The following is a 71,590-nucleotide window of genomic DNA, read 5'->3' as shown; positions in this document are numbered from 1 at the left end:
ACCGAATGTAGCCAAAGTTAATTGTCACAATAAAATAATGATACATTCATGGATTCAAGGACCCATATCAGGGGCAATATCAAGATTGTACGCAGGTTTTTTTTTTTGGGGAGGGGCTAGGTTTTGGATTTTCTTTGAAAAAAATATCTATAAAAAAAATCTATAAATTTAAATTTTTTAGAAAAATAATCTGTAAATTTAAATTTTTTGTAAAAAAATTACATAAACATTATTTATAATATTAAATTTTTGAAAAATAAATTTAAATATTAAATTTATTGTAATTAATAAAAATTTAAATATTTTCGAAAATAACTTTTTGTAAAAAAATTCTAAAGTCTAAAGCTGTATAAAAAAATTATTATATTTAAAATTTTATAAAAAAATTTCAAAATTTCATAACGATTCTTAAAAAATTAAGAAATCTACAGTTGTATACAAAAAAATTAAATTTTTGAATACTCTATTCCAAATAAAACAAATTTTGAAGAAAAATGTCAAAAATCCATATCTATTCACAGAAAATGAATTTTAAATAAAAAAATTTCGAAAATTAAAAATCCATATCTATTTATAGAAAATTACTTTTTTTCAATAAAATAGTTTATTTGAAGCGTAAATAATCATTTGTGTTTCATTTACAAAAGAGTATTTGGTTCTCAAAAGTTTAGTTCAGTAGCAATATTAGAAATAAACTAATATTCATGTGGGTTCATTGTTGATTTTTTTCTACATCAAAAGTTGTCTAAAACCTACGAAAAAGGGTAAAGTCACTCCAAAAATTCAAATTGTTAATTCTCGAAAGCCATATTTGATGCTAAAAACTAACTACATATTCTTCATCAACACGTCTTATAAGGATAACTTTGGTATTATAAGACGCTTTTTTCAAAATCCCCTATATTTATTCACCTATTATTATTACTTTTACAGAAGATGTATCTCCATGTTGTGCATTAAAAATGCTTAGTACTTATCTGAAAAACACAAAGTATTCTCTTGATCTCAATGTGCGTAAGTTCGCGCCCCGTCATTTCTAGAGAAAGAAATATACTTCATGTATATGGACTTCAAAGAAGATTCCTAGGTCAGATAGAGTAAATTTATAACTTAATTTACTTATACTTTATCAGTCCAACTCCATCTTTACCGATTAAAGAAACATTTAAAAAATATATATATATAATACAAGGTCGTTCAGGTAAATCTGAACCATCTTTAAGTACATCCTGAACAATAAGAAAAACATTTAACTCAGTTATTTCAATTTTAAATTGATAGCTTAAGCGTTAGCTCTCAGTTAGTTAGGTAACTTTTAGCTTCAAACAAGTATTCAAGATGTAGGAGACCCAGAGTAACACCATCATCTAATTTGCTTGCACAAGACACAGCCCAGCTTACATCAAGAATATCGTCTGGTATCCATAGAGCATAGTCTACGACATCTACAACCACTGGAAGGAGGAAGGGACATATAAAAGACGTGGTAAAGGCCTGTAAATCATTTAGGCCTCGTAACAAGCGAATGATTTGCAAAGATGGTGGACAAATTGAATGATTTTTTCCTTTTGTATTATTGAAACTAGAAAATAAAATGTCAAAATTCTACTGGCTTCCTTTATTGATCAGGATGCAGCTAAAGGCGGTATGGATTTACCTGAACGACCCTAGATGTATATACATTAAAAGTATGAGTCCTTTTTGAAAACTGACAACTGACCCATTTCACACCATGCTCAGGGTAATTTGGGCGACCGAAGGCATTTTTATATATTAAACTAAATTGTTTTACTGTTTGCATTTAGCAACTAATTAGGTTATAATTTATACACAGTATTATATGATTGAAAATATGACTTATACAGCACATATATTGTGGGCAAAAAGTGTTTGTAAGGCTTCTACTTTACAACGTTTGACAAATCTGTCTCACAAATTCAAAGTTGTGTTATATCTGGATGTACCCACTACAAATTGAGGATTTTGAAGCCTCATAACAATATCAGAAACATCGACAAGGCGTGTCTCATATTACTCCACAGACTCATTTCATATATTTTATTATGTTAGTAAAAAATATATCACCTTTGAAACTAATGCTTATTGTTATATAGTACCATTTTATTATAATATATACTAGTTTATCTTTGGTTGCACAAAAAATTTAATCACTAATAAAATGCAATTAATTAAATATTTGGAAATAAGGTAAAAATAATAAATACAGATTTTCTTCACAGAAGTGGCACAATTGGCTTGAGTGCAATACATATGTCTTAAATATGATGTCGTTTACTGTCTCATGTCAAAACTTAGTAACTCAAGAATGAATAGTAAGGTGTATACATGGGTGTCACATATTATCTAGAACTTGAAAGGTTTTTTTTTGTTTTTACTTGTATAATTAATTTTGTAATTATTACAGTCACATAACACTAAGCAACAAAATGAAAGTCATGGAGCGCCCCCAGTCTCAAACCCACATTTATTATTGTTATTTAAGCTGTAGAACACGAATATGACCATCTAAACTTTCTACCTCAAAAGATTTGGCATTTAAAGTTGTTGTTTTTTAATTCACATTTTCAGGGTATATCTACGATTCAGTGGGATATTATATTTAAATTTCTTATTAAATAGGAATAACTAAATTGACCAAAAAACGACTTTTTTTAAGGCAATTTTTTTTTTTTAATTGAAATTTAAAGTATATTCTATAACTTCAGCTAAGATATAAAGGACTTGAAGTAAAAATAAAAAAGATATTATCTTCTAAGTAAGGTCCTCATTTTACTCTATTTTTAGTGGTTGTATACATTTTTTATTAATTGTAATCAAAATGAAGGAATACATAAATCATTTTTCAATTGCTGAAATATTTGTATCTGAAGCTGCCACAGACTTGTTGGATGTAATCGGCGTCCATGGAGGCCCAGGCCTTGTTGACAGCAGCCTTTAAGGCATTTATGTTCTTGTGTCCTTGGCCTTGGTCTCCACGTGCGCCTAGATAGAGAAGTCTAGTGGGTTCAGATCTGGGCTCTGAGGGGGCCAGTAGTCATTGGATCAAAAGTTCATGCTGTCCTTGAGCCACTCCTGAGCTTCCTTGGAAGCGTGGTCGGGTGCTCCATCTTGTTGAAAAACCCAAGGAGAGTTGCCGACTATGGATTTGATCCACGGAAAGACCTTGGACGCCAGAATCTTCACATAATCCTCCGCTGTTAATCTGTAGCCAGTAGGGAACCATACCGGATTCATGGCCTTCCCGTTGGAGGCCACGAGACCCAACATCATTGCCGAAGCAGGGTGCTTATCTTGCACATCTCCAAAGCTCACAACATGGTCATTTTGCCTGATGAAAACAGGATCGACCGTAAAAGTTTTATCATCTGAAAAAATGATGATGCGTCCAGATGAGCTCTTGATATCATTCCAGATTTTCTTGGCACGCTCAAGTCTGACTTCTCGCTGACGTTCAGTTAGCAGAGGGCGTTCAGTACGCCTCAGGGACTTTCCTCCAGCTCTTTTCAATGCCCTTGAAACAGTTGATGTCGACGTTCCCATCTTTCTGGCCATGTCGGCAATGGACCTGTTGGGAGTCCTCTTGAACACTGCCTTTACTTGCCTTGTTGAGACGGTGGGCTTCCTGCCAGCCCAGGAGAATGCTTGAGATCACTCCCAGCCTCCAAGCGCTTGGAAACGTTGTGAATTGTCTTCAACGAGGCCCCAACCTGTTCCTTAATGTTGTTATGAGGCACTCCCACTCGGAGGAGAGCTGCAATTTCGATCCTCTTTGTTTCCTGATTGGACATGGTCTCACGTCTGGAAGTTGTTACGCTCTCACAGGAAGGATTTTTGTTTATTTTAACGGTAAAAATACGAAACAATCAGATTGGTTGCCACAAAACCTCTTAAAAAGTATATTTACATCATTGGTAAATAATTTTGCACGGCCCGGTACCCTAAAAACGTGAATTAAAAAAAAGGATTTAAAGACCCAATCTTTTGAGATTGAAAGTTTTAATGGTAATATTCGTGTTCTACGGCTTAAATGACAATAATAGATGTGAGTTTCAGCCTGTGGCCCAAAATACTGTTGCATGATGTAATTAATTAAATGACTCCTCAGGGTTTGTTGATTAATAACCAAAAAACATTATACATTCAAAGAAAAAATGATTTAAATTCTCAATCAACCAAAACCCCAAGCCACAAGTATATCAAAACATACATGTACATTGTGCACTATTTCACCATCTACATAATGTTCCTAAATGAATGGGAGAAAAATGTATAGATACACTCCAAACGATGATTCCCTTGCCTTTTTTCCTCCGTCTTTTACTTGACCAAGAAATAATTTTACAAAGCACAAAAAGCAAGTCTCTTTTGTCAGGTATTGAGTTAGTTTTGTAGGAAGAGCAATGAACTAAGATTAAAACTGGATTATCAGAGATGCAAAATGTTTGATTTTTTTATATTTAATAATAAAAAAAATACTACATATTTATGTATTGTATATACGAGGCTTGTCTGAAAAGTTTTCGATCTCAACGTGAAAATGACAGCACTCCCAAAAAAAAATCCTCCATGGTACATACAAGGTGGTATTAATAAAAAATGATTAAATACTTATAAACATAACTAGAGTCCATTTATTAAATAAAAAGTAGTAATTAACAGTGGATTTGGATTTACCACAATTACATATTATGATTAAGAGGAAGGAAAGAAATAGCCATACGGAAGAGTGATTTCATAGAATTCCTTCAGTTTGTTAGGTATTTCTCAAGAGCAATTAAAAACGCCAAGGATATTATTCAAGATCTATGTTAGATCAATAAAATATTTCATATGTATTGTTGATACATAATATTATGTAGAGCCTTACAATAATTAATTGTAGCTCCCCATCCCCTCCTTATTGGTGAGATGGAGTTGCAGCGAATAGATATAACTAAGTGTGGGATTTTTGTAGAGAAAAAAAACAGTTTAAATATTAGAAAAGAAAAAAAAACCGATTGATGCGGTTCTAGGACACTTTGCCAAAACATTATTGCCCAAAAGTGAATTTGCTAAATGATCAAGTTGTCGAATGTCAACTGCCCAATAAATAAATGAAGTAGAATGAGAAAAGTGTTTAAAGAAAAGAAGGAGTCAATAAATCAATGATTGAGACCCAATAGACAATGCTAATTAATCCATTGTTTGGATTGAGTGTGTTGGAGCTTCTATGTTGATAGTCAAGTTTTTTATTTTTTGTTTTTTTCCAAGTTTAATTTTGTTCATTATTATTCATCAAATGTCAATTTTCAATTTTTAAGAAGAAAAGGAAAAAAAAAAAAATTTAAAATATGTATTTGGACATAAAATTATAAGCCTTACCATTATGCATCAGGAGCACCTGCAAGATTATATATACCGGGTCGTGCGGATTGGGGGTACCCCTAATCAACGTGAGCAATTTTTTTGCCCCTCTTGAGTCTCAATTAAGTCAGAAGTGATAGATTACTTAAATACATTTATTAAACACACAATGGTGGGTATTATTTATGAATTTGACCTCCATTGCTCTCAATAATGGCCTTCAAGCAGCCATGGAAAGTGGAGCACACTCTGGCAATTTAGTCCGTTCTTATGAGCTTGCACTCCTTCTCCAAGGAGAGTTTCAGGTCCGTGACATTGCTGTGGCGTGATCTACAGGCCTTGAACTCGACTTGCCACCAGATATAGTAACCCAAAGGATTCAGATCGAGGCTTTGGGGAGGCCAGAACTCCATGATCGCTTCCATCCAGGCTTGCACAACATTGGCTGTATGAGTGGGTGGCCCATCCTGCTGGATGACATAGGACGCATTGCCATACTACTTGGATATCTTGAAGACCAAGGTACTCCCGTAGATTCTCAAGATCCCCAAGAACTCGGGCAAGGCGTCCTACGTCTTCCAGCAGGATGGGCCACCCACCCATACAGCCAATTTTGTGCAATGAAAGGATGGTAGTAAATTAAACATTATCATGATGATCTTGAACCAAGGTTGAGGGTTTCACACACATCATTGCAACATCCTGTTTATTTTATTCAATATTACCTTCAGAAGTGTCTTCAAGGCAATCAATCCGATTGCTCTACTTGTTGAAGACGTGGTCGACTGTGTCTATTTTTTCATCCGAAAAGAAGATCACAAGGTTGCTATGATCCTTAAGATGGTTTAGGAGGCATTTGACCTGCTCCAAATAGACATGTTGTTGCTGTCGAGTCATTAATGCTCTTTCCACGTACCTCTTGGACTTTCTACCGGCTGCCCTGATCACCTTGGACACGGTGGAGGGAGCCACTGACTTATTTTTTTATACTTCTGGAATCAGTTTGGTCGACCTTCCACTACTATGGTCGATTTTGGGGCTTTTCCCCTCTTTCATGAGCCTCCTGACCCTTTAGATGGCGTGTCTCTCGATCCCAACAATCTTGAAAATTTCAGTTGTGATGTGGCAAGTGCAAATCAAAGTAGCAATCTTATTTCTTTTTGCTTCTATTTTTGTTTGCAAAAATGATAGAGGCGATTGCAATAGCTCATTCGAAAGCTTAAAAAGTCATATGTTGCGTGAAACATCGGAGGTTAACGAATTAAAATCACTATACCTCCAAAAATTAATCTATAGTAGTGGTACATCCATTTTGCATTTTGTACGACCTGGTTTTTATATTTTCTTTTTGGGAGGGGGGAGAGGCTTGATTTTTTTAAACTTCACAATTTTTTTGGGGCTACAGCCTCTTCAGCCCCGCCACTACACTCCCCCCCCCTCTAGAACATATTATTTTCAATTTCTTAAACATTTTATTATATAATCTTTGTAATATTTGATGAAATGAACCAGTTATTGTGGGTTATTTTTTCGACGTTTTATTTTCCATAACATTGTATTGCTGTATGAATCATCAACAAATATATTTATTATTTTTATGCGAAAAAAAAGACCATTCATGCTCTTGTTCTTGACCATATTACTGTATTGAGGAAAAAATGTAATTTATTCTTACAAAAGTTCTTTCATAAATACTTACTCTTACGAATCTAATATGTCAAATTCCATTTCATAATTAGTTTGTTCCTCACACTTTTGACTGATAAATGGGATCTTATTTTTGTATGAATGGTTCTCAATATGCTCTAAATCCTCTTTAAGTCATAATTTACAATAGGTGTGTTTCTATAAATTGTCTCCTTTAAATTTACTAGGTCTCGCAAATCGTGTTACGCTGGATTTTTATCTAAAAATGTATTCAATTTTGGTTTGAAGGGCTCTAGCTTGATATCGACGCGTAAATGTTCAAGAACAGTCAAGCTAACAAGTAAAGGGATTCTTCCTTCTAACGCAGTAAAAGCCTCAGTAATTGGGTTGAGATTATTATTAATTATTGACAATTCTTCATAAATAAACTAATTAATTATAATCTCCTTAGCTTAAGCAGCCGTTGGTATCTTTTCATTAAGGTTGTTGAAATATTCCCTGATTAATTCGAAGTTATTGAAATAGTAATCAACTGCTTTCAAGAAAGTTCCCTAGCGTATAACGATAGGTGCTGGAGGAAAGGAAATTTGGTAAGAAACAGTAAAGTTCTGTTTTCTTAGCCCGGTATTCGAAAACATTTTTTATTTCTAAAATGAGTTCGTTTGTCTTCGGGAATTCTTTACGTGCAAGTTCAGCCATGTTATGGAGTCCATGAGCTACACAAATGATATATTTAAATTCGGGGTAGCAATTTATGAGGCCTTCTCCTGTTTTTTTTTTACATTAAAACATTAAACATTGATGAAAACTTTTAATTATTTTCATCAAAGGCCTAACCAAAAGTTTGTTGAATACTCTGAACGACAAAATTTTCAACATTAACGGCATTAGTAACTTTCATGTATATCATATTGATTGGATAACCACTCAAAAAACGGTCATCCAAAGGACCCATCAATATAGCTAATACAGCTGTCATTGATCGTTCCCGGTTGTCTTTAGTCTCATCAAAAGCTATGAAAATATCCTTATCTCCAATTTTCCCTTCAATTTTGTAGATTACATCGTTCCTGACAACCTCCATTAATCTCTGTAGAGTCCTTCTAATAGTGACGTTTCAATGGGCATACTTCTTCATAAACTTAGAGAAATTGTAATTTCCAAGGTGAAAGAAAGGTATATTACAGGAAACTAGCATCTTTAAGAGGTCCGTGTTAAAGTTGTCATTTTTTTTTTTTTTGCTTTGCTTTTGGCATACTGAAGAGTGAATGTTTTATTTATTTGCATGATAATCTCGAGCACTGACTAGAAAACGTGCAATCCAAGGGCTGTCTTAGAAGAAGTTCACGAATATGTTTTTTTTTTAAATAAAAATATGTTAATACGGTTTTTCAATACTGATTGTATGAGTTAAAATCTATAAATATTTATTCATAATAGGACAATTAATAAGAATTCAAGACTAAATAAGCTGCAATATTTTACCAATATAATTTACATTAATTATTTCAAAAATAGATGCACACACCAGAAACATTAATGATCATAAATGATATTTTTCTGCCTTTATGTCGGATGTTGTCATTGAGTTGAGAAAACGAATTTTTGACAAACTCGTTGAAGAGGATTCGTGAAATCTGCTTCGAATGCTTGCCAATTTGTGACCTTGATCACACACAGTATCAACCATTGCTTCGATTGTAGTTTCTGAGCTCTTTCTTGACTCCTAATGGTTGATTTCTTTGATATGAGCAAAGTTAGGCTGTAATGATGATTTAAATCCTAGACGATTCAGGGGAATGTTGAAGTATTCTTGCCTTTGGAAGCCGTTATAAATACTTTTAAAATTGTGCACAGGGTAGAAAATGAGATGAACTTTTCTATTGATATTGTGTGGGTGAGTAATTGAAGTCTGGAGCTCACCACCACAAAGAAAATGAGTGAAAAACTTCCTCTTGGCTGGGTGGTTATCAACTAATACAGCCACAACGATAAATCCGATTTCATAGAGTAATTAGAGTATATTTTCTGTAGAGAAGTTCAGCGTTTAATTTGGTAACCGGGATAATTGCTACCACATCCATATAGTTTCCTCCGACGTATTTGGTCATCAACGTAAGGACCGTTTTAGTTGTTTGGTTGCTCTCACAGCCCAAGAACTTACCTCTAACAAACTCGACTCTTTTTGCGGAGTAGACCTCATCGATTGAGATCACGCTCTTTGCTGTTAAGATGTTTGATCCTTGTTCCAAGATATTTAACTATAGATGACGGTAGCTCAGTCACTACGGTAACTGCAGTAGACATAGTTCTATGATACTTTGGACAGAGAGAAGACAAGGTGAAAATCTCCTTCTGTTGGGTTTCTTAAAAAGTAATTCCATCTGTTCTATGATGAAAGACAATTTTGAAGAATTAATTGGCTCCAAGTCTGGGGATGCAAATAGTTTGTTCAATAAGCATATGATGATTTCATAAGTCTTCTCATTATTCAAGAACTTTTTTGATTCTAAATACGCAGAAATGTTGATTACTTCAGTTACTGATCTGATGAGATTATCCTTTGTGGCGAAACAGTGGGGGACTGAACTATTGCTAAGCGTATGATGGCCATAAAAAATTTGAAACCTAAGGTATTCTTGGAATATGAAGGCTGGCCTTCATATTAAACCCCCTACCTTCAGTAGCTTTCAGCTTAACACAGGCCAACTTGAGGGATTTAATTAGTATAAATCCCGATGGTAATGTTTCAAGTAAAACTTCTCAAAAGCTCGTTAACGGTTAGCGCCTCTTTTTTCACAAATATTTTACCTCCAAGTCTTCCTGACGCTCGTTTTCGAGCTGGAGTCGTAGGCTACAAGTCGATGCTCAGGTGTGTTCAGGAAGAGGCGGAGGAGAAGAGAGGTAGAGGGAAAGGTTTGGCCCACTCAAGGTACAGCTTCCTTTTTCACTTTCCTGAAAAGTTAAGTAATTCAATTAATACATATGTCAATACTTAAATTAGTTCTATGTTTTCATTTTAAAGTAACTTAGCCTGTTACCCAATCCTACAACCTCTATTAGGGCTTGTCTCCATGAGAGCCCTACCTTAGTTCCAAATGCTGATTAAGTTGCTGCCCACTCTTGGGTCTACGGAATGGGTAATATAACCCAATTTTGTGAAATGGAGGCTGCACAGTCTTTAATTCTGAGTAATTGTCTATATTTTTGAATTCACTTTGAGATCCACTTTCTTTATTGGAACAGTCCTAGTCAATTTGGATTCAAGTTCCAGATTAAGAGGCACATTAAATCCAGGAAAACTAGAGTAAATGAGCTTAGGATTATTGGGGGTGCCGTCATAATCTTGACAGCATCCAGGGGCATAGCAATTCATTGTTATCACCTCAAACTTAACAGTCACGATCGAAATCCTGAAGCAAATATAGTATCTTTCACTACTGGAAACAATGACTAGTAAATTTTAAAAACAAGCTGTGTCTTGGAGCCGGGTGATTTTTTTATTAATCTGCGTGTAGTCCAGATAGCACAAGATGTACATGGTACTTGTAATCGAGAAGGATATTCACTCCTGAGGAATTATATAATAATGGGAACAGCTTAGAAAAATACAAAATATAATATTGAGTTTGCCAACTTAAAAAAACAACCGGGTGAGCTAAAAAATACATCCGATTTTCATCTCTACCTATGCCACTATTAAAAAAGTCTATACATGTGGCGCGAGCTAGTTTTTCTGCATGAATATTTTCAATTTCTAAGAAACAAACTAAAAACCGGAGGAATTGGGAACTTTACTCCTTACTCGCCGGAATACTCGCTACTCACGCTATCACTTTTACTCGCTAAAAACATTCATCAGACAAAAAAATCATATTTTAAAAGAATGATTGAAACTTGTCATGTATAAATTGTTTTCCTAATTTATTCTCCAAGATTAACTTAAAAATTAGTTCGACTTATTTGAATGATAGTTATAAGCGTATTCAACAGTTAATATAGTCTATACATCAATATTTTAATATACATAGTCTGGTTATAACTTATAACCAATTTGTTTTAGTGGTACTGATGCTTATTAATATGAATGCACATAATAATATGTAGAAAATACAAAGTTTTTAGAAGGATATTCATCCTTAAAGAGGGAAATTTGATTTTAAAAACAAATATATTTATCGAACACGAATACAAATTAAAATAATAAACCGTAAATTCACTTCAAGCTGTAACTACTATTTAATCAAAGAAGATAATGATAGTTACTGATATAATACTCTAGTACTGAAATATCCCAAATGAATTAGTAGCTTGTAGATTGATAACCAAACTTGACCATTCAAATTTATGTTTAAAAGTGCATTCATTTATTATTAGTCATTCATCGATACTAATGCAGACAAGTTTGTCTAATGTCCATTGGTCTGAGGAGGATTTTTGAGTGTGTGTTTAATCAAGGACTCCTGTAACCTTACAGGAAAAAAACCCAGAGAATATCATGTTTTGACCAGTTGCAAGGTTTCGATGGGTTCTGACCTTTTGCCAAATTTTGCTAAAGCAAGCTTTCCTAGATCCCTTTAAAAAAGCTTATTCCCCTAAACTAACAATATCTACACCAACCACATGTGTTATGAACACTTTGTTCACTTTTAGGTGGAATGTAATATAGCTCGTCGCCAATTTAGTAATAAATAGGGAGTTGTGAAGGAGTAAGTAGAAGACGAGTCTATTCTCCAAATAAAAAAAATTCTGTACAAAATTGATAACGTGGAACTCCTTACACTCTTCATCGAGAGTATATTGCTCGTTGCAACTCGTGTAATCCAACTTTGTGAAGAACTTTGCTCCTACAAGATCTGCAAAACACCTCCTGGGGGATGGAGTAGTGTATTTATTGCGGAGGAAATAGTGAAGTCAACACAAGTCCTTACTTTTCCATCCGGCTTCAGAATTGACACAATAGCAAACGCCCACTTATCTGATTCTATACGACAATGTTCCCCTACCGACCATCTACCGAATCTCTTCATTGACATTCTCACGCAGGCAAGTGGCAACGGGTGTGCACAGACTTGCACCATCTTTCAAGTGAACCTGGAGTCTAGTTTTCATCATATGCACAACTTCGTCATCTTTTTAAATACTACTGAATTAAGATTCCAGAGTAGATAAATATTCCTTTTAAAATAATACTATAAAATTTTTAAATAAGAATAAAATATTTCCGCATAAAAAAGACTTACTTTAAGTTATTGCTTATACCTATGGATTCTACAGACATTTTCCTTCAAGAACATTTTTAAAAAATAGTACATAAAAAGCACTCATAAATGATTTATTTTTGACATAAATACATACAAACTGAGAGAATTTGCTTTATTAATCCTATGTTAGTGAACAAATATGAACAGGAGTAAAAAGTTACACCAAATATTCAAAAAGCTTTATTTTTTTTTTTAATTAACCTTAATAAAAGATTAAATTTGTAATTATTATACATAGTTAAAACATTATATTATAATTATTGATAAGAACTTATATGAAATATTACTTATTTTTAATGAATTTCAGGTATAAAAAATGTAAACATTAATTTTGAGGAAATTGAGTGTGATATATAGAATAACAGCAGATATTACATTAATAGCAACGCACATTTATATGTATCTTAAATTGAAAAAAAACAAAAAAAAAAAACAAGAAAAGCAAAAGAAAGACTTAAATACGAACAAATTAATCAAATTTACAAAACTTTTATTGAAAATTGCAAAATTTACAAATAATTCTAAGAAATAAATTTATGCAAGAACAAATATTGCATTTATTATGAAGAATGTTTATGGGGCATACTCAAAAGTTCCAGTTATTACATAAATTTTAAACAGATATGAAGTATTTTATAAAATCCCACTTTACTAACGAAGGGTTAATATCGATCAACCTTGAATTACTATTGCATCAAAAAAAATTATCAAATATTGTTCATAACTAAACGCCTTAAAAATTGCAAATACTCTTTTGTAACCAAAAGTCTGACTATTTACACTTCAATTAAATTCATTTTAATAGAAAATAAATGAAAAACTGAAGAATAATTCTTTTCCTTAAGAAATCTGTACAAAAATAGAGTTTTGGGGCTTTCAATTATATTTTCTAAGGATTGCTTGATCCCACTTCAAATATAAACACATTCTTTAATTTGATAGAAAAAATATATTTTAATGAGGATTACTGATTCTGTTTGTATCAAACCTACGAAAAAGTTAAAAAAACTCAAATAATTCAAGCTTCAAAATTTCAAAAACCAAGTTTAATACGAAAAAACTAACTACAGATTTGTTATCAACGTATTAAGGACTTTACATATACCGGATGGCCGATTGAAATCTGAACACTTACTAATTCAATAATTAATTAAGGTTGAGTGATTTAAATTAATTTATATTTTGATATAGTATAGCATAAACAATTAGTTACAAAATATAACAAATTCCTGTTCTTTTCCTGATGTACCAGTCGAGAAAATGACACTTAAACGAGATCGACGAATTTCCATTCGAGCACTTTCAGTTGGGCGTCTCCAGTACCATCTTCTACGCTCTCAGCTAGTCCGTCAAGTTGGAGAGGAAGAAAGGCTCTGCCAAAACCACTCTGGACCCGACTGAGTTAAAGACAATAGCCCAGGACAATCCCTTCAAGCCCATGAGGGTCCATGCAAGATATTTCGGAGTTTCACAACAGACTCTCCAGAGAGCTATCAAAAAAGAGAGGCCACCTTTAACACTAGTAATAAATTAAACCCATTTCTTCCGTTGCAGGACTCTTTTGAACTCTTTTTTTGACACAGTCCTACACCAAAGGCCTACAGTGTCCGTCATTCTAACCCCCAAATCCACTGTCAGCCAGGATCCCATGACCAAGAGCTACATTTGCTGTAGGTAACAGGCCTTTCTCCACCTTCTGGAAGCCATAATTGCCACAAAGGGCGTCTACATTTATGATTAAGAGAGCTCAGACTCACATCTCTATATATTATTAATTTTGTTGAAATTCTATTGTTATTAATAAATTATATATTATTTAAGTTTAAAATTCAAAGTGTTCAGATTTTAATGGAACACTCGGCAAAAGATCGAATTATGACCGAATACTACAAAATTAATAGATTTTTTTTAAATAGATATCTTTGTAATTAAAATATTGCACTCCTGTCTCCTATTCCCTATGTAAATAATTGTAAAAAATATGACACTGGATGAGTGTGAGACTTTTTGTAGTTGGAATTTGCACAGTGTTTATTTTTATTTTCCAAAGCTGTTCTCATTATTCTTTTTTTCTAGAAGAGAGAACATATAGGTATAAAATAATCACTAGAGGGTGAAAGATACAGAGCTTATATCATTGTTAGATACGGAGTGGGACTTATGTTTATTTCGTTCATTTCATAGCTAGTCATATCCAATCTATTAAGACGTCATGACTGCTAAGCTACTCTTCAAAATTGTCAGGGTGACCACGTTTATTTTCAGTTTCTTTTTTTAACATACTGGCAGGTCATATTTTAAACAACTATACAACTATGTACCTACATATTTATTTTTCTTAATAATATGTCTATAGATTCATTGACAATTAATTATCATGAAATTTAAAATGGTTTTATTAGGAATTAATTTAAAAAATTATATTTTCCCATGTCATGAAATAAATTTTATTTCTTGTTAATTTAATATATTGATATTTAATTGAAATTTTGAATCATACTCTCATATAGATATGTCATAGATAACCGTTGAGATTATATATTACGTAATTTCAAATATGGAGGAACAACAAAAATGACATGTGTTAGTTTGAAAAAAAATATATATATATATTTGAGGCACTGAATGGGTTCGAAGTAAAATGTGGTTCAAAGATTTATATTATTTACATATTGTATACTTCTATCTGAGTAAATATATACAGTGTTTAAAGTGATTTCATACAGTGTGCGAAAGATAAATTTCCCGCACTTTTAAAAAAAGCACTAATTAAGGTTTCAGGTAACATCTCAAGTAATGTTCCTATAAAAGTGTTGTTTTTCTTTCCCATTTTTTTTATTTCAACAAAATGGAGAAAAAATGACGGAACAGGAATCAAAAAGGCAAAGAGTTTCAAATCTTCTCAACGCGGATGTCAATCCAAAAATAAATTCAGACATTGTTGGCGTTACCGGGAGGACAGTCCAGAACATCAGGGTGACCAAAGAGAATGGGAAAGGAATCAAAAGGGAGGCAGGAAGTGGAGGAAAATGTTTGAAGCTAGATCAAACCAATAGCATAAATGCGCCGCTTGGATGTCAAGTTTAACGTGGACAAGATCACAATCAGGAGGGCAGATTATGATGACCTCGACCTTAAAGCTTTGTGAGGACTCCAAGACATCTCTTCACCGACAAGATGGAGGCCTTAAGGCTTAAGAGATACAAAAAAAGTCCTTAATTACTTGAAGAGTCATCCGTCAACCTGAGTTGAAGCGCAGAAATGACAGATTTATAGCAACAGCATCCGAGGAAGTCAGATGTGCATTCAGGACAAAACACTCGGCCCTAACATTGCGCTTGGGAGTCCTGGCTTTTGATAGGAAGAAAATGGATCCTTCTTCTTCATGCCCAATGAGAAAATCGGGGATGAGGCTTACTAAAAGGTTCTGTGGTGGAAAATCTTAACCTGGCTGAAGGCTAACTATCCTGAGGACAACTATATGTGGACCAAGACCGTGTCCCCAGCCATACGGCCTTGAAGATACAGAATTTCTGCAAGGAGCACTTTGCTGACTTGTGGGACAAGACCTTCTGGCCCTCTTTCAGTCCGGATTTCAATCTCCTCGACTTCAGTGTGTGGAGCATCTTAGAGAGCAAGGTTGGGAAGACATCACACAGAAATGTGCTGGAGTTCAAGGCCAGCATTAAAAAGCAAAGGGGCAACATGTCTCCCGATTTTATTGTGGTAATCTACACCAAGTACCGACTTCGTGTAGAAGCTGTGAGAGAACCCATATTGAATAATTCTTGCCAAGATTGATTGCTAAAATACAATACTTATAACTCAATAACATCTTATACTTTTCTAATAAAAAGTTATTAAGATTTAGATGTTGCTTCTTGATCGCAGAAAATTTGCCTGCCGCACTTTGTACACTTTACAATTATGTATGGCTTTGAGTTTTTTGTATACTATTTTTTATGTTTAAACGAACAATAAGCTATAAGATAATTAAACAAACTCAAAAATGAAGAATAAATACCGACAGACAAACTTTATTTTATTAATATAGATGTATATTCCCATTTTTTATTTGTATTTTAAGAAAAAATACGTCATATTGTTGTATTTCAATTTCCGGAACATATTGTTACATAATTTGTTACAATATTTGCAAAAACGAAGCAGTTATCGAGTGTTATTTTTTCGACAAAATTATGTTCCATAACTTTTTTGTTTTTGCAAGTACGAAAAAAATCTTGGTAGGTTTGTGTTCCTCTTTACAATGCCAATAAATACTATTCACTACTTTTTTGTGAAAAACTAGTGGGAAAAGTTTTTCTCGATTTTCATCGCGAATTTCGATTTGGCAATTTCTTGACAAAAGTAAAAAATTGACTTCTGATCTAGAAAACTCTTTTGATGCAAATTAGTTATTTGAAGTTTATGACGCAATATATATATTTTTTAAATACATAATAATAGTACTAAGGTTACAAGAGTATTGGGTTGCTATCATGAATCTTTGTGGATTGCCTTACTTATCCGTATTAATATAGCGTGATTACCGATTAGGATATGTAGTATAAAGTGAAGTCTATTTCCTACTACATCGATTGCCATAGTAAGAGAATTATAATTAATTATCAGGATCTTTCTCTACAGCTACGAAACATTCATATTTAAATTATTAATATCTGTAGTAATGATGGGACGATTTCACAAAAAAATCCTGATGGGATTCCGATTCTTTAATATTTTAAATAATATTAAATATTAATATAAAAATATTATTTGCTATAAATTTCTAAGAATTACAATTGATAAAATAAATCGCCTTCCTATAATTAATGTAAATATTTTTAGTGATGTGCTGCGAGCTGAATTTTATTGAATGAGTATTAATCTAGTTTCTAAAAAAACTCAACGAATTAAGAGCTTTACTTGTTACTAGCTTGAATACTCGCTACTCACGCTATCACTTTTACCCGCTAAAAAAATTCGTCAGACAAAAAATTCATATTTTAAAAGAATTATTGAAACTTGTAATTTATAAATTGTTTTCCTAATTTATTTTCCAAGATTAACTTAAAAATTAGTTCAACTTATTTGAATGATAGTTATAAGCGTATTCAACAGTCTATACATCAATATTTTAATATAGTCTGGTTATAACTTATAACCAATTTGTTTTAGGGGTACTGATGCTTATTAATATGAATGCACATAATAATATGTTTTTAGAAGAAAATACTTTTTACATATTCATCCTTAAAGAGGGAAATTTGATATTTATCGAACACGAATACAAATTAAAATAATAAACCGTAAATTCACTTCAAGCTGTAACTACTATTTAATCAAAGAAGATAATGATAGTTACGAATAGAATACTCTAGTACTGAAATATCCCAAATGAATTAGTAGCTTGTAGATTGATAACCAAACTTGACCATTCAAATTTATGCTTAAAAGTGTATTTAGAAATATTCATTTATTATTAATCATTCATCGATACTAATGCAGACAAGTTTGTCTTATGTCCGTTGGTCTGAGGAGGATTTTTGAGTGTGTGTTTAATTAACTGCATGATTCAAAGCCATGCCGATTACTCCCGCTGGTCTAAAAAACAAAACAAAGATTTCTTATGAACTGGGATTAAAAGTACACATTGCACAAAAATCAACAAGTTTCTACTAAGTGTTGCCTGTGGGAAAAATAAATTTTAAATTTTATAGAGAAAGGAAGTCAGTCTTGGGAGATTTACATGTTATAATGGGTTCGAAAAAGAAAAACAGAGGATCCCAAGTTTTAACGAGTTCCAATCTTCTGTCAAACTTTGTAAAGGTGATCTTTCCTAGATCCCTTTACAGAACATATCCCCCTAATATAACAATATCTGCACCAACTGCATGTGATTAGAAAACATCCGTTCAATTTCAATTTGTTTCTTCTCAGTTTTCGAGCATTAATTATCATACATTGGGAATTATGATAAGGGGATTAGGAAGAGCATGAGTGAGTTAATCTTAGTAGGCATGCTCATCTTGATTATGGCTGAAGAAGGAACATGGCAAGTTAGCAATGCCAATTACAATAAATAAATCACAGGGTCAAACATTTGAATAAATTGATTTATATTTACCAAAATCAGTATTTTCACATGGTTTCATACGTTGCATTTTCCACTAATATGTAGTATATAGAAGTATTTTCTAAATAATTTTTCAATTTTATACAATTATTTGACAATTGTCCGTGTGTTTTTCCGCTTCTTCCTTTGCCCGAGCAACTCCCGGGTAATCCTTTGCTAGTAAAATATATAATTATGCGAACAGAGCGTCCACAGGGAGTCTCTTAAAACAGAACTCAGCTACCATAACTCATATGAGTCATAAGTCATAAGGTTCCATTCTCCTTTTCTAAATCAAATAACTTATATATTAGTTATGTGTTGTTCGCGAACATAACGGCTTTATAAGCCGGCTCTTTGAAGTGACGACGGGAGCCGGCTAACCCGAAATGATGGATTTTTTGCTTTTTATAAAAATATTTTTTCGTCTGGATGAAAAAAATTGAAGCGAAAGTATGTGGAAATTTTTTTATAAAGATTGATTTTCTAAGAAAAAGGGTCATTCAGAAAAATTGTTATATCCCTTATAGACTATAATTATCAGTAAACAAATTAAAAAACTTTCTGCAATGTTTGTCTTTCCACGGACCTCGGCCAACTAGATGGGATAGGTGCGGTAAAGTAGTGGAAGTTGAAAGGCGTGATCAATATCATTAAAAATTGTCTTGGACAACGAATATATTTCAAGATGATTACATGCTTAAAGAGATTTACAATTAAACATTACCCGTCATTACTAAAATAATCAATCCATTTACTACTAATACTAAAATATATAATTATGCGAAGGAAGCCTTCATAATGAGTCTCCTTTAAAAACAGAACTCAACTCCGATAGGGATCCTTCCTCCTCTTCTAAATCAAATAACCTGTAAGGCTCCCAGATAAAGTTATAGTATTTTTCAGTAATTAAAATGACAATTGTTGTAATTAAATTGCGTCTTGTAAAAATTTGCTTATATACAAATTGCAGCTTTTACACAACATACCTATATAAAAGTATACATAGCTAATGACCAATGATTGTATCCCTATGACAAAAGATGTCATATTTTGACTTCTAATAATAGAAAACCTGGTTTGTATCCGACCTTAGCTGCAATGATGGCTTCCAGGCGGTGGCGGATGCCCGGCGTCCGCTGCGGATGTATTACTTCTTTATGGCGTCCCAGAGGTGGCTGATAGTGACTTTGAGGACCTCGGTGTTTGGATGGCAGACACTGCAGGTATCTCCCTTGACCTGTACCCAATAGGTTTAGTAAATGGGGTTGCCAACAGGGTTGTAGGGGGCAAAAAGTGTGAAAAAGAGTTCAAAAGAACTTAAAGACTCATTCAAAAGAGTCTTGCAAAGAATAGATGGGTTTCTTTCATTGTTGGTGTCAAAAGTGGCCTCTCCACCTTAACAGGGCTCTTTCCACCCACTTTTTTTTTTATGGGATTCTGGACAGTCTGCTTTGAACCCCCGAGATCACTTGCATGGGCCCTCGTGGACTTGAGGGATTGGCCTAGGCTATTTTCTTTAACTCCTCCGGGTCCAGTTTGACCTTTTGACAGAGCCCTTCTTCCTCTCCAACGTTTCGGACTTGCTGACGGCGTAGAAGGTGATACTGGAGACACACAAATGCATGTAGTGCGCGAATGTAAATTAGTCGATCAAGTTCAAATGTTATTTTCTCGACTTTTACATAAGCTCACATTTATTTTGTTTTTTAATAAATTGTTCATGCTTTTATATATCAAAATATAAATTAATTTACATCACTCAACCATTATTAATTATTGAATTAGTAAGTCTGCAGATTTCAATGGACCATCCGGTATAACATAAACGCAGGTAATAAAAAGAAGTAGTAGTTGCGTTTAAATGAAACAATATATTCTTAAAAAAATAATATTCCAAAAAGAACTCTGAAAAAATAAATATTATGAGTGATGACACATCGATTCAATAGCATAAATTATGCGAATAAACAAAAAGAAACAATAACAAGCAAAAATAATAATAGTCTTAGAACATAGAAATAATATTCAGGATATAACTACCAAAAGTGTCGCACACGTTCAAGGAATACTTTATACAACTCAAATGTATAGCATATTTTCATCCTTAAAAATAATTCGAAAAAAAGGAGTATTAATGAGAACAAATTTTCAAATAATTTTTCTTTAATTTTTCCCCCGGAATGTATAAAAAAGAGGATATAAAAATAAGCCTAGTCCTCAGGCTCGTGACTATAGAGGTGGGTGGCGGTGGGATAGGGTACAAAAAGGATTTTGTCAAATTTGAAATATTTTGTGTAAAAGGCAATGTTTGTTGTTTAAATATGGAATTTAAGACTTAAAAAACGCTGCAAGAACGAATACAAAGTCAGTAAGAGATGGAAGTAACGATTAGGAGATCAATATCAAAGATAGAGAGCTTTGATAATAATGGACTACTATATAGTAAACTAACTTTTCAGAGTATTTATTTTCAAATATTTGTTTTGAATGTGTTGTTTTGATTTTACTATATATTATTTATTTTTACGTTTCAAATCTTTCTTATTTATTAAGAGTGTAAGAAGCTGTCTTAATCCCAAATTGTAATGTGTTTAAAACAGCTTTTATTTGTATGCTAAAGATATAGAAAGTTCAATAAAATAATATGTAATAAAAAATGAAATTATTGTTGTCAAATTAATTTCTTGACAAAAATAAAAAAGTTAAAAAAAGTAATGAAAATATTTTTAACATTCTGTGTTAATGATTGTCAGTCTTTAACCCACATCAAGGAGCCTTTTATTGGAAAATTGTTGTAACAACTATTTTTAGGTTGTATCAATTTCTTAATTTTTAGAAATGATTTATTTTACTTATTTATCGAATCAAATACCTAGAAGTTAATAAAAAACATTAGTAGTGATGATGCACAGAGTATTTGGGTTGTTAAGAGATGAAGAATTGTGACTAATTAGCTGTATTAATGGTTTCTTATATTACACTCAAAATAAGAATATTTTTATGGTTATTCGACTCACAGTATTACTATGTAAAAAAAGATTTAAGAAAAATATTGTTCTAATATTAATTATTCATTTTCGAATGTAGAAAATATTATTCGGATAATATTTCCAAGATATTAGATCTAGAAGCAAATATCACGTAGAATATTTATAACATGTGAAATACACATTTTCAAATAATAAAAAATACTATGTACACAAAGGGAAATAAAAAATAAAATATATCATATCGCAGTGCGTACGGTGAGCTAAAACTCTCAATTTTCTACTTATGGTCATGGGGACCGGTTTTTTTTTTTTTTTTTTGGAGTATATTATTTTCTTGAGATATTTATCACTATTTTTGTTTTCTTCGTTGACGGAGTTAAAGGTAAACATTCACATGTTGAACGTTGTCCAAATAGGAATGAATAGACCAAAAGCTAGACTGATTTTGAAAGATGGAACCACATTTGAGGGTTATTCCTTTGGTTCCACCAAAGGATCAAGTGGAGAAGTTGGTAAGAGTTTTATGTAATTATTAGGAAGGATTTGAATAATACGGATATATAATCTTGTGTCGATCCATATTAAGGACTGAAGACTGCAGTCCCGTCCAGTTCAGTCCTGCATATCACTCCTATAACTTATAAATTTAATCAGTTCTAATACTGACAGTGTCTAGGACCGGTCCCAAGAACTGATAGAACGGTCCTAAGATTGAACTGGACTAGATCTTTTAAATAACACTACCGATACATGTGGATTTTTACGTTATCATTTCTTTTTTAGTCTTCCAGACTGGAATGGTAGGTTATGTTGAATCCTTGACAGATCCCTCATACAAGTCTCAAATTTTAACTTTCACCTATCCATTGATCGGAAATTATGGTGTACCACCTTCAGAAACAGACGAGTATGGGATATCAAGGTAATCTTTACTCAGCTTGCATTGTTCTTACTTAATTGTATGGATTCACATATATACACTAGTAAATATTGGCCTTTAATTGTGGGATTTATAACCTTTTCATTGAGATTGGTACATTTCAATGGGAATCTGTGAAACAATGGCTCTCAATTTATCTTAGGGAATTAGTAAACAAGCTTTTTATGATGTTTCTTTTTAGCAAAGGAGTGTTGTGTCGCTCCTTATTTAGGGCTGAAGACTCCAATTCAGTCTCGGTCTGGTCCATTTCAGTGCTACACATCAGTCCTAAAACTTATTTAGTTCGGTTCTTGATTACGTTACTCAACTTTTTTTTACCATGTCTTTCTCTATGAGTTCTACTCCGAATTAAGGATCGACAGTAGTCTTAAGGACTGATCCGAAGACTGGACGAGACTGAATAAATCAGGAATGATATGCCACTACTTGTTAGTGGGATTTTTCTTTTGGAGGCCCGGGGGGGGTTAAGCTTTATTTTATTTTAAATAAACTAGAGGGTGGGCAATATAACTTCTTTTTTTTTTTTACTGTGTGACAATCAGTCTGTTGAAGTTGTGGTGAGGTGAACTTAGTTTCATTCTGATGGAGAGATTCTATTCTTTTTTATTTTATTTAAATACAGTCATTTGCTATCATGTGTGGAAGTAATGAGTAATTTGTGTTTGCCGTCTTGAATAAATATTGAAATAAAATGGTTTGCCATAATGTTTATTAAAATTAAGCTAGTTGCAATTTAGCTCCTGAGTTTTTTTAGCAAGATATATGAAGATCAATTAATAGTTTCTATTTTTAACATACAAAAAACGATTTTTTCCATTCATTTTCATAATTTAAAATTTGCAAAATTCTTTGAACGTGAATAAATATGGAATAAAATATGTTGTCAATTCAATTTTTCATTTTTTTAATACAATATCTGGTCCTCTAAACCCTCATAATGAAAAATTATTTAAAAGAAAAAAAATATATGGAAGAATCCCAGAGCATTAAAATATCAAAATTCGGTTTATTCAGTGTATTGACAATGAGAATGTGAACAATCTGATACAATTTTCAAAAATTTAACTTTAAATGTGTACTAATATTATAAAACAAAAATATAACTTTTTTTATCTATAAAACTTGTTTTATTGCTTTTTAGATAAAAATAAGTTCTGTTCCCACAACCGGTACAATGAAACCTAAAAAATAAAATATAAATAATTTTTTTCAGCAGTGGGGTTGTATTTTACAAAATTAAGATCCAATCCTTAAGCAGTCTATATTTTTCAACGTCCCAAACCAAAAATATACCATTATTATATTATTTTTTTATAAAAATAACTTCACTTTTGAATTAATTGAGCATCTACCAAATTTTCTCTCAAAAAATAATAATTGACGAATTTATTGTATGAAATTAAACACTCATTTTCTAAGATATAGTCAATCTTCATTTTGAATAAAGCTCTATAAGAACGTGAATTTTAACTAGCTTGAAACAACAATGATAAGGATAATTTTTAACTAGTCACTCTGGAATTTAAAATTAATATTTGATTTTGACAAACTTATTATGGATTTACTGTATTTATTCAATTGAAACAGTTATTAATATCCATATTGAAGGTTATATATATTCAACTTTCTATTGATAAAATATATTCATTATTATTATTTATAGTATCGATATTTTGACATTAATAAATTAAAGCTAAATAAACTCTTTATATCCTAACATGACTAACATTGAGTGATATGATCAATATGTTTGTTTAATATTTGGAATCTGTATGCAAATATTTTTGAAGACCTCCACCTTCATGCTTAAATGTAAAACTAGGAATAAGGAGTTTTCAAACTAGGAGTGCTAAGATTTGGAATAGATTTACTCCTTATCAAAAATCAAATAAAATAATAATAATATCAAAAGTTTGAATACAACTAATATATACATAATAACCTAAGAAAAGTACAACGAACCAATTTTAAATGTTATTAAAATATTGAAGGACATTTAAACAATACTTATTTATAAAAAATATTAATCCTTTCCAGGTACTTTGAGTCAAATAAAATATGGGCCTCTGGATTGGTGGTTGGGGAACTCTCTGAAGTTCCAAGTCATTGGAATTCAACGAAAACACTTGATAATTGGCTTAAAGAAGAGGACATACCCGGAATTTGTGAAATTGATACGAGGCAATTAACTAAAAAAATTCGGGAAGAAGGAAGTATCCTTGGAAAGATCGTTGTACATGATGATAATATTCCATTTGAAGACCCAGCTGTATTGAACTTAGTGCAAATGGTATCAATTAAATCTCCTAATACAATAAATCCCAACGGATTTCCAAGGATTAGAGTTGTAGATTGTGGGTTGAAAAACAATCAAATTCGGAGTTTTGTTTCAAGAGGTGCACGTGTGGATATAGTTCCATGGAATTATTCATTGATTGACAAAACTGAAGACATGGATGGATTATTTTTAAGTAATGGGCCAGGTGACCCTAAAATGGCAAAGGAACTTGTATCAAATCTTAAAAAGTTTATTTCTGAGGTTAATAAACCTATATTTGGAATATGTCTAGGACATCAAATGCTTGCCTCAGCTATTGGTTGTACAACCTATAAAATGAAGTAATCAGAATTTTATAACACAGGTTTAAAAAAAAATAAAATCACTCAAAACGTATCTTTTGTAGATTTGGAAATCGAGGTCATAATCAACCCTGTATTCACGTTTCTACCAGTCGGGTATTTATGACATCACAAAATCATGGTTATGCTGTGGATGAAGATTCTATACCGAAAGAATATGAGCCCATATTCACAAACGCCAACGACAAAACAAATGAAGGCTTAATTCATAAAAGTAAACCAATATTTTCTGTTCAATTTCATCCAGAACACAGAGCCGGACCAGAAGATTTGAACTTTTTATTTGATGTGTTTCTTGAATCTGTTAAATCACCAAATGAATCCTATGTCGGAGACTTAATCAATCAAAAAATGGATCAAATTAACTTGTCTTATACCAACAACAAAGGGATTAAGGATAGCAATACTAAAATTAAAAAAGTATTGATATTAGGCTCAGGGGGTTTGTCAATTGGTCAAGCTGGCGAGTTTGATTATTCTGGATCTCAAGCTCTAAAGGCTTTAAAAGAACAGGCAATTTCAACAGTCTTAATCAATCCTAATATAGCTACAGTTCAAACCAGTAAAGGCATGGCTGACAAAGTTTACTTTTTACCTATTACCAAAGAATATGTAGAGCAAGTTATAGAATCTGAGCGACCTAATGGGGTTTTGCTTACATTTGGAGGCCAAACTGCACTCAATTGTGGAGTTGAAATGGATAAATTAGGGATTTTTAAAAAATATAATGTCAAAATATTAGGTACTCCTATAAAATCTATCATTGAATCTGAGGATAGAAAACTATTTTCGGAAAAAATTGCTGAAATTGGTGAGAAGGTAGCTCCTTCAAAAATTGTTTCATGCATGGACGAAGCAGTACAATCAGCCAAAGAACTTGGTAGGCCATTAAAAAATATATATGTATATCACCTTTAATTTTCTTAATGACACTTCTACAGGTTATCCGGTTTTAGCAAGAGCTGCATATGCACTTGGAGGATTGGGATCTGGGTTCGCTGATAATGAAGAAGAATTAAGAAAGCTTACTCCTTCATCGTTTGCACACTCATCACAAGTTATTTTAGACAAGTCCTTAAAAGGTTGGAAAGAAATAGAATATGAAGTTGTACGTGATGCCTATGATAATTGTATTACTGTAAGTTGAAATGGAATTATACATTTTCATAGATATTATATTATGACACAAACATTTGTAGGTGTGCAATATGGAAAATTTGGATCCTCTTGGTATTCATACGGGTGAATCCATTGTTGTTGCTCCAAGTCAAACTTTAACTGATAGAGAGTATAATTTTCTAAGAACAACGTCGATAAAAGTGATCAGACATCTTGGTGTTGTAGGTGAATGCAACATTCAATATGCTCTTGATCCCAATTCTGAGAAGTATTACATCATTGAAGTGAATGCTCGACTTTCACGAAGCTCTGCTCTTGCTTCTAAGGCGACTGGTTATCCTTTGGCTTACATCGCTGCTAAATTGGCTATGGGAGTCCCTCTTCCTAGCCTAATTAACTCTGTTACTGGAACAACTACAGCTTGTTTTGAGCCTAGTCTAGATTACTGTGTCATTAAAATACCTCGATGGGACTTGAGTAAGTTCAGCAGAGTGAGCACTAAAATTGGAAGTTCGATGAAATCCGTGGGGGAGGTTATGGCTGTTGGAAGAAAGTTTGAAGAATGCTTTCAAAAAGCTTTAAGAATGGTCGATGAATCTGTACTAGGGTTTGATCCTTATTCGAAAATGACAAATGAAAAAGAGCTACGTGAGCCAACTGATAAACGTATATTTGTTGTTGCAGCAGCACTTAAAAATGGATACACGATAGAAAAGCTTCATGAATTAACCAAGATTGATTCCTGGTTTTTGAATAAAATGAAAAATATAATTGATTTTCATATACATTTAGAAAAAGCTAAGGACATAGATAACCTAAAACTAAAAGATCTTCTTCATGCTAAGAAATTGGGATTTAGTGATAAGCAGATTGCAAATCTATTGGAAAGTTCGGAAACTGCCATAAGACTTCATAGAACGGATAATGGCATAACTCCTTTCGTAAAACAAATAGATACGGTTGCTGCTGAGTATCCTGCATCTACAAACTATCTCTATTTGACTTATAACGGATCGAGCCATGACGTTGAAAGTCAATCTGGTAAAGATTATACCATGGTTATCGGCTCAGGAGTTTATCGCATAGGGAGCAGTGTTGAATTTGATTGCTGCGGGGTTGAATGTATCACTGAACTAAGAAGACTGGGACGAAAAACTTTAATGCTTAATTACAATCCTGAAACTGTATCAACAGACTATGACATGTGCGACAGATTATACTTTGATGAAATATCATTTGAGATAGTAATGGATATTTATGAATTTGAACACCCAGAAGGTGTAATTTTAAGTATGGGGGGTCAACTTCCAAATAATATAGCCATGAGCTTGCATAGGTAAGTCAGCAAACATAATTGTTTTAAAAAATAAGTCTCAAATACATTTCTATAATTTTAGACAAAATGTCAACGTCTTGGGAACATCTCCTGAAAGCATTGACAAAGCAGAAAATAGGTTCAAATTTTCTAGAATGCTTGATAACATTGGAGTAACTCAGCCAAAATGGAAGGAGCTCACCAACATGGAATCAACAAGAAGTTTCTGTGAAGATGTAGGGTTTCCTTGCTTAATTCGTCCTTCTTTTGTACTAAGTGGAGCAGCTATGAATGTTGCTCATGATGCTAATGATTTAGAAACCTATTTGAATGAAGCTACTGCAGTTCGTTTGAGCAAAGAACATCCTGTAGTAGTTAGCAAATTTATTTTGGAAGCTAAGGAAATAGATGTTGATGCTGTTGCGTGTAATGGAGTAGTAATGGCAATTGCAGTATCTGAACATATTGAAAACGCCGGAGTTCATTCTGGAGATGCAACACTAGTTACTCCACCAAGAGATTTGACTGATAAGACACTTTCTAAAATAAAAGAAATTACAAAAAAAATTGCTCAAGCTCTTTTCGTATCTGGTCCGTTCAATATGCAATTAATAGCTAAGGATGACGAATTGAAAGTAATAGAGTGTAATCTGAGAGTATCAAGATCGTTTCCATTTGTTTCTAAAAGTTTGAATTATAATTTGATAGCAATGGCGACTCGTGTTATAATTGGTGAAGTGGTAGAGCCGATTGATATGATGAAAGATATAAATAAAGTTGCTGTAAAAGTTCCTCAATTTTCATTCTCTAGATTAGCTGGAGCTGATATGGTTCTTGGTGTCGAAATGTCATCAACTGGTGAGGTTGCATGTTTTGGAGAAAATCGTTACGAAGCATATCTAAAAGCAATGATGAGCACTGGTTTTAAAATACCAAAGAATAACATTTTAATATCCATTGGAAGTTTCAACCACAAACAGGAAATGTTACCATCGATTCAACTTCTTCATCAAATGGGGTACAAATTATATGGGAGTCTAGGTACTTCAGACTTTTATCATACTTATGGAGTGCCTGTTGAGCCAATCAAATGGATGTATGAAAATATCGGAGAAAATATCCAAATTGATAAAATGGCTGGAGATATGATTAATATGGCCGACTACTTAAGTAATCAACATTTTGATCTCGTTATTAATCTACCAATGCATATATGTGGAGCAAGACGAGTTTCTGCATTTATTCCCACATATGGTTACAGAACCCGCAGGATGGCAATCGATTTTTCTGTACCTTTGGTTACAGATGTCAAATGTGCCAAATTACTCATTGAAGCTTTATTTAAGTTGAATGGAAAGTCTCCAGTTTTGAAAACTCATATCGACGCTATGAGTTCAAGTCGTATAGTACGCTTGCCTGGTCTCATAGATACACATGTTCACCTTAGAGATCCTGGAGCAACGCATAAGGAAGATTTCGCCTCTGGGACAGCAGCTGCTCTTGCTGGAGGTATCACTCTTGTTTGTGCTATGCCTAATACTGATCCTAGTATAACTGATGTAAGTTCATTAAATATTGTCAAAGATATTGCATCGAAAAAAGCCCATGTTGATTATGGCATCATGATGGGAGCATCTTCAAATAACTACGATTTAATACCCTCACTTGCTCCTGACGTCTCTGGTTTAAAAATGTACCTGAATGAAACATTTACATCCTTAAGGATGGATTCTGTAAATGATTGGGCTAAGCATATAAAAAGGTGGCCTAAAGAGGCTCCTCTTTGTGTTCATGCTGAAGGAAGGACAACATCAGCCATAATTCTGTTGGCTCATTTAAATGATCGATCTATTCACATTTGTCATGTAGCTAGGCGAGAGGAGATTGAAGTAATCGTTGCAGCTAAAAATAATGGAATGAAAGTGACATGCGAAGTTTGCCCACATCATTTATTTTTGACAAATGAAGACATTAATGGAAAAGTTGGTGAGGTTAGACCATGTCTTGTTACACAAGATGATCAGGACTCTTTATGGGAAAATATGGAATACATAGATTGTATCGTCACAGACCATGCTCCTCATACAATGGATGAAAAAGAAAAAAAAGGTGTTCCTGGCTTTCCTGGACTTGAAACCATGCTACCTCTTATGCTCACTGCTGTCAACGAAGGAAAACTTACATTGAAAGATCTAGAACTAAAAATGCATCATAATCCAAGAAAGATTTTTAAATTACCGGAGCAACCAAATACTTACATTGAAGTAAATTTGGATGAAAAATGGGAAATTCCTCAAAAAACGGAATATTGCAAATCTGGTTGGACTCCTTTTGCTGGCAAAAAAGTGACAGGAAAATTGAAAAGAGTTGTTTTGAGGGGTGTTCTGGCATATGTTGATGGAGAAATATTAGTTAAGCCTGGGTTTGGCCAAGACATACGTTGTTCAGTATGGAAAAATGATTTGCCAGTTAGTAAACCATTTGAATCTAGTGTTACTGCATTAAAAGTAGATATTCCCTCACCTTGTTCACAAACTCCAAAAGAGAAGAGCCATACATCTTTAGTTATCCCTACAGAAATTCCAACTCTCATATCTCAACATCCCCATGGACTTCAAGGGCGTCACATTCTGGCAGTCGCCATGTTTACAAAGGAACAACTTTATACTCTATTTAATTTAGCTGAAACATTTAGAATGTGCGTTTCTAAGGACAGCACAATCGATCATATTTTGAAAGGTAAAATCATGGCTTCTGTTTTCTATGAAGCAAGTACAAGAACTATGTGCAGCTTTGACTCAGCAATGCAAAGATTAGGTGGTAAAGTTATTCACATGAATGAGGCATCCAGTTCTACGATGAAAGGAGAAAGCTTGGATGATTCTATGTACGTCATGGCTGCTTATTCTGATCTCGTTGTTCTCCGTCATCCAGAACCAGGAGCTGTTTCCAGAGTAGCCAAACACTTTCCCAAGCCAATTATCAATGCTGGAGATGGTGTGGGTGAGCATCCAACTCAGGCACTTCTAGATTTATTCACAATCCGTAACGAAATTGGAACTATTAAAGGTTGAATCCGAAATATTAAATTTCACTTTCTTTAATATACATTTTCTCTTATGTAGGTCTAACAATTACAATAATTGGTGATTTAAAACATGGGAGAACTGTTCATTCTTTAGCAAGAATACTAACTCTTTATTCTGGTATAACTTTACGCTATTGCTCTCCCTCGAATTTAAAGATGCCGAAAGAAGTCACAGACTTTGTTGCATCTAATGGTATCAATCAGCAAGAATATTTAAATATGGAGGAAGCCCTTATTGATACGGATGTTTTATATGTTACAAGAATTCAAAAAGAAAGATTTGAAAGTGAGGCTGAGTATCACAAAGCATGCGAAAACTATCTTGTCTGTCCTAAAAGTATGAGCCATGCCAAGAAAAAGATGATAGTATTACATCCTCTACCACGTGTATTTGAAATCTCACCGGAATTTGATAGTGATCCAAGAGCCGCCTACTTTAGACAAGCCGAAAATGGACTGTATGTAAGAATGGCCTTACTTGCAATGGTTATGGGAAAGTTTTAAAGTATCGTTTTGTTGTTACTTTGTCACCTTTGTTTACTCAAGAAAATATATAAAATGTTATTCGTTGTTGTAACATAAAAGAAATGATAAAAAAATATTATTAATCTTTCGAAAAATCGATACACACTCTTCATTAGATATAAGGATAAATAAAATTATGCAATAAATCAAAAGTTAGCAGTGTATTGACAATTTATTTAATAAATATCTTCTTGATTAAGGATAGTTAAAACATCAATTTACTCATGTCTTTCTTCATACCCAAAGATATCTATAGTTATATACTTCCATTTCAAAACTATGTACTACACCGGAATAAATTACCATGACTGTATCTTCATCCTAAAAAAATAATGTAACAATGCAGCTTTGAAGTTACTGGATAAAAAACAATAATAAATTCACCTTCCAAACTAACTCTTTGCACCTCCATCCTCCTTGGAAGAGGGAATAGTGAAAGTACGAGTCACAATATCAACGACATCAGCAAGATCTTCTTTAATAACTATAAAGACAGTACAAAAAAAATAATTAAATAAAAAAAATAGCCCTTCATCAGGAGTTATGATAAAAGTATTACCCCCATCAGCAAAGTGATAAACAACATCTACAAATTCAGTTGTATACTGCTTGGACTGCTCTGGATAGCAGAGACTATAAGAACCTAACAAACCCAATGAAGTGTAAAAGGTCCTTTTAATAAATCGTCCTCTAGAAACTCCCAATAAATATCCTATTAAGGAGCCTGCTGTCATAACACCAATTTGAGCAGGAAGGTTATCTTCTTCCCGAAGTGTGACTAATGCAGATCCAGTATGAGCCTTTCCAGTCTCAACAACGTGTTCAACTGTTCCTTTCATTGATTTTGCTTGAGTAATTAATTCACAAATTCCTTTTCTAATGACTGAAGCATATTCTTGAAGTAAAAGAGGTGATGCAGAAGTTTTTGGAACTGTGGAAATTGTCCTAAATTATATAAATAAGGGATATATTCTTTTGTGTATAATAATAAAAAATTATTACTTAATATTATTTTTCAGATCCCCATAGATATCGATGTCTTTCGACTTCACACGATTACTTATTTTTTCGCCAGACATTCCTCTATAAACAAAGATACAAATATATATAACATACTTATACTGCATCAAGTAAAAATGGGATAAATTTCTCTTGTTTTTTTGATTGATTAAATTAGTTATGTGATCGGAATAAACATTCATAGGAATATGACAATTTATATATAAATATAAGTTATAAAAATTTCAATTATGAATTAGAATAAGAAATAGAAATCCGCTCTAGAATATCTATGAAGTTATTTAATCCAAAAATGAATCCTTGGTCTGGTCCTTCATAATGAACCGTGTCTTTTAGTCCCTTATGAGTTGAATGAGCAAAATCTATAATCCGAACATCAACCACATTTTCATCGCTGACACGATTCAAAATGTTCTTTTTTCCATTAATAATTTTAGGATCTAAATATCCATCATATGAGACTAATAAGGATGAAGTATAGAATCTAAAGGAGTCCAATCCTTCAAGTACAGCAACCAATTCTTTACACTTCTTGACTATCTCTAAGCAAACATCGCGTCTAAAAATGCAATCACTTTTCAAAAAAAAGTCTTCGATTGTTTTTTCAAAAGTAGAAGGAGTTAAAGACCGTCCGTAATACTTATTCAAACAACAATAATTATTTGAGATCGGATTGTAAGACTGAAGACCACAAAGACGTAGTCCCAGTGCTGCAGTTGTCGATTCTTTTGACTTGGCAATTTTACGTTGTTTCTTCGAGGGAGAAACATCGTCAGAATATTGTCGGGTTCCAACCTTCAGATCAATGACACAAGGGTTACGATGCTTGTGGACGAGGTTTTCTAACAATAAGTAATAATCTGATGAACGAGCAAGAGCTTTGATGTGATTACGATGAATTTTGAGAGCCCAGGGATTACAATACGACTCTGGGGACATCTCTATACTTTCGTCGTCTTTTTTAAGCCAACGTATTTTAGGTTTGGATTTAAGATGCGACTTTTCGATAGAAGACGGAGGTGTTCCTACAATGGATATGTAACCATGCCCATCTTCCAACGCATCAGCACGCATCGTTCCTTTATAGGACGGTGTAAATGGTACGAGAGCCTTAATAAGGAATCAAGTTCATCAATGACTTATAAAGGGTCTCAAAAATACACTCATTTCTTAGTCCGTGTTCAAATACTTTATTATTACTTCTACAAAAATAATTAAAAAATCAAATGGGATATTCGAAACCCTTTATAAGACTCTGACGTGAGAGGAGAAATGTCAATTGAGATTACATCTGGAAGACTTTGATAGAAGCGGAGCTCCTTGAAATTCAAGGGTTTGCACAGAGTGAAGTCATCCAAACTCACAAGAGGGAAGTGACCCCCAACTTGGTGTAGGAAAGGCTCCAAAACCACTCCTTCTTTCGCCATCCTTCTCCTCCAGCATCCAGAAATCTAGAATCCTTTCGCTTCAAGGCCTTAGGGTCACGCATCAGCTGAGTTGAGGTCTGAGAGGGATGGACACGAGAGACGACATCAACTTGTACACACGGGTCCGTCCAATTCAGTATTCCAACAACTTATTTTCATGCACCTGTCAAAATTGGAAAATTAAAGTGTGGATCATCCATCCATGAAGGCATCTGCCCACATCTGACATGATGATATCAGTCACATACCTCCCTCCTACCAACTGTTAGCTAGCTACCGACTCCAGTCTAGCTCCTTCACCTTCTTCCCCCATCGCCCATCAGCATTCAACATATGAAAGGAAATGCCAAATTCTTTCTTCTTCTTTTAGCTTGTACAGGAAATAGGCGTGCGCTTATTTTGACAGAAGCGCAAAATAATTGTCTCATATTTATAAAGTAAATGCAGTAAAGTCAGACTTGAACAGATCATATCTTACACATTTCAAAAAATAAATAACTTTTTTATATAGAAAATGTAGCCATTAAACAATTATCATTTTAAGATATTGAATATAATGTATTTTTAATTTAACACAATTTATAAAATGGAACACCAATATTATGGAGGACAAAAATTAGCAATTGAAGAATTTTTCCAAACACTATTCTCTTTTTTATTTAGATGAATTTGGTTTTTTGTTTCAAAAACAAATTTTTTTTAGCTTAGATATGGACTTCATTGAAAAATTGTTGAGTAGGTATTTATTACTTCATGGAATTTTTTGAAACCATATTATTAATATGGGAAATGGACTTGCTCTCGCTCATTTTTATAATATATCTATGTGTTTCAATATAAAATTGGGCTAAAATTATGGCATAACCTATATTATTAAAATGAAAATTGTTAAATTTTATATATAAAAAAATTAATACTTATAGGTAGTGTATGAGTTGTTAAAGTTTGAACTTACTTTATTCATATGAGAACATTCTTTTGCACTCCCGTCAATCATAAAAAAGAGCGCGTTCCTTATTCATTTAAGTGTTCCCAGCCCTTAGGTACATTAACATACGGTACATAACACGTAACTGGGCATAGCTAGATAAAGATATAAAAGAATATAGATATAAAAATGAAATAATATTGCGTCATACGTGCAAGAGAAATTTCTTGCATGGCTAATAAACTCCAATTATCTCTACAACCTCTTATTTCCTTCAATAAGTATATACATTTTGTCCATTTTTAAATGAGCTGCTAGATATTTTAACTATATTATGAAAATGAGTTAAAACATAATTTATCGTTGTTTATTGCTGATATAATACTGTCATAAAATATTTCCCTTGGAATATATTCTTTTTTATTCAATCTTTTAGTTACTATGGCATGCAAAAATGAAATTCTCATTCTCATATTTCGTTCTCCATTGAAAATTTAACATATTTTGGAAATAATATCCGAGTAATGTAAATAATAAGTTATTATGTGGGTGTTTTTTTGAGCTGAAGAGAAGGAGATTTTAATGAAGGATGAGATATGGGTGAAGTTGGGAAACAGAAAGAGTTAGCTGACCATGTTTTGATATCGTCTCGCTAAATTTATAAATAATTTGAGAGGTGCATGACGTCATTACATAGAAAAGACTTTGCAACCTCGTATTCGGTATTATTAATAGTACAATAACGAAAAAATGTATTATTGAGGTGACATGGATTTTTACTTGGTTGCTTGGCTTAGTGAGGCAGATAGAGAATAAATATTCTGATATCTGTAATTCTGATACACCTGTTGTGCTTGGTCTACTCGTAGAAATTATGAGGATATTAAAATCTAGCTAGAGGAAAAATCAGCTATTTAATTAATAGAAGTTTTGGCAAAATACTATTTCTTAAAGCATACCCAAGTTAACAGCTGAATCCATTGGAACAGTCTTCCGCATAGGTTGTCACCTCTTTATTTTCTTCCTATTATGAATATAGCAGTAAGGCACTGTTACTAATAAATAAAAATATACTTATAGTATACCTTTTGCCTTTTACTATTTTGTATTTAGTTTTTCGTCCATTCCGTAGCTGCATAAATGTCGAATTATCATTATAATTATTAAATATAAACTAATTAGTCTATTGAAGTTTAGTTCTGGATTATTATTAAACCGAGAAGGTGGTAAGTAAATACAAATTAGAGGAATGAAGTATGATAATTAGTTATTAATTTATTAATACTCAGAGCTGTTTTTTAATTGCGTTTATCACTAGGTGGAAATGAAAAAGAATAATCCTAAAAAAATTCCGGCTTGGCTATGGTGGGTGATAGCCAAGTCATTAGGAATCAAAATACATCCCACAGATCGTGTGATATTTTCATCATGTCTCCACATTGCAACCATTTCTTCGGCGACGAGTATGTATTTTATTTTAATGCCCATTTATGTAGGTCTAAAATTAATTATAATTTTTTTTCTAGTTATGCTCATTATGAACCTTTGGTACTGTGGATACGACATCACTTCTGAAGCCTCGGAAACTAACATAGTGGATGGTATTGTTCGTGTTATGATGGTTCTTCAATTTACAGGGATTGGTGTATACGCTCACCGCCTCTCCTATCGTCTCTTCTCTCATCCGAAATTCCTTGAACTTATGCATCTCCATTCCAAAACCGTCATGAAAATACATTCCGCTTTAATATTGTTTTTAATCAATGTTTTTTTCGTCATTGTGCACGATGCATCGGACAGAGAGTTTATTCTTTCCTATAGAGAACCTAATTCCACGGAGACATTGAATCCCTGCCAACAAATTAAGATTCCCCTTTTTATATGTCATTCTTACTTTATCAGCCAAAGTATATTTTCATTTTTCTTTCTTGTCTGGAATGTACTTGTGTCTTTAGTTTTGGTATCTGTTGCTCGAACTCATACCATTTCTCTTCGTCGGTTTTTAAGTGAATTAGAAATTGATGCACATTATCATGATCTACGCTTTCGCAACGAATACTATAGTGGAGAGAGTTCTGATGGAAAGGATACTCTAAAAAGTAAGGCTTGATTAAATTTGATCCTCATTCATTATTTCTTTATTTTCAGAATATTTCTGGAAGGACACAGATGCTATGTCTTCAATAATGAAAGATGTTGATGACGGTATAGTGACAAGAGAGTTAGATTCAGCTTCCTTCTCTATAGAAGAAACATTAGAAAGACGAGGAAGTAATGCACCAAGATTAATTTTAAAGTAATCCAAACTCAAATGATCAATCATTATCTAATATTTTCTCTTCAAAAATAGCCTTACACCTGAAAGAACTCAAAATTTGGATCAATCTAAAGACATTATAGATGATTCAAATGTATCAGAAGTTGACAAGGAAAAGAGCATAATGCCTTTTCGAGCTCTTACTGAACAAGAAATATTACACAAATATTGGAAAATTGCGGTAATTTTTATAAGTTTATGGCTAATGATAATTGTAATTTTATAATCTTATATGTAGACTCAAGTGCGTCTTACTTCCTTGGCATTTCAAAGATGGATGATATGGATTATCACGATAGTCGGATTTTGGTCTGCAATAAGAATTGTATATTGGTTATCCCACATTCCTGACGCATATGAAGCCACACTCTTATGTTTGCCTTTAATTAGTTTGCCCTTGCTTGCCTCTTCCTACGCTGAAGTTAATTACGAGGGTGTAAAAGTGATTCAAGTAATATATTGATATAATAAGTAATTATTAGGTTATATTGAACATGCTTTTTTTTGTTTAGAGTATTATGCCTACTCCGGAGAGAGTAAATATGTTTAGGTATTTAAAGTTACTACCTATTGAGATGACAACTTATGGGCATCGAATCTCATATGGAACAATGGGAACAGTATTGTTTGGATTATTTGCTGCTTTCGTGTCCAAGATCGTTTTACAAGAAATCAACAAAGTAGTAATAGAATAATTAATAGATGTTTTTATTTCTTAATTTTTGATAGTTTCTCAAATGGACGACTACGTTTCTTTAATATGTTAATCGAAAAATCTTTATTTTTATGTATAAAATTATATTTTTCTGGAAATATATATATATATAGCTTTTATTTTTAATTATAATGTACTCAACTTTCCCTATCGATAATGTCATCTACAAGGCTTATTAGCTGACTTTTGCAATTTGAAGACTTCAGTTGGTCTAAATCTTTGATTGCTTTTTCTGCATATTCCTTTGCAAAGTTTAAAGTTTGATCAATACCATTTGAAGAAAAAACCATCTCCAAGGCTCTTTTAACATCATCTTCCTTTTTAAAGCGTCTAATGATAATATCCTCCAATTCTGGAAAGTCTTGGCAGGCAAATAGAACTGGACCTGTTGCAATTCCCAACCTAGAAATTGAAAACAATATATTTTTCACTATATTACTTCGTGATCCTATTCTCTACTTCATATCTATTCCAACAGGTTTTCCAGTATTTAATTCATTTCCCATAAAGTCTAACCAGTCGTCAACTAATTGAAAGGCAATACCTATGTTCTTTCCGAAGCTGAATGCAGCTTTTGATAAGGACTCATCATTGGTTGCCAAGAGAGCAACACTTTTGCATGAATTTGCAATTAGTGAAGCTGTTTTATTATAGGTTTTGTCCAAATATATTGCGAATCTATCTTCTAATGTTTTTGATTTAGAAGACATTTGCTGAAACTCTCCAAGTACGAGGTCCGACAATATTTGGCTCATTGAATAAATAATCTATTTAATAAATGTGTGCACATATTATGTATGTTGTAAGAGCCTAATCAATTATATTTTTTACGTACCTCAAAATTATTAATATCACCAAGCATTTGATTGGCTGTGAATGTAATGTAATCTCCTGTGTGCACTGACTTATGTTTGTTCCATTTGTAGTTTATGGATGGTTTATTTCGTCGTGTAGGAGCTCCATCAATCACATCATCATGCATTAGGCTTGCAGTATGAAACATCTCGGTAATTGCTGCAATATTTCTTTGCTTTTGCAAAACAACTTCTGGAAATTTGCCTAAATGTTCATTAATCGCATTTGCCATCCCCAATATCAAAACGGGTCTAACTCCTTTTCCATTTCCATCAAAATAATATTTGGAAAGAGATCCCAATTCACCTTCAGAAGAATCCAGTCGATTATGTATTTCATTAATTAAACTTATCTGAGACGACTTTGTGGCTTTGGAGTGATACTCTAAAGGGGTTAAAAACATTATTCCTCTTTAAATTTACAAGACAGTCATAATAAACTATTAGAAATTTAAAGACCAGAGTGATATTTAAAAATATTAGGGAAAGGTTTATTGTATGATCTAATGTGAATTATATGCACATTACAGATACCATTAAAAGATTTATTTCAAACTTAAGTAGAGAAAAATTACCTTGAAACTTACAAACGACGTGCTTGTTTCATCTTTGTTTACATATAAATTGTATAAAGTCTAAGTGATAATAAAGGGCCATTATCAAGGATAAAATCAAAATCTACTGCAAAAACACACGCACAATATAACAACCAACATTCCATGCAAAGTATATAGAATGGGACTTATCGTATTTGTATTAATATTTAAAAGTATAGTTATAATACGCCATGTAATCAACTTATATACCAGGGGTGTACGCAGGATTATATATATATATATGTTGTTGTTGTTTTTTTTGAAGGGGGGGGGGGAGAATTGGGTTTTGGATTTTTTTTTTAAATTTGAAAAATTAATTTGAAGAAAAAAAAAATTCAAAAATTAAATTTTATAGTAAAAAGGAAAAATTTCTTTTTCTTTGGGGGTGGGGGTATAGCACCTCCAACCCACCCCCTGTGGACGCCCCTGTATACTCAAAAATATACTAAAAATATCTTAACAGTTATCACGCATCTATATTAAATAAAAGTGTATGTATTATTCGTCATAAAATTGATACTATATTTGTGTTATTATGAGGGCACTTTTCTTTTTTTTAAAGTTACATTTAAAAAAAAAAATCATAAAATTTTTTAATAAATTAAAATTTTGGGCCCTTTTTCAAATAACTTTTCTTAGCAGAAAAAAAAAGTTTCACTTTACTTTTATGATAACCTTTTTTTAAAATATGCCAAGTCTTTCTATTGCCTTTTCTAATAAATTGGGTCTACATTCTATTTAATTGTTTTTTTCGAAATTTTTAAAATGACCTTTTTATAAATCAATGTCAATCCTTTTTCGGGCATACAAATGTATTCTTCGTGTATATTTTTAAACTTTTTAAAAATTGTATGCAGCTTGTGACCCCATTCAAGAAATGGGCAGTCCCTTACGTGGAGTAAAACTAAGGGATGTTGTTACACAACCCTTACTGAAATGTTGTTGTCAAATTTGTCAAAAAGAAAAAAAAAAAAAAAAAATGTGTCAAGAAATGACTCTATGTTGATAAATTTTGTTTTTATTTTATGTCAGAAGTTGAAATTCAAACTATTAACTGTTGTAAAATTTGTCTTCAAAAAGTTATTTGTCAAATTTTCTATAAAAAGTCATTTTTTGTCAAAATTGTCAGAAATGATGATTATTAGAATCATCAATTATATTTTAGCAAATAGTACGAGCAGTACTTACATCGAAAGATTGCTAATCTTGAAAAATAATCAAATGAACGCAATAAAATTGGAGGACAAAGATTATCACTCAATATAACTTAAGTCATTACAATTTATTGAAGCTATAAACTCTTTATTACTCTAAACTAAGGTCAGTTTAATTGCAGGGCAATTTTATTTATAATGTGTAAAATTGCAAAGGATTCCTATATTTGTACGTTACACCACAAGATAAACTACCGTCCTAAAATCGGGACTGTTCTAAAGATATAATCAATTTGTAAAATGATTCCTTAGACGTAAAATTATATATTCTGTTTTTTAATATAAAGATCAATAATTAAAAGATGCAACTACACTCAGTATTTTTACAGATATTCAATTAAATGAACTATTTAATTCAGAATTAAGTACACCAATGCTGTAATTTTGCAAAGTTAAATTCAAGGCACACAACAAAAAGGATTTACTTTTTGGAGATGCTCGTGGGAGTTGTCCTATCGATTAGGTATTGATTATATTCTATTAAAGTTCTTAAATATAATTACAAAAAACCCAAAGTATTATTAATTATCTGTGTAATTCCATGTCTGAAAATTTGTTAATCAATTAATCCAAAAGTGAATGTTGAAACTATAGTTAACATCATTAAAATAGTTTTTTATTATCTGATATTGATAGGGGAAAAATGGTTTTATTAATAAAAATAATTTCTAAATAATTATTTGTCAATATAATTTAAATAAAATTAATTTCTTTTTACTAAATAATTCTGAGATTTAAGTACATCTCAATTATCAACTCTGCCTGGCAACCCTATTTAATTTTGTATCGAAAAATATAAGCTCAAATATGTATATCTTATGAAAGACATTCGATGACATTGTTCATTCTTTGAATCAGTTTTTATAATCATACAGTTTTCAAAAACAGCAGCACATTGAATGATGAACAATATCTTTGTCCAAGGAGAACTGAATCACCAATCTAACTTAGTAATAACTTGGTTGATGAAAATTAATTTATGGAATATTAAAAAAAAAAATCCAAAAATTAATCATTTTTGGAAAAAATTTGAAAAATTAAATTTACATATTAAAAAAGAATTAAATTTTTGGAAAAAAATTAATTTTTTTTTGCTATTACCAAAAAAAAGGAAATGTTTTGGGGAAATAAATTAAAATATTCAATTTTTTGGAAGAAAATTTCACAAATTCATAGCTGTTCACAAAAAAATTAAAAATTAATTTCAAATGTAATATATTTGAAAGAAAGTTTCAAATATTTAATTTTTGGTGATAAAAATTTCAAAAATCCATAGTTATTAATAGAAAATTAAATATTCAAATATTAAATTTAAAAAAAAATGAAACATGACATTTTCTAATAAAAGGCCAAAATTCCTTAATTGGGGTGGGGGGCTAATTTTGGACTCTTGAAAAATGATACTACATAAAGTAGGTTAAAATCTGGGATGTGGACATTTTGGGCATAATTCCCCTTTCCTCTAATTGCAACATTTAGTCACAAAGAACTAAGAGGATGAGTGTACTCAGAGGTGAGAATTATTGCTCAATTTACATGGACCTATAATATGAAACCTGCAAGTCATTTTGCAAATTAATGATAGGTACTAAAGTGAAGTTTTAAATATCCTTATCTATATGACAATATCTACTGGTATATACAAGTATAATTTATAAACTGGGATGATGAATCTCAACGCATTGCATTGTCTGACGGTTTCTTAAACTTCAATAATGATAAACAAAGTATGAAAGGGGTTTGAGTTTGCTGAGCCGGGAAATATGACTTTTACATCATTATAACTTGGGATGACCAGGGCCGGTTTAAGTGAACACTTGCCCTAGGTTCCGCTTTTGGCTACGGGACATGTGCTGGATAAATAAATATATATATATAATTTAAGTAGGTACACTCATAAGAAGTTTCTTAAAAGGGCCATAACAAAGGATTGTTGTTTTATTAAATAAATGATCATTCCATGAAATATACACATAATTCATTAAAAAAGGTTTGATCTTTTCTAAATAAGATCATTTTATTCAAAAAATATATCATTTTCTAAAAAATCCGTCAATCGATAAAATATATTATTTAAAAAGTTAATTAATAGAGGCAATTTGAGATTTTTTTCTCTTTAAAAAAAGGTTCATGCATACAATTTTCGAAAAAAATCCAATTTTAAAAAAGGAAAAAAAGAAAATGACGAGTTATTTATCTTTTCCCCAACCCCCACTTATGCTAAAACTAGCCCTACGGAGAGGAGGGGAAGAAAATAATATTGAGAGTTGAAACAAATTACGATACCTTTAATGATGAGTCGATTTAAAACGGAGTGCGTCAACCTCTTCATCTTTTCCAAATTCATGGCATACTAAAAATGATCATAAAATGTACAAGTTACTTTAATCAAATTGCGCGTTTGTTTAACTTTAATAATATGTAGTGAAGAGCGTACAAAAACAAAACAAAAAAAAAAGCATAATTTTTATGGTATGTTGTAATATATACAATATAATATGGAAGTTTAAAAATCCTTGTACCAACATACGAGTATGTACAGAGTTTCAAATGGATATTTTAGGTTTATTTAAAAATTGAATTTAAAGGGAAATAAAATATGTAATTTGTTAAATAGTAAAGGTCAAATAATTGTACCGTAAACATTTCTACATTATTCTTAATTATATAATACTAAAGTAATTTGTTTATCAATCTAAATCAGTACTTATCTTCTATAATAATAACCCAAAGTTGGTCGCTTTGTTTGTTTGTCCAAGGAAGGCTCATTTTTAACAAGGAGCGTGTGTTTCTATAGCTCAGCGCCTCATATTAAAACAAAAAAGAAAAACGAAGTACATTAATAAAATAATGAATGTGACATTATAAGAGGTTTAGCAATGAGCGTTTGTAGTTAAAGGTCAACGTCTCACATTCATAAAGAAAACAAAAGTGGAGTACATATATTTAGGGTTGTAAATCTTAAGCATTTCTCAGCGTGTGAGTTTTGTTATTGATCGAAATCTAAACTATGTTTTTATTTTCTCAAGTTGTTACCATTATTTTTCATTCATAAGGAGAGAACATCGAAGTATTGAGTAACTACGGTTCAGTGTGCCCATGAAAACGGAGAGTAACTCTGAGTATTTGTTGGTTAGTTCTCTTCTAGAATTATAAAACAAAGATTGTCTGTTTATCAACACCTAATAACTCTGAGCATTGTCGGGTATGACGCTAGCAATTAATAAATTATGATGATTAAAACTCAGGAGAATATTTTTTGATATAACATTAAATTTGCTAATTGCAAAATCATCCAATGTATACTAATTCAATAGTTCACAACGTAAAATTTAAATTTTTTAAAGTTTAACATTGAATGTTTTTTAACGATATTTTATATTTAAGAACACTACCAATAAAATTAGGAGTTATAAGCATGTATTATTATTTTATTTCGACATAAAACCATAGGCACTTATTGAACGGATATACACATTTGCAAAATAAGGGGCCTCTTAATCACTTACTAGTCACTACAATATAATATTCTATATAAAATTATGAAACAGGAAAATACTTAGATGTAAATTATGTCAAATCCTCTGAAAATTAGATTATTATTTAGAAATGCACATTTGAAGTCTTATAAGATTAGGGAAAGGTGTTAAATTTGGAAAATACCCTATTTTTATCATTTCAATTATATATTAAAAGTATATTTCTTGAATTACATGTTAGATTTTTTTATATGACAAATATCATATGTTAAAATATATAAAAATAATAAACAACATAACTTCGTATATAAACCAGCTTTTTTGTCAAAAATTTAAGTATATTCTCAAAATTAAGATTTTTTATCATATAATTTGAATTTTTTCTTTGTTATCAATTTGTCTTTTCCAAAAAAATAAATAATAATAATGTAATTTTAAAAGTTTTCTAAACAAAGTCATTCAAAAATCAAGTCAAATTTGTCAAAAGGAAGAAAATATAATTCAAATTTAAACAAATAACAAATTATGGAATTACTATATCTATCGTAAGTGTCGTAACTACAAACGATTAACTATAGGCTGGGCAAGGCCTGGTACTACCACCAAAGAGTATAATTAGGGCTTTAAATCGTCCGCATTTTGGGTATCCGAAAAAAAAAATTATAATCTCTTTTAACAATATTTTCATTAGTTCTCCATCCATTTGTTCTAACTTTTGTCCATTTAAAAAACATCATTGAATTTCCTCATCAGTGACATTTAATTTGCTCCATATCTCTGTTCATTTCATTTTTTAATGTTGCTATTCGAATCTGATTGGGAAAATCCCACAGAATTAACCAAAGCTCTCTGCTAACTCTTCTTGACAAATATAATTCAGTAACATTTTTACATATAATAACAGTTTCTTCTACTCGCGTATTATTTAACACAAACGTTAGTTGTATTTTCTTCATAATTTTCAACTTCGACCCATTGACACTTAATAGTTGTCCTTCAACATTGTTCTCTAGCATTTTGGACCATAATCCCATACTCTTCAGATTATCAATACTGGCAACAGATATTTCAGCCCCCGTATTCTGCATTGCTCTTATCCTTTTAATTTTTCTTTGTCTGTACGTTACTTCCAGAACTACCATTCTATCATCTACATTTTTCTTTACACCGCTCACTTTTAATACATTAAATTAAAAAATACTCTCTTTGATTTTCACATTAATTTAAAATGACCCATTTTTTGACACTTACTACATTTCTTCCCATTTTTCTCCATTTCTATGATAATTTCTTCCACAATCAGAACATATTAGAGTTTCTCTTATCTGCTCCTTTTATGATTAGTTTTTAAACTTAATTTGGAATTTGATTTCTTCTCAAAGCTTCCTCCTGAATTTACTCTTTTCTTCGGTCCGGCAAATGTATATAACCTTTACAAGTGACAACTCAGGTGACTTAGACAACAGGTATTTGTTCGTTTCTTCACTATTCATTCCAATTATAATTAGTGTTGATATCTAGTTTTCAAATGTCATCTTCCTTAATCCATCATTTGTTGCTCGGCAACATAAAGCCGTGTAAAATGAATCAAAGCACTCATCTCCACTCTGCTTCTTTCCCACTAACTTGACCCCTTCCAATGCTACATTAATTTGCTTCTTAAGATAATTTTCAATAAGATCCATGATTTCTTTTAAATAATTTTCTCCATCCATTTCAATTGACCTGGCAGACTCTATTTTATCCAGCATTTCCGGACAACACAATGACTTAAAAATTGCCTTTTTCTTTATTGCATTCTGATCCCCAAAATCCAAGAGCTAACACATAAATATCACATAAAGTCTTGCAATTTACAAATTCTTTATATTCTATGTTTTCTTGAGGCTGAGGTGGAGATTTCATAAGAATTTTCATTTCTTGATTTATTTTTGTGACACCTTCTTCTTCCAATGGTGGTTTTACTAATTAGTCAGAATTTTTGCAATTAAATGCTTTAAACATTCTTTCCACCATTTCACAGTGATGTTCATCTCTTATAATGGACTCTTCACGAGATCGCTTTTGCTCTTCCATCAAGATCACCATCATTCTCATCGTCGGATCATCCTTCTTACTTTCATCGACTCATGTTAGATTTCCTTTTAACACTTTGACCTTCTTTATCAAACCTCAATTTTCTTCTTCTAATTCACACTTCGTAGGCATTCTTGAATCTTTCATCAAATTGATCTTCAAAATCCTTTCGACTGCACCATATTATGTTTAGAACGATCCAATAATGATGACGACTGATTATTATCTTATTTGCACAACTATATTATATTATATCATTAACTAATAATCGATACATTAAATGTACAACGTCATGGTAAATCCCATATTAATAATGATTCTCCTCTCCCAGTATCAAGTGCTAGAGAGAGCGACGTTCTAACCTGTTTAGTAAACTACTGAAATCCCAACACTTACCAAGATTTTTTTAGTATTTGCAAAATCAATAAGATTATGGAAAATAATGTCGTCGAACAAATAACCCACATAACTGTTTCACTTTTACACATATTGCAATAATTATGTAATAAAATGTTCTGGAAATTGAAAATACATTAGTGAGTAGATAAAACTTGAATTTTATGCCTAAAATGCATCGTTTAGTGGCATTTCTTCTTAAAAATTCAAAAATTGACGTTCGATGAAAAAAAAGAAGACAAAATTAAAAGGATATTCAGAAAATGACTGATATTTCTGTTTAACATCAATTATTATGTCTCAACAAATCTCCAGACAAAGTTTTACCTTACTTTATTTACAAATCCAATATTTCATTGGAAATCCATATTTTTGCATCTAAAAAAACGGAACTGCAATCTTCGCTGATTTCTTTTTTCCCATCCCAACTTTGGGACGCTGGTGACTTTTTGATTTATAACTCAACCCCTTATCTAGTGTCTGATTGAGCTGTAGAATACATTTTAAGTGTATAAGTGTAATGGGTTTAGAATAAGCCCCCTTATACGAACAACCGAAAATCTTTTCACCCCTTCTTACCTAGACCAGGTGAAAAAAATACACCCATGCAAAAGTTTCAGTCTCCTCGGTCCGACTGTGTGGACAACCATAAATGACACACACACAAACTCTATTATATATACACAAATTTTACCAAAAATAAGTTTTTTTAAAATTTATTCATCTATTTTTCATTAAAAATTGGCATAAAGTGCATTATTAGAGCAAGGTCTGTCCGTTCGCAGACGCCAATTTCTCAGGGTAAATACCGCTAATATAAAAAAAAGTTATCATAAATATACATTTTACCATCTATTTGGTGTCAAAGATAAACTTAAGATTTAATATTGGTTTTTGTAAGGATTTTGTTTCTTGATTGGAAATTTGTTCACTTTGTAACTACATACATTTTGTATCTTACGTATAATTGTTATTTCCGTTTGAACGCGTCATGCACGAATGGCCTTGTCAATGTGCTTATGTTTCTTTACACAAATTACATAAATGCATTTGATAAACATTTTTATTTGCTTATAAATATGTAAAAGGATATTTGACAATTTATCAGATTCACAAAAAATAAATAAATGTGAACCTAAAATATAATAGAAATATGATTTAATAGTCCAGATTATTAATTAATTAATTATCAATTTCTGATAAGCTTTCTCTGCATTTAGAAGAATAGTTAAAAGGAATTTTTGACACTGTATTTTGTTGTCAGCTGTTCATTCTTCTTCCCCCTCAGTGTTCTGAACGTTACATTATTGAATTTGTACTTGCTTTTGTTAAAACTAAAAACCAAGTGGAGAAACGTACAACAAGTGGTCAATAATTGTACAAAACGATTGATAGTAGTAACAGGTTTTTTTTACCTCTAAGGGCGTTCATTATGTTAAAAAAAAATCCCGATAATTAATGTGGTTGCCCTGACTATTAGAGGAATGTTTGGGAGACGAGTAGCTTAGCTATTATGACATTTTGTAGATTAGCTACGAGCAGCTGTGATATGAAGGAAATAAACATAAAACCCATTCCATATCTAGCAATGATATAGGCAGGAATTGCAACGATGTAGAATGTCGATCCTTCAATTCTACTCCCGTAACAAGAAGCTGTTACACTTGGTTAAACTGCAGAACACATTCTTATAGGCTAGAATAATTCTTTCAGAAGGTGATGTTAACACTACGACGACCTATTAAATAATGAACAAAAAAAGAAGAAAGAGTACAGTACACCCACCTACCGTTTTTCCTGTTTTGATGGCTAAACTGTGTTTTTTCTCAACAAAAAGCCACACCTATCCATAACTAACTACGATTATTTTTTTTTCCATTAAAATTTATCTCCTTGCCAATCAAAATAGTGCTTACATGACGGTCAGATTCGAAAATTTCCAATATTTTATCCACATTTTTGATAATTGGCCATCCAGAGCGTAGTTGGAAATTAAAATTATCGGAACGGAATCAAAGAAACCAAAATTGCGTGTAATGGGATGTTACAATATCAGGACCATAAACAATATTCCCATTTTCAGCCGCCTGGCTTACTTTTTCGTCTTGTTTGGAGAAAAACAGTAAAATACGGTGTATTTTCTCTTTGCTGGTGTCTATTTTTGACGCTGCTCAAATATTAACAAAACTATCTCGAAATCTATTTCTATTATGAAATCTTATCTTTCTGACGCCATATAGGGTAAAACAATCACACTTATGTAACGTGAGATACACATAACTTAACCCATCTTTTGGAAAAATAATAGATTTATTTTACTACACCGACACTAGTAAATGTTGACGCGGCTATTGTGATCCCTAAAAAAGAAGATCTAGAGGGAGTTTTTCCTGTGTTATTTATGCATGAACAATATAAAAATGGAAAACTCAGTTTTTGGTTGTATAGCTATCAAACAAACAAGTGGCTGTACTGATGAAAACCATAATTGTCTCTAAAGTTTAAAAAAACATGTGACACATTTCTGTATCACATATGGGGATTTACAAGTTATTTAACTTTGTTATTTATATAAGATATCATTTTAAGAAAAAGTGCCCTATAGCACTGTTGCTATTTTATATTCTTTCAAGAAGGTTGTCTCTTTCCATTGAGGGATTTTACATATTTGTACTTCTACTTATTATTGTACCTATATATGTGGAGATCCGTACACCAATTTATCAAAAATATATGTTAAGCTGGGGTGACCATATTTTGATTTTCAAAAAAAAAGGACACTTGGCTTAAGGAGTAGGAAGGTTAATATTTTGAAATGAATGTATATTAGAGTAGGTTTGCCTGGACATTAAGAAATTTAAATTTGATTATGAACTCTTTTATTTCATATAAAAGAAAAAATAAAGAATTATTCTCGCTGAATGTTGTTTTGTATATTTTTGTATACTTTTTCGCAAAGGAGATTCCAAGGTTTAGATAAGAAAAAATATTCAAGTTGAACTGTCGTTCGATCATCTTTCACAATATTATCAAAAATCCTTTGTCTTATTCCCTCTTCTTTTTTTCTTCTGTAAACCATTTAATCTCTTTTTAAAAAAAGTGTGCATAGATACATACCAACATAAAGTGAGACAAATTCTTGGAACTATAAAGTCTTTAATTTTTTTTTTATAAATACTCCTTTATTTGCCAAAAAATTTGTTCTTAAAAGAATACTTTTTTAAGACCGCCACGGTCTGGAAGGGTGAAAAAATGGTACCCGAACCGTTTCTGGAGCTTTAAAAATCTATATGAAAAATTTCATAGTTTCTCCATTTTTTTGCTGCCTAACAACAGTTTTTTCTTCTTCTGGGATGAACACGTATGAGAATTCAATCTGTTCAATAATAATAAAGGAAGATTGCATTAACCAGCTAATTCGTCTTGGATTGCTCCAATTCAAATGAACACTTATTGCTGCAATTCCAATGAAAACTTATGAGAATTTAATCTGTTCAATAAAGCCAAATATTGACATTGTATAAGTTATAACTAATTTGACGTATTACTTTGGTAATATTTCGAAGTACTTATGGCCCATAAGCATTCTATTGAAGCATTGGATATTAAACTAATTTATTTTGAGGTAAAGTCATTTTGAAGTTGTTTTGTAGTTGGTACATGTATTAAGCGATTTTCAATTTAGGCAAGTTAAGAGTAGGTTAGTTTATTGACATTGGGTTGAACAGGGTTTAATTTACAAAGATTATTATAATAAACTTTTTATTTGTGATTTAAAATAATCAAAAAAATTATTAATCAGAAATTTGGTTCAGCTACATACTGAGAGGACTGTTACGTAGCTATCTGGTGATTGTTTATTATTACTGATTATTCGGTATCTTTGCAATTTGTTGAGTTGTCTTCAAAGCATGCGTAACTGGTGGTATTATCACCGTACACAAAACCGGTTTAGGTATAATTCTGACGAACAGAACCTTTTTTTATCAAACCCAGGAGGCTCTAAAGAAAAAAAAATCTCCCTATTTTTATAATTCACTATTTGTCCTTTATAGAACTAAACCTTTAATGTAGCCTTAAATGATGTTAAAAGAGGACGAGTTTGGGTAAGAAAAAAGTTGGTCATACTATTTAATCATTTTGAAAAAAAATATAGCCTACAGAGCGTCCATACAGGGTGAGCTGGAGGGGCTTTAGCCACCACAAATGAAGGAATTTTTGTTTTTTTATCATAATTTTTTTGTTCAAGATTAAAAAATTTATTCGAAAAAAGGGAAAAATTAAATTTTTTTTCCGAAAAATTAAATTTTTTATGAATAACTTTGGATTTTTGTAATTTTTTTGGAAAAAATTTAATATGTGTAGTTTCGTTTTTGAAACTTTTTACCTAAAATTTAATTTTTCGATTTTTGTTTCCTAAAAATTAACATTTCTGTGAATAGCTATGAATTTTCGAATTTTTTTTTCAAAAAATTTTCTATTTCTGTGAATAGCTATGAATTTTTAAATTTAAAAAAAAAAAAAAATTTTTGAAACTTTTGTGATTAGCTATGGATTTTTGGAATTTTTTGTGAAAAAAAAATCCAAAAACCAAGGCCTTCCCAAAATATACTCCCTCGGACGCCCCTGGCCTAATACCCCTTTCTTCTATTATATTAAATATTTTGTAGTTTTAAAATATATATATAATTTTCAGTACTATGGTTAAGATAAGTACTTATGTTATATACATAAATATCATGCTTTGTAACAATATACAGTTAACCTTTATGGCTCAATGCAAGGACAATTTTGTAAATGTATTAAATATATTTTAATGAAAGAATTAATGTTAAACAGAAAAATATCATTCTATTATCGACACACATATTTTCATCACCAGCAGATAATAAAATTCAAGGATATCCATTATATATTTAACTAGCTATAGTCTTGTCCACGGTTATCCATTCGTTTTTATATTTGATCAAAAACAGTATAACTTATTATTTTTCTTCGTATTAAAATAAAATACCGATCAAGGGCCAATTGTTTACTCTAAATGATAATATTAAACATTTTTGTAAATCCGTATTACTTGAGCTGTATAAATTATGAGCTTAACGCGTGCGGTTTTTTTTCTAGTTGGGAATCTGCAGAATCTTTTTCATTTTCCAAAGCTGTTATTATTATTTTTTGTTTCCTTAAATTGGTCAGATAGAGTTGCACTGATTAAACATTAGTGTATTGCATTTACTTCATCTGACTTAGGAATTGTCTTTGAAGTACACTAAGTGTATTCCTTCTCTAGGAACAACCAAGACATAAATCTACGCACATTGAGTTCAAGAGAATAATTTCTCCCGAGTGCGTTTTCCATTAAGCTACTTTTGAGCTATTCTTTAATTCTTGAAGAGATAATATCTAAGAACAAAGTAATCACAAGTGTGTGGGCTTATGAATAATGGATTGTAACATTGAAGATTTTTTTGAGGATTTATAGGTGTAAGTCCTTCCGGACATTGAGTAGAATTGAGATTCGGCATCAGATTAATACCCACTTATGTCCTTAATGGAGTTGGGCAGTGTTTATTTATTTCCTCTCATACCTGCTTGCAGCTAATCTAATAAAACGTCATGGCAACTAGGCACCTCCTTTAAAATATCATTTAACTTATCAAAGTTACAAAATTCATTTTGATTACATACTGGTAGGTGATAGTTTATAAAACTCTACCTATGACCCTTAAGTTCTCGAAAAGTCTAATAATATAACTTTTTCCTTCTTCTGAATGATGATTTTTTAATATAAATATTTTTTTAAATATGTGGTTAGGTCGCAAAGTTGTGAGGAAGAAGAAACGGATTGGAGTTATAAAAAAGATGAAGAAAAGGGATTGATTTTGCAAGAAAAAGATAAAAGGGTTGAATTAAAAAAAGGATAAGCTAATTTATTGCTGTGCTAGATGGCGCACTGATAAGAGTTGCTCTTCACAAGCTATTGCTTTAGAGAATCTTTCTTCGGCAATATTACTATTTTGTTTGGCTTGGTATTTTAATTATATTTACCATTTCCTATATCTAATTCACTATTTTAATACTTAATATAATCACAGAAATAAAAATTTAAATTTCCCGGTCGATTCCAAGGATAAATGCTATGTTATTAATGTTTATTTGTATTTTGATTTCTTTGATAATATAAGAAAAATATATTAGTAATATTAAGCAAGATTGAGATTGAATTTATTTAAATACTTAATCTACAGTTATACAATTACAGTGCACAAGTGTTTAAAATAATCAGGTTTTCCCTTTTTTTTTTTTGCATTGTACATGGAAATACTTAGATATTTGTCTATTCAGACTGAAAAATTCAAAATTTGAACAAAAGCAAAAGAAGACTAAATAAATGTTATTGTAATTTTTTTTTTAGAAAAGTTTAATTTTTTGTTTGAGTTTGTAATTACAAATTATGGGAAAAACACATTTGAACTATTCTAAAAGTATTTTTTTTTAGTAAAAAAAAACAATCAAAATGGATGATATGGGAAAGTTCAAATGATTATAAACATTGTAAAATAATTAAAATGATGTAGTTTAAAAAAAAAATGTTAGATATAAAAATATTTAAAGAATATTATTTGATTGATTTTTGGGCATAGTTGTTCTCATTCAACTTGAACACATACAATTCAAAGTTATGATGATTTCACATATATATAAATATACATGATTTAGATATGATAATCAATGAATGTAAGGCTGGAAATCTGAGCATCCTATTTAAATATATCATTGTAAATGGATATCTTTATTTTTTAGAAAAATTATGTTTTGTATAAAAATCTTTTAAGATTACTTCAATTCCAATGCATCAAAAAATCATTTAAAAATCTACTTTTGTAGAAACATATCCACTCAATCTGTGCTTTCAGAAAAAAAAAAAATACTTTAACCTAACAATATCATTGTTAAAGGGAACACTTTTTTTAGTTTAGTTAAAAAAATTATAGAAAATATGAGCAGCTGTTCTGCTTAAAATAAAAAATAACAACTAAAAATAACCGAAAAATTAAATTAATCACTAATGCATGTGCTAATGAAAGAAGGGAGAGTATTTATGAGGATTTGCTCAGGAGTTATAAGTCTAAGTCCTTGTTGGACTCAAATATTAATTATTTTATTACTATATATTTACAGTATTTTATGAATGAACAATTGGGGAGTAGGAATTTGGAGAAGAGTTTTTTTTTCTGAAGTTTCAATCATAAAATAAGTCGTTTTTCAACTACTTCTGTTAAACCCCTTGGTATAGGACCCAAATGGCAATACTGAGAATGCTCATCTTGGATCCTGCTCATACCCAAACAATATAATTAAGGATTACCATCGGATTAGTTCCTACTTATGCCTTGCAAGATATGAAGTCGGACTTGTGTTTCTTATTTTCCATTTTAGGGATGGTTGCAGCTATTCTAGTAAAACGCCATGACGATACTTTTCTCTTTAGCATTTTGCAAATCGTATTAATTACCCAACTTTGGAATTTATTTTATTGAATAACAATGATTGAATGTAATTTATTCGTAATAAAGATTTTGAGAGAACTTACTGAAATTTAAAAAAGTGAAGTGAATTGTTACGATAATTAACTTTCATTAACAAACATAATATGCTGTTATAGTATTTAAGGTATGCTGCCAATAAAAGGATCCCTTTGAAAGTTGATTGTCAATTCGCTGAGTTATGCAGATAATTTCTGACTCAGGCGTTATTGTTGTTTATTGAATTTTCTTAGATTAAGTGATTGTATAATTAAACCTCTATCTAAGATCATATAGATAAAGATAAGCCCATGTCCTTAGGATGAACAGTTATAATGACCGAAAAGACCGTTTTGTTTTTTTACTGGACCAAAAATTTTATGTCAAACTCATCACGGTTAATATTTAATACTGATTAACTGGGAGGCCATGTATAAATTGTAGCATCCTTGACGCTACAGATGAAAAAAACCAAAAAAAATTATTTGATGGGGAATTTTGGATCTTGTATATCTTCTAGAAAATAAATCTATAACTTTTTTTTAATATTTAAAATTTTTAGGAAATAAATAATATACCTATTTTATTCAATTACCATTTTTGGAAAAAAATTATTTACTTTTATGGAAAAAATCAATGTTTTAAATCATTTTTATGGTATTTTATAACATTTTAAGAGGAACAAATATGGTAATTTATTGGTTGATACCCTATTTTTACTCTGGTTTTTGGGATACATCTATCACTATTGACCGATAACTTGAAATTTTTACTCTTTAGTATGATTATTTATGTAAAAGAGTGATGATTGATTAAACAAAGTAGTTTATAACTTTCTATGACGTGTTTATCTGTTTTGAAAATACTTAAGTTTAAGTAGCATATAATTATTCGTTGTTTGCTTCCCTTGCTCTCATTGATCACCAGGATCACTGGAACTATTTAAAAATTGCGAGGATGGTGAGGGGCGGTAAGTTTCATACAAATGTCCTCCTATATTGATGCAACATATTCTCGCTATTTAGCCTCATTATTGTCTTTCATAAAGTGGGGCTCTTACCCTTGTTGTGGCGCCAAAGGTCTTCACTAAATTATGTATATAGTTGTATTAGTGCATTATTTTGTGCTTCTAAAATTTCTTTGCTATTAAAACAATATAGCTACAAATTATTGCAGGTATTCAAATAGCGGGTTAAAACACGTTTCTACCCCAGTCCGAAGTTTTTCGTTTGTGGTTTGTTTTGAAAAAAAAAAAAATGAAAAAAATTCAAAAAACTATAGCTATTCACAAAAAAATAAATTTTTTGAAAAAATAAACCAAAAATTCATAGCTATTAACAAAAAATTTCAAAGATCTAAAGCTATTAACAAAATTAAATTTTTTGCAAAAAATTTCAGAAATCCCAAGTTATTTTCTTGATTTAATTGTTTGGAAAAAATTTGAAAAATTAAATTTCAAATATAAAACTTTTTGGAAAAAAAAAATTAAATCTTATATTTTTAGGGATTTTTTTTTTTGATAAATACTATATATATATACATACAGGGTCGTGTACTAAAATTGGAACAAAATTTAACCTCATCCGAATACCGTACCAGTATATCACAGCCAAATTATTCCTGCTCATACAAGAGGTTAGATGACAAATAAAACAAATTACCATTTATTTTCGTTTTGTGTCAGTTGTCGAATTGGAGCAGCTTAGAAGAAATAAAATCGCCCAATTATTCCTTGCATGCCACGAAGCAAAATCCATCGCCAAGCTAACTTCTACCCCAGAAACAGATTATGCGTTGTCTATAAAAGCTGGAGATCTCCAGCAACGTCGTTAGGAAAGTCCAGGCATTGCCTCAAGTGAAGAGCTTCCCTCCTACCTCCAAGATAGGGCTGAAAAAATCCAGTGACGCCCAAGTCTGTTCTGCACGCCATGCGTCGCTCCACCATCAGCAGAATTGTCAAAATCATGAGTTTGTACTCATACAAGAAGGTCAAGGCCCACCTCTTGACGACATCAGCCATGAAGCCAAGATAAGGTTGGAGTGATGCAGGAAGATCTTTAAAATCTTGAAATCAATGTGAGCCCCAAATCTGAATTCTTTTCAGACCATAATTTTTTAATGTGGATCGATCCAGTAGGTAAAAAAATGACTGTTGACTGACTAAGAAGAAGGCTACGTCCCAGCTACCTTAAGAACACAAAATCCGGCCTTAATCATTGTTCTGGGCATCAACAGCAGCAAGGGCGACACCCAGATCCATTTCTTCAACCAGGGGGAGAGAGTGAATACTAAGGTCTACCTGGAGGTACTGAGGTTGGTGGTGAAGCCCTTTATGGATGAATAGGGAAATGAAAGGCCCTACCCGTTCCAACAAAATTCAGGACCTGCTCACAAGACCAAGATGGTACAAGGTTGGCTGAAGGACAGTGTGGTAGCCTTTTGGGATCAACTCCTATGGCCTGAACCCTTTGGACTTTTATTTCACTGAAAAGTTGGAGAGGTACCCTTGTACAACCTCACAGAATAGCGTGAAGTTCCTTAAAGCCGCCATAAAGCACTTGGCTGCAATGCTCCCCACTGTGGAGATCATCAAAGCCAGCCGAGCGTTCTGTTGGAGAATTGAGGCAGTGATTGAGGCTAATTAATATACTATTACTATCTATGCTATTAAATAAAATCCCAAAATTCGTCACAATGCATTTGCTCTGGATGAGATCAATGTTTATTACAATTGTAGCCCAAGACCCTGTACATACACCCAATATTTCATTTATATATTTGAGTTTTTTATAGGCTTTTTATCAAATTTGTGGGATGATTTAAGATACACAATAATTTGAGCTATAGTTTAATACCTTTATTTGATTTAAGAGAATTATATTGGAGCCAATATGACCTTTAAAAAAAAAATCTGTCAATTTATCAATGTTTTATGGTGGACATATATTTCAGCTACTTTAAGTGCAATTTTTGACGCACCTAAAGGGTCAATAAGAATAATTTGTTGATAGAAATTGGCGATAATTCGTCCAAGAATACAAATGTTCAATTTTGAGAAAATCATTTTAGCTTGTTTTTATGTTGACGGGTCATATGTGTAAAGGGAGAAGGATATTTAACTATCTAGCTGCTTTTTATATTAGCAATTTGAACAAAAATAGAACATCATGTCATATCACATGCCTATGTATGTATCAAAACAATTTAAGGAGTGACCATTCGGCAATTAAATTGGGGGAAAAAATCACCTCTATTAAAAAGTGATAGTGAAGATATTTGTAAAATCCTTCATTAAATATTTAAAAAAAAAAAACCTGCCAATATACATACAATTAAATCCTCGTAAGTGTAATAATTAGGTTTGAGCAATACGTTACTTCTATTTGAATTTTCCTCTTATCTAAAGTGCATCTCAAATTCGAATTTTATAAAGTATTTTAATGTGTAAAATGCATAATGTACCCATATATTGATCTAATAATGTTCTTTATAGAGCCTTTTCAGTAACATCACAAACTGCATCATAATTGAAGCCGATTGGAGGCTTTTAGTTAATGTTTTTCGTAAATACTATGAACAAATTTCTTGAAACTTCATAAAATGGCTATAAAAAAGGCCAAGTACAGGAAATAGAATACTACTTAATGACAAAGAAAAACTTTGAAGTTTGAATCAAATCAAACTGATAGGTATAAAAATCCATATGAAATTGCTATATTTTTATTGTTTTATATCAATAGGTAGGAAAAAAAAGTAGAATAATGGGCGAAAAATATCTTATTCTTGCAAATGTATATAACAATTAATTTTTTCTTCGCTTTGTAAACTAGAGTATACATATGACGAAATCATAACATTATTTAAATACATATTCGTGTCTAATAAATATTATATCTAGGTATGTTAGAGAGATATATTATTTTGATATACATAGGGTACTTATAAAAGTCTTAATGAAGCAATTATTTCTCTTCTAATAAAATTTGATTGTTTATACCCCAAAAATGGGCGACATCGACAATGTTGACCAGTCTACAAAAATATTTGCTTCTATTTTTCTGAATATAAATAAATAATTAAATTGAATACAAAAAATCCTGAAGTAGTTACGTTAAAAATTAATATCACAAAGAATATTAGTTTATAATTAATCTTCCAAAAATAAAAACCTACAAATAAATAGATATATTATATACATATATTAAGTTCTGTACAAGTTGGTTAAAAATGAGATGAATAATTTTAAATGAAAAATTTACGGTACTTGTGATAATGATCATGTAATAATAGAATATTCCATGGATGATCGAACTATTAATTGTGAATACTCGAATATAACTATTCTGCGGCACATTATAAAGTTCAAATACCAACAGTTATATTACTCATAAATACATAATAACCGTGTAATTTTAATAGATCAAAATGAATTGATACTATCAAGGTATAGTTGGTAAATAGAATTACCAATGTTCTAATTAATTAATGCATTTTGGGAAGAATAATTTGCAACTTGTACAATTTGTTTATGCAAGTTGCCACTTGTACATATATCGCAACTTGGACACATCTTATATACATATTATACTAGCGGGAGTGCTCGGAACTATAAGTTGTTGACAAACAGACAAAATTTGTTTACACAAATATAGGTGTGTACTCTTTTGTTTTCTTCTTTTTTAATATGACGCACTGAGCTTTAGGTACACAAGCTCGTTGATACATAGTTATTTCTTAGATCCAGTAGTCATGAAGTTCTATGATTTTAAGTGCACATTCAAAAATGAGATCTTAACAGATAAAGAGACAAACTTTCCTTAATTAATATAGATATGCATTTTTTGCTTTAATTGATAATTACATTTGTGGCATATTTAGTTCATAAATACAGTCATTTTTCATTGTTTTTTGATAATAAAGATTAGTAGCAAGGTTTTTCTTCCTATTTCTAATAGCTTTGAAATTAAAAAGTCCATATTTTCTGGATGTGATGTATGATTATTACGAATAGTTCAAGACATAAGCTTACTAAAGAACATTTGTAAAACATATTTTTGAATACATATTTACAAAGCATTAGTTTGCCAGTAAAGAAATCAAGAGTGTTCTACCACTCACAACCACTGACTCATTTTGTGACCGTTTTTTTGCTCCTGTTCTGTTATGTGTTCATTTTTTTAGTTCCTACAAATACATTTTCGTTAAAATCTTAATGAGCCAAAGAGCGATTTAAAATCTTGTGAGCGCTCCTACTATGGCCCACTCCATAATGATTTTATATATGTGAGTTGGACGAAGTTTCTATATAGATATTTTTTTAGGGTGTAGTAAATTGTTAAACGTTGGTCTTATTTGAACATTTTATAGCATTCTTATTCTTATATAGATCACAATACTAGGAGGAAGGCATGGCTTTCACTTTTTTTGAATTTAAAAATACCAGATAGCAGCACAAAAAAGTGTTAAATAACAGTTCTTTCCTTCACTTTCAAAAACAGCGTGCAATTCCTACCTTATGCAGCCTTGCGTTGTTTGTGAGTAAAAATTTGTATTTGACAAAAAGTTGATCTTATACCAAAAATTTGTATTAATCCGAATTTTGCAGTATCTGGTACAGGTGAGTAATTTATGTATATAAAAATACTTTGGAATACCAAAAAACATTGTCAAATGATAACTGTTAAAATCGTTTTTATACTCACGTTCCAATAAGTAATACAAACAAATTTTTATTTTTTTATTTTACAAATAATTCACTCCTCCCAGCTCTAAAGTGCTCTCCAAAGTATAAATTAAGCTCATTTTTTTGAAATATATATATACAAGTAAAATATATGAGGATTTGTAGTGGGTGAACTTATCTTTTATGTATTTATAAGTCTGTTTTGGTGTTATCACACACGGAATCCAAAACGGTCGAACAAATCAGTCAGAAATTTAGCAAGTAGACATATAAAACAACCAAGCATGTCCCTGGAACTCAGGCACCCTCTGTTGGTAATATATACAATATAAGCCCAGACTTTGTAAAAATAAAAGACTTAACTTTTGAAAATGGAACTATATTAAATAAGTGTTAATTTCGTCAACTATGGCTAGACGAAATGTCAGAATTAAAAGTTATCATCCCACCTCCATTGATATGTTTGTCGCCACTTTCCTTCAGTTCCTAGATAATTGTTCGAGTGATGAAGCTGAGCAAACATAGGTGGTAATTATTATATTACACAACAGCAAAAATTTTGAATTAGTAGGTGGACAACAATTGAATTTTTATAGAAAATCAAATTTTTAAATCAAAATATCTCCTAACTTGTTTTACTAAATATGATTAAATCCTACTCTTTCCATACTCCCAGCAGTTGTTTTTTCATTTAATATATGAAATAAATGCAAAAACAGCACCTTTAATCCGTATAAGTATAATTTGTTTATCAGTTCAAACCATACTAATAATAGACTATAAATAATGTGTTAAACAAACTCAAGATTTGGTCGTAAAGAATTCATCATAAATACAAAATCACAGAACATTTTAGACTTTCACTCAAATATTTAATTTTTATAAATATAATTGCATAATTTATACAATACATATGAGATGCAGTATTTATTCATGATGTCAAACTATTAACAATTTGAAATTCTATAAACTATCAAAATAAATTATACATTATAGCACCAATTGATAGCTTGATCAATCATGACCTAAATTTTAGAGAAGAATTTGAAATATGCTTTCTGGGCGTATACAAAGATTTATTAAGATATATGTTAATTAGTTTTTAGGGTTTATTTTATATGCATTTGACTTCTATATATATGACCTAATTGAATTATTCTATTAAAAAGCATGAATTGTCTTATTTTGGTTTGATTTGCTCTAAACAAGAATTTCTGCAAATATGCAATATTTATATCTATCTAATGAAGACTCTGTCTATTCAGATACTTGTAACTAGTTTTGTGTTGGTCCTTATATATTAGGACCAGTTCAGTCTTAGAACTGGTCCTATCATTCATGGGGACCGCTCCTTAAGAGTGTCAGTACTTGAACTGATTAAAAAAAAAAGAGGAAAAGTAGTTTAGTAGCGTTATCCAGTTCCAAACTTTATAAGTTTTTGGACTGATATGCAGGACTGAACTGCATTGAAACTGAACGGGACAGTTTTCAGTACTAAATAAGGATTGACACAACATTAAATCCAGTGGGCGCTCGGTTGATCACAAAATTTTTGCCTAAAATCAAATTGAGTTATGTATCTCAATTCGTTCCAAAGTTATGGTCGATTAAGCATTTTGAACCTTTACCTCTCAAAATTTAATTGCCTTTTACTGTGACCATATATAATCTTTGTACTAAGTTTGAGTTAAATCGATCTTCAGCTTTTGCCCTTATCCTGGTGACTAACAAACAGAGGCAAAAATATAACCTCCATTCAACTTCGTCAGGGAGTTAATTATAACTCTTATAAAGTAACTAATAATGATTAATAGAGGTGCGGCTCGATTTGAACTTGAGTACACATTTTAAAGACTTGCGTCTTGACTTAATTTCAAAAGTTATTGTATACTGTATTGAAAAAAAAACAACTTAGAAACTATGGAACCCTTGAAATGAACTTTTAAGAAATCTTAGGACATAAACGGAACTCGATGAAAATATAAAGGGCTTGCATTAAAAGGGCCCTTTTCCACCTCTGCTATCTAATCAAACAAATGAAATATACCTTCAACATGGAAGGTGTTAGTATCAAGAGTATGAAAGAATAGATGAGCTTGCAAAAATAAGAACATAACTAACATTTCCTTGATGTTCCTTAAACAGCATTTTACTTTGAAATAGAGATTATAATTATGGTTTGAATATTATTGAATTTTGTTAAAAATATTTTTTGATGCCTTAAAAGAAACACCTAATGAATTGATCCAAATATTATATTTAAAAGTACATAGTCACTTCTGTCATTCAACGAATTAATCTGACGCATGCCAACTTTATTTGAAAGTTTTGTTGATTGATAACAATCTACTAACTATTATTGTAACCTTTTACTTTTGACACAATGTAAATAAGATTTTCGAACTCACATGATTTTTTTTTCCAATGAAAGAAATGCTATAGAAAATTTAATTCACAATTTCCCTTTTGTAAAATGATATATTACTATATTTAATCTTTTAATCGTAAGTTAAGATTTGATTTATGTAATAGTAGATGGAGAATGAGGATCAGGATAGCTAGGATAAGTAAGTTTCAGAGGTGATTGATTATGAAGCATAACACTTCATGTTTGTGGTACAGTAATAAGGTCCAATGACGATGGAAATACAAAAAACTTTCTAATTTTTGAATAGGGGAAATGACACTGTAAGGAAATAAATGTTTCATATTCTCTCTTTTTACTCGCACCTTACGTGTCCTGTAGGTCAGCTCCTACAACACGTTCACACAAATAATCATAGTAAAAAGTAGTAAAAGTAGACTAAGCTACTACTATTCTTTGTATGCTTAGTTATAGGTGAAACCAATGTGACTTTTTCTTCGCCAAGTATTACGTTTCATCCTGACTATGTATGTATGTAATAGTTGCTTGCAACACACAAAATTATGCAGTTATGTATCATTTTATGATGCTTTCAACCCGGAATACAATTTATTTTACTCACCCAGTAATAAGGAGAATAAGAGTGTATTGAAATTGTACATGGAAGCTTTCACTTCTTGGCCAGCGGGAAAAATAAGGGGAAAAATTGTTGCATGCGTGACCCGACACGACCCTTCATCCTTTCGAGACTTTCTTTTCATCAATTTAAAATGATTTGAGGGAAAATTAGTAGTTTATTTGCCAATGTACATACAACAAGAGGGTTACTGAGGAAATAATTTTTAGTAACATACTATTGTGCTCTTTCCTATAATTTCATATTTGTGTCAGCGTTTGTTTGACTACAAGATTACTGCTTAGGATACCTTTGTGTGAGCTGTGAATCCTATCAAATCCTGATAAAAATATATAACGCCTGAGGTCAGTATTCTTGAAAAGAAGAAAAAGGAAAAAAAGGAACATTTAATGATTGAGTTGAATGTCCTCATTTGTTATTATCTATGTAGATCGTTATTCGTTATAAGTCGTCATGGGACCTAATCGATTTAAACGAGAGAAAAGAGAATCCACTCCCTTTAATGATGAGCCCATTGTTCGAGAGGAAGTTCCTCCTGAGTGGAGGGATATAGAAGCACCCATCAATTTTACCTGGGTGGCACAAGATGAACTTGCTGGAATGGGATGGCCCAAGTCTAGAGATCAAGTCCGTTTTTGTGTGGAACAAGGAATTGATCATCTAATTTCTCTTTCTCCTGAAAAACTTCCTCCTTCCTATGCCTTTCCAAATTTAAAATGGACACTCATTCCTGTAGAAGATTTTACAGGACCAACCATTGCAGATATAAAGAAATTTATTACCATAATGGATGAAGCACGGAAAGAAGGAGAGGTATTTATTTTTGTTCATTCTATAATAGGAAGTGTAGATGAGTGTAGATATGTTTATTTTACAAAGGCCATTGGAGTCCATTGTGCAGAAGGAAGAGGAAGAACGGGAGTCCTGTGCGCCTGTTACTTGATTTACTATCATGAGATGAAGCCATGGGATGCCATACGTATTATGAGAAGGCAGCGCCCAGGATCCGTCGAAAGGAAAACGCAAGAAGAGACCGTGGTTCGTTTTTGGACGCTTATCCAAGACTACGGGAAATCCAAATTGGAAGAGTTAGAAGAAAGGGACAAGGAATTGCGGAGAAAACAAAAGCTCATGAGTTTGAATAATAGCTTGACTACTTGTACGACCGAAAACCCCTTATTGGGCCACACAGCAAAGTTCTTTGGTCCAAATAGCGACGCTCGATCCGAGCGACGATGTCAAAGAGCTAAATCAATGCCCAAATTTAATCAAGAAGAGGTAAGAATTATTAGACTCTTTAAGGAATCAATATATATGTATATTTATGATACTCATTTCTAATCAAATCTCTGATGAATTAATATACAAAATCAATATATCTTTAATACTCGTATATACATTGCAATGGAAAAATACTCAAACGTCGTAATTTTAATCGAGTTATTGCCTTTCTAAAAAAGGAAACAAGTTGTCAAACGCGACTACTACGTGTATGTACTCGTACATACAAGTCTAAAAAAGATAGATCGAAAGATATGTAAAATAAATGTTACGGTATCAATTAAAAAGTTGGAAGGTTTCCCAGCTTCTTATGAACCCGCCCATAGTGTCCAAGCAAAGGACAAGCGGAACAATTTTTATTATAAATGTAGTAAAATGACTTTTTATTCCATAATGATGATACATTTATACGAATAATATCTGTTATATGCTAGTTAATTATGTCATGAGATTCTGAAACCTATTTTTACGTTGCTATTGCAGGAGGAAGAAGTTAATTTTCGCCAGCATATGCAGAGTTTCTTTCAATCGCGTCAACACCGTTCTCATCGTCACGAAAGACGATCCCGCTCTCAACCACACGGAAAAAGATCCGAAAAGAACCAAAATTCAAATCGAAATGAGCGTGCGACGACACCTGGTCGATCCTTGGTGGAGAATCTCAAACCTGTTCATCAACGAACACGAAAACTGATCGAAGAGCCGGCATCAAATCAAAATTCAAATGACTTAACCAAACATTTTAAAGACTTTATGAACTCAAGCTCCTCCATCAATAAGCAAAAGGCTCGGAAACCTCCGAGACACCCCAACAAATCTGTTAGAGGGGTAGATGAGAATGATGCGAATATTGATAATATTTGTATCCAAGAAAAACCTATGAGATCTCAATCCTCTTCAAAAGAGAGAAAATATATTAGAGCCATGACAGAAACGGAGACAAACACACACAGGAGTAGTGAGAAAGAAACTTCTTGTCCTCCCTCTAGATCCTCCTCTAGATCTGAGTCCCCCTCAATGTCTGAGGACTCTTGTTCATCAGATTCATGTTCCAATTCAAGCTCAAGGTGCTCTTCAAGAAGAAACTCAACTTGCTCATCCATCCAAGGCTCTTCATCTCGTTCATCCTCACCCTATACGTCAAGCTCTTCTTCAAGTGAATTCTCAAGTTCCAAGAAAGTGCCAAACAGTCCTCCTTCATTTAAACCTACCTATACCGTAGAGAACATTTCCTCCACCACCTACGACTACTACACGAGGATTCGCTCACGTGCTGCAGCTAATCGAACGGAAAGCAAAAAACCAATGGAATGTTATCCCTCTATAACCAATATACCGTCCCAAAGCACCACTTCCGACTCCAGATTCAGGAGGGCTCAAACAGAGTTGTCTGATAGACCTTACACTAGTGCTTACAGTACTCGAAACTATTCAAGTGTCTTAAACAATTACGATATTGATCAAAAATATCTGAGTAACAGAAACATTAATAGCAATAGCCCATACAACTCCTCTTCATCTCGTTCAATTACTGCAAATTCAATCGTTGTTGATCGAGCTTTATCCAGTCTACGATGTGGGAATAGTTCAAATATACTTAATCGTAGATTCAGAACAGACAAAACATTAGAATATCCTACTCCACTTGTTCGAGATTCATGGAAAAGAACCAATCAACGGTTTAATTACTCCAGATTTGTGTCTACCTCTCCAGAAACCTTTGTTTAAAACACTATTTATAGTATAAATCTGCCTACTCCATTTGTCTTTTCATATATTAACAAATCATTAGTATTTTGCCAACTATGTTTTTTTGACTCTTTGTGTTTTTTTAACAATAAATTATTCCATTTTGATATTATAAAGAGAAAAAGAAAGAGAGTAATCTTGTCTGAATTCATGTTTACTTCATTTACATAAGTTTGAAAAGAGATAGATGTACATGCCCTACATATACAAAAACAGTCATTATGCACTATTGTGCATAATGACTGCATACACGTTACGCATTTTAGAACAGCATTAGGTCTAATAATACATTTAGTTGTTCTTCAAGGTTTTTACTAAGCATTTTCAAGGATTTCTCTCTCTTTTAATCCTTACTCAACAGGAGAATACATCATATTTATCGTACAATGATTTGTACGACTTGCAATTTCGTGCCAAATACATCTTCCCCCCCAAACAAAAAAATGTATATATAATTTCTCAATTTCAGGTAACTGCAAAAAAAAAAATTATCTAACAAAGTAGTGAATACTAGTGTCGTGCCATTACTAATTTATTTGGTCCGGTACAGTCCCATCTTAGGAACGGCCATATCAGTTCTTGGGAAGGTCCTTAAGAATATCAGTCCATGGGACTATAAGTACTAGAACTGATTAAAAAAGTAGAAATAAAGTGGAGTAACGTCTTCAAAGACCAAACTGTATAAGTTTTAGGACTCATATGCAGGACTGAACTAGACGAGATCGAGACTGAACAAAAATGCAGTTTTCATTACTAATTAAGGACTGTTACTAGTGAGTATGTCCTTTGAGGCATACCACGTCCTAATGAGATTAGGCTTTCTTATTTTCCGTATCATATTTTTTTTTTAATTTACAAGATCCTGGGAAACATCGGGATCACGTTTGTAAATATCAAAATACATTGCAATTAAAACATATATTTTTATATTTTTTGAGGAATGAATCAATTTTTGGCTGGAATTTTCATTTCTGTATGATTCAATTTGGTGGGAGAAAGAACTATTTTTTAAATTGAACTTCCTGAACTATTATTTTCATATCCAACTTCGTATCTCATATACCCTTTATTTGGGAATTAAGAGGAAGGACCTGTTATTAAATGTATTCGAACGAAGACATTTTTTGATAGAGTATCCATTACATAGTTACTATATTGTTAGTTCTTCCTAGATCATCATACTTCGCTTGTATTGGAGAAGAGTGTCTACTGATGGAGTTTTTTTTAAAATAAATATCTATAGATTACTCTTCATTGAGTAATTCATATTTTGCCTAAACCATAAAATCCAACTATTCATTGAATCAAAACAGTAGTTGTTATAATAGAGAGGTTGTGTGGTCTTAAATGTGAATAGTTTATCCAGATATTAAGTAATCGATAGTATAATGCAATTCATCCTAGACATTCATATTATATGGATTTTATGTTTGGTATACATCTGTTATATTATATTATATAAATAAAGATAAAAAAAATGTCATCGGATCATTTCTAAAAATCAATCGATGAACATGGCAATAAAAACGACCTCAGCTGTAAGCCAGTTCTATTTTTAAAGTTATGTTCTGTCAACATAATAATAGTTTAAAAATTACTTAAATATGAACGTATATCCAGAAGTACACTGATTTGAAATATCACCTATATCATGGCGTAACATATGAACCATAACACAAAAGTAATGACATATGGAAACCTGACATAGTATAAGTGCTGATTTCTCCTTATTACCGAAATACATGGTACATAATTACTTTTTATATCAGGGGGTTTATTTTTTAACTTTTTTTATATAAACTAAATGGTCTTGTTTTTTTAATAATATCTGATCTTTAGGCACAGTAATTTCTCAAATTGCACCGTCCTAGATTATGATATTTGCGGAAATATTCATTTCAGAGAGTAAATTCAATGCTCTCTCTACTGTTAGATATGTAGGTAGTTCAGACTAATATAAATCAATAGCTCATTCAATTCTGAAATCCAGTTATTTTTTCTTAGTGAGTCAACTGAAAATAAATCTGTGAGTTTTAATTTTGACAAACTTAATCGGAAAGTGATTAAACAAATTGGAACTACTCAGATTCACTACTCCAAGGGAAATATTTTATAATCCCATCCTCGATTACTTCATTAATATTAGTTCGTGTGTTCTTAATACAAACTAAACTATTATTTTTATTACTTATGATAGTTCTGTGAAGACTCCATTTTTCTGTAGACATATTACTGCTCTCCTTATGTTTGACTTTTCATTATGATATTCAGCATTACTTTTCAGATCTTTTGTCAGACTTGACAATTCTTTATGAACACTTTTTTTATTTATCAAATCGTATTTTTTTATTTGTACATACTAATGAACAAATTATGTTATGAATTAATAACTTTACTTTATATATATATATATATATATATTGTAATATCATGGAGGAAAAAAATATATATATATTAGCCGCTATATGGTGTGACTGTCTGTAGCTTGTTGTTTAAACATTTTTTTTTTTTAAAAAGCACATACTGAGAAGAATTTTAACAGCGCTCTTTATATGAGTAACATACACTCACAGATAAGTATAGGTTGATAGAGGGCGCTAGTGTAGCATAAAGTCTCGTCAATTGTTTTATGTTCCTGCTTTTTGATATAATAAATTAAAAATATTATTTTTTTCATATTATGAAATACTTTATAAATAACCCAACAACAGCTGACGTCATCTTGAGTAGATCCCACCTTCTTCAATAAAAACCTTGTCATTCTCTATGCATACGCTACTAGGACAAAACATCGAAGGACAAAACGTAGAACAGACAATTTTTAAGGGGATATTTCAGCATTATAAAAAGTCATCCTGATAATTTAGTAAACCAAGCGAAGAAAAAAAATAATCTAGGAATCAATGTCAATGTCAAGTAACTCATAATAGGGTCCATCGAATATAATTTACCAGTGGAGTAGTAACTTACCTATAAATGTCGGCTCTAAATTACCCGAGTAAGAATCGTTAGCAAAAATAATCAGAAGAGTATGTAATTATATTTTATCCAAAGATAAATTGAAGTAAACAATTCGAAGTGTAATGAGTTTTTTTGGTATTGTACGGCGAAAATGTACAATTTAAAAAAAGTTATATTTACATTTTGAAAATTGGTATAAGATGGTTTTGCGATACAACTTTTGACTACAAATATATGTATATTCTTAGGTGAATAATGGAATTTTATAAGACGTAAATATACACAAATGTGTTGTAATTTCATCATACCCCCAGAATGCCTTATGTTAGTATTTTCTTTGTTCGGTAACTTTTTTTTTCGCAAAATATACTCGTAAAAATGGTGCATTCTAGGTTTTGTACGTTAGACGATTTGTATGTTTGACGTTTTTTCTGTTCAAAGTTTTGTCTGATCTACCCTTTGTCTGAGCACCATACACATACCTATATTTTATATTAAATGTTATTATCATTAAGTATAATATAATGTACTATTATAAGTAGACAATTATATTATTAACATAATTATAATTGGTAATTGCGTAGTATTTCTATACATATGTGTTCAGATGTAACACAAAAGTTAAGCAAGGGATACTCAAATACAACACGATGCTTTAGAAATGTCAAAGGGCCTAGGATAATGAAAAATAAAAAGTCATTCGTTTTTAATTCGTATTGCGAAACAGATTTTTTGTTACTAACAAACCTTTTGATGTAGATTTAAGTGCTTTGAAAAAACTAACTTACTGAAATATTAGTAAACCTATTATCACATATGAAAATATATAATTTTGTAGGTAATTAAATATAATAATCAACCCAATCTCAACTTTTTTGTCCTGGAATTGAGTTTTTGTGTTTCTGATTGCGTTTATCTTGAGTAATATAAAAACGACCTTTAAAGCCCACAATTTATGGTTTTGTGAACTACAAAAAATTCTTTTTAAAAGAATATTTGTTTACAAAACTTAGATGATTTAATGTTAATTTTCGCCTTGAAAAATCTCAATGAAAGGAAAACACATGAAATATAATTTTTAGGTATAAATTTCCAGATTCAAAAATACTTAAATCATTTATATATCTTCTTCTAATTTGGAGTCTAAAAAAAATTACAAAATATTGACCCCCCTCTTTTATAGTCTTATAAATTTCTCATGTATCATTACGATGGTAACAATGATAGTTTGTCGTAAATTGAAGACAAAAGAAGATTGAAGAGCACCACCTTAAAACAACAATATTTAAAAGTTCTTTTTCAAGATTTGTTCCTTAAAAAAATATTTTTCTATTCATATATATCGAGCTATCAAGGCTTATAAAAAGTATATGAAATGTTGCTCATTGTAGACCTCAACAGTAGACATTTTTGCTATAAATACTATTTTCATATCCCTTGAGGAAAAAACAAAAGGTAAGGAACGTTTTAATTCCGGTGTAAAAATTTGTGGACTGGTGTTAACAAAAATATATTTGATTATAATTTGAAGTATATATATACAAATAGAAAAACACACTCACTATCAAGGGAGAGGGATCAATCAAGAAGAAAAAAATGATGAATTTAACAACGTGGCTGTTCCGTTCAGAATTGGATCCAAATCTATTGCAAAACATGATTGCAAGGTCCAATTTGGAAGAAATTACACTCCACAGAAATATAGCAAATAAATACACGGCTCTAATTGAATTTCGTTTTTTAACATGCGTTTTATAAATTGTCCTTTTTTAATTAGATAATTACTTCATCAATTTTATATGGGTTTTGTCAGAACAATAACTTATTTTTCAGATCCAATTTTTGATTTTGTTTTTTAAGTGATGTGGTTTTTTTTTCTCCCTCTCCCATTTTTTTTTTTTGTGATTGTTTTATTTTTTCAACTTTTTTAACGTTTCGAATACAGTGACTTTTTAATTTATAATAGTTATTTAAAAAAAAGAAAATATTAAACTATGTATTAAATTGAATGCCCATGTGTTTGTCCAGGAATCAAGCCCAAACTAATGAATGGATTTTTCTGAGTTTTTTTTTATCTAGCCTCTTAAGGCTCCAGAAATTGTTCTGGTAACATTTTTTTCTTTTTTTGTATTTCAAGGGCATGTTGGCCTTAAAATAGAATTTTCATAAAAACGTTTTTTTATTAACAAACGACTCCTTTATATAAAGCAGAAAGTAAAGACCGTAAAATTCCCAGAAGGAGTCTCGCTGGATGTTGGTATATACATATCTTTGCACACTTTAAAAAAAAGGAGATTATAAGGTTTAGTGAAGAAAAAAAGAGAATAAAACAAAGAATTTTGAAAATAATATGTAAGGTGAGCGAACGACAGTTCAACTTGAATATTTTTTCTTCTCTCAACCTTAAAATTTTGAAAAAGTATGTAAAGATACAAATCGACATGCAGAACGAATAATTCTTAGAATTTTAAGGTCTTTTTTTATATTTACATGAAGCAGAAGAGCTCTTAATCATTCATTTCTTCATCCCGGACAATACCGGCAAACCTACTCCAGTAGTAATTAAAAACGAAAATACATTAATGAATCTTACTACTGTTATAAAGAATGAAAAAATATAGAAAATTGTATACATATAAAAAGATAGATTTCAAAGGAAATAAATATTTTCGATATTTGGAACAAAGATTTTTTCCCTTCATTTTTCTTCAAAAATAGAAGGAATTTTTTAATACTAAAAAGAATATTCAATTTATAATATTTGAATTATTATTAATAATATCTAAATATAAGTATTTCCTATTTAAATATAAGTGTATATGTTAAAAATGGATTTGTAGGTAGAGGAGGGATCTTTATAGATTACAATATTTTCCTATAAATTTATCAGACCGTAGAGCGATATGTATTTATTTTCAAATCCTGGACCAACTGGGGACTCAAAACTTATAGTAACATTTCATTACAATTTTATTCCCGTTATTTATAATTTATAATAGGTTTCATTATGCAACCAAAGGACAGCTGAAACATATATAAACAAGTTTTGTTTTTATCCTATGTCTCTAAGTGTAAAAATATCAGAGTAACTACAAAAAAGGTAACGCTTCTGCAACCTCCTCTTTGTCAGTGTCAGTGCCAAAAAAAGTGGCAGAGACATTTGGCATCTCCATGTAGACTTCCTACAACTTCAAGCAGTCCATTAAATCCACTATACAACCAAGAAGAGGCCGCACTTCTGCAGCAACGATATGGCTTACTTCTGGCCTGCATCTGTTTTGCCCTCCTCTAGCCTTGGCTATCAACCCCCTGGACTCTGCAGTTTAGGGTGTCTTGGAGAATAATGTTTGCCACAT

The 71,590-nt window shown here is 31.5% G+C and overlaps 6 protein-coding genes and 1 long non-coding RNA gene across 10 annotated transcripts; 3 read left to right on the top strand and 4 right to left on the bottom strand.

The window, feature by feature from the left end:
* The first annotated feature begins 21,590 nt into the window (after window positions 1–21,590).
* Window positions 21,591–31,162, top strand: r (carbamoyl-phosphate synthetase 2, aspartate transcarbamylase, and dihydroorotase rudimentary). Its single transcript, XM_040716431.2, has 8 exons — window positions 21,591–21,895; window positions 22,167–22,305; window positions 24,361–24,942; window positions 25,008–25,843; window positions 25,905–26,101; window positions 26,163–27,418; window positions 27,480–30,466; window positions 30,523–31,162. The coding sequence occupies exons 1-8, from the start codon at window positions 21,667–21,669 to the stop codon at window positions 30,987–30,989; spliced, it is 6,693 nt and encodes a 2,230-aa protein (XP_040572365.2). The 5' UTR covers window positions 21,591–21,666; the 3' UTR covers window positions 30,990–31,162.
* Window position 31,163: 1 nt separating this feature from the next.
* Window positions 31,164–33,140, bottom strand: Mic26-27 (MICOS subunit 26/27). The gene is made up of 4 exons (XM_040716438.2): window positions 32,013–33,140; window positions 31,570–31,955; window positions 31,395–31,494; window positions 31,164–31,331 (listed from the first exon to the last, which is right to left on the bottom strand). Exons 1-3 carry the CDS (start codon window positions 32,210–32,212, stop codon window positions 31,403–31,405), a joined length of 678 nt encoding a protein of 225 aa, XP_040572372.1. The 5' UTR covers window positions 32,213–33,140; the 3' UTR covers window positions 31,164–31,331; window positions 31,395–31,402.
* On the bottom strand, window positions 32,093–33,844 carry LOC121121490 (inositol hexakisphosphate kinase 1-like). Of its 2 annotated transcripts, XM_040716436.2 has the most exons (3): window positions 33,706–33,844; window positions 33,320–33,620; window positions 32,093–33,140 (listed from the first exon to the last, which is right to left on the bottom strand). In XM_040716436.2, exons 2-3 carry the CDS (start codon window positions 33,455–33,457, stop codon window positions 32,259–32,261), a joined length of 1,020 nt encoding a protein of 339 aa, XP_040572370.1. In that variant the 5' UTR covers window positions 33,458–33,620; window positions 33,706–33,844; the 3' UTR covers window positions 32,093–32,258. The 2 variants fall into 2 exon arrangements, with proteins under 2 accessions (XP_040572370.1, XP_040572369.1); XM_040716435.2 differs by lacking the exon at window positions 33,706–33,844 and having other exon boundaries at window positions 33,320–33,686.
* Window positions 33,845–35,389: 1,545 nt separating this feature from the next.
* On the top strand, window positions 35,390–37,543 carry LOC121121487 (uncharacterized). 2 transcript variants are annotated; one of them, XM_040716432.2, is made up of 7 exons: window positions 35,390–35,611; window positions 35,704–35,848; window positions 35,912–36,484; window positions 36,534–36,681; window positions 36,736–36,883; window positions 36,941–37,153; window positions 37,215–37,543. In XM_040716432.2, exons 2-7 carry the CDS (start codon window positions 35,710–35,712, stop codon window positions 37,395–37,397), a joined length of 1,404 nt encoding a protein of 467 aa, XP_040572366.1. In that variant the 5' UTR covers window positions 35,390–35,611; window positions 35,704–35,709; the 3' UTR covers window positions 37,398–37,543. The 2 variants fall into 2 exon arrangements, with proteins under 2 accessions (XP_040572366.1, XP_040572367.1); XM_040716433.2 differs by having other exon boundaries at window positions 35,501–35,639.
* On the bottom strand, window positions 37,387–42,527 carry LOC121121489 (all trans-polyprenyl-diphosphate synthase PDSS1). Its single transcript, XM_040716434.2, has 4 exons — window positions 42,368–42,527; window positions 38,253–38,656; window positions 37,877–38,184; window positions 37,387–37,819 (listed from the first exon to the last, which is right to left on the bottom strand). Exons 1-4 carry the CDS (start codon window positions 42,426–42,428, stop codon window positions 37,555–37,557), a joined length of 1,038 nt encoding a protein of 345 aa, XP_040572368.1. The 5' UTR covers window positions 42,429–42,527; the 3' UTR covers window positions 37,387–37,554.
* A 967-nt stretch (window positions 42,528–43,494) lies between these two features.
* Window positions 43,495–45,959, bottom strand: LOC139906026 (uncharacterized). Its single transcript, XR_011781220.1, has 2 exons — window positions 44,096–45,959; window positions 43,495–43,705 (listed from the first exon to the last, which is right to left on the bottom strand). It is a non-coding gene; the product is annotated as an uncharacterized lncRNA (long non-coding RNA).
* Window positions 45,960–62,394: 16,435 nt separating this feature from the next.
* Window positions 62,395–65,401, top strand: LOC121121548 (uncharacterized). 2 transcript variants are annotated; one of them, XM_040716503.2, is made up of 4 exons: window positions 62,395–62,587; window positions 62,674–63,056; window positions 63,123–63,521; window positions 64,008–65,401. In XM_040716503.2, the coding sequence occupies exons 2-4, from the start codon at window positions 62,697–62,699 to the stop codon at window positions 65,250–65,252; spliced, it is 2,004 nt and encodes a 667-aa protein (XP_040572437.1). In that variant the 5' UTR covers window positions 62,395–62,587; window positions 62,674–62,696; the 3' UTR covers window positions 65,253–65,401. The 2 variants fall into 2 exon arrangements, with proteins under 2 accessions (XP_040572437.1, XP_071746034.1); XM_071889933.1 differs by having other exon boundaries at window positions 62,396–62,587; window positions 63,104–63,521.
* The last annotated feature ends 6,189 nt before the right edge of the window (window positions 65,402–71,590 follow it).

This window comes from Lepeophtheirus salmonis, chromosome 7, assembly GCF_016086655.4.
Source record: "Lepeophtheirus salmonis chromosome 7, UVic_Lsal_1.4, whole genome shotgun sequence".
NCBI classification, from domain to species: Eukaryota; Metazoa; Arthropoda; class Copepoda; order Siphonostomatoida; family Caligidae; genus Lepeophtheirus; species Lepeophtheirus salmonis.
The sequence above is the reverse complement of the archived record's forward strand: the minus strand, read 5'-3'. Positions and strand labels throughout refer to the sequence as shown.

Excerpts from the sequence above, each read along its gene's own strand:
- r (XM_040716431.2), top strand. The coding sequence starts at position 21,667 with ATGGTCATGGGGACCGGTTTTTTTTTTTTTTTTTTGGAGTATATTATT. Across the intron at positions 24,943-25,007 it reads TGTACAACCTATAAAATGAA|ATTTGGAAATCGAGGTCATA; the intron begins GTAATCAGAATT and ends TATCTTTTGTAG. Across the intron at positions 30,467-30,522 it reads CGAAATTGGAACTATTAAAG|GTCTAACAATTACAATAATT; the intron begins GTTGAATCCGAA and ends TCTCTTATGTAG.
- Mic26-27 (XM_040716438.2), bottom strand. The coding sequence starts at position 32,212 with ATGAATGTTTATTCCGATCACATAACTAATTTAATCAATCAAAAAAAC. Across the intron at positions 31,956-32,012 it reads GATCTGAAAAATAATATTAA|GACAATTTCCACAGTTCCAA; the intron begins GTAATAATTTTT and ends TATATAATTTAG. Across the intron at positions 31,495-31,569 it reads TTATCACTTTGCTGATGGGG|TTATTAAAGAAGATCTTGCT; the intron begins GTAATACTTTTA and ends CTGTCTTTATAG.
- LOC121121548 (XM_040716503.2), top strand. The coding sequence starts at position 62,697 with ATGGGACCTAATCGATTTAAACGAGAGAAAAGAGAATCCACTCCCTTT. Across the intron at positions 63,057-63,122 it reads AAGCACGGAAAGAAGGAGAG|GCCATTGGAGTCCATTGTGC; the intron begins GTATTTATTTTT and ends TATTTTACAAAG. Across the intron at positions 63,522-64,007 it reads CCAAATTTAATCAAGAAGAG|GAGGAAGAAGTTAATTTTCG; the intron begins GTAAGAATTATT and ends TTGCTATTGCAG.
- LOC121121487 (XM_040716432.2), top strand. The coding sequence starts at position 35,710 with ATGAAAAAGAATAATCCTAAAAAAATTCCGGCTTGGCTATGGTGGGTG. Across the intron at positions 36,485-36,533 it reads TGGAAAGGATACTCTAAAAA|AATATTTCTGGAAGGACACA; the intron begins GTAAGGCTTGAT and ends CTTTATTTTCAG. Across the intron at positions 36,682-36,735 it reads GCACCAAGATTAATTTTAAA|CCTTACACCTGAAAGAACTC; the intron begins GTAATCCAAACT and ends CTTCAAAAATAG.
- LOC121121490 (XM_040716436.2), bottom strand. The coding sequence starts at position 33,457 with ATGGCGAAAGAAGGAGTGGTTTTGGAGCCTTTCCTACACCAAGTTGGG. Across the intron at positions 33,141-33,319 it reads TCTATCAAAGTCTTCCAGAT|GCTCTCGTACCATTTACACC; the intron begins GTAATCTCAATT and ends TTCCTTATTAAG.
- LOC121121489 (XM_040716434.2), bottom strand. The coding sequence starts at position 42,428 with ATGAATTTGGAAAAGATGAAGAGGTTGACGCACTCCGTTTTAAATCGA. Across the intron at positions 38,657-42,367 it reads AAATCGACTCATCATTAAAG|AGTATCACTCCAAAGCCACA; the intron begins GTATCGTAATTT and ends TAACCCCTTTAG. Across the intron at positions 38,185-38,252 it reads GTGATATTAATAATTTTGAG|ATTATTTATTCAATGAGCCA; the intron begins GTACGTAAAAAA and ends TTTATTAAATAG.